General features: G+C 34.2%; 4 protein-coding genes across 11 annotated transcripts; 1 reads left to right on the forward strand and 3 right to left on the reverse strand.

The window, feature by feature from the left end:
* The first annotated feature begins 10,581 nt into the window (after positions 1-10,581).
* On the forward strand, positions 10,582-21,418 carry LOC129323201 (uncharacterized). 3 transcript variants are annotated; one of them, XM_054969803.1, is made up of 8 exons: positions 10,582-10,829; positions 12,203-12,607; positions 13,420-13,500; positions 13,612-14,006; positions 16,740-18,240; positions 18,789-18,883; positions 19,846-19,987; positions 20,383-21,418. In XM_054969803.1, exons 1-8 carry the CDS (start codon positions 10,670-10,672, stop codon positions 21,054-21,056), a joined length of 3,453 nt encoding a protein of 1,150 aa, XP_054825778.1. In that variant the 5' UTR covers positions 10,582-10,669; the 3' UTR covers positions 21,057-21,418. The 3 variants fall into 3 exon arrangements, with proteins under 3 accessions (XP_054825778.1, XP_054825779.1, XP_054825780.1); XM_054969804.1 differs by having other exon boundaries at positions 10,687-10,912; XM_054969805.1 differs by lacking the exon at positions 10,582-10,829 and having other exon boundaries at positions 12,547-12,607; positions 13,420-13,493.
* Positions 21,419-21,980: 562 nt separating this feature from the next.
* LOC129323202 (anamorsin homolog) lies at positions 21,981-26,288 on the reverse strand. Its single transcript, XM_054969806.1, has 8 exons — positions 26,127-26,288; positions 25,480-25,627; positions 24,567-24,733; positions 23,761-23,862; positions 23,358-23,517; positions 23,146-23,279; positions 22,628-22,702; positions 21,981-22,400 (listed from the first exon to the last, which is right to left on the reverse strand). Exons 1-8 carry the CDS (start codon positions 26,127-26,129, stop codon positions 22,362-22,364), a joined length of 828 nt encoding a protein of 275 aa, XP_054825781.1. The 5' UTR covers positions 26,130-26,288; the 3' UTR covers positions 21,981-22,361.
* Positions 26,289-27,915: 1,627 nt separating this feature from the next.
* On the reverse strand, positions 27,916-33,614 carry LOC129321928 (uncharacterized). Its single transcript, XM_054967915.1, has 3 exons — positions 31,953-33,614; positions 29,851-30,290; positions 27,916-29,686 (listed from the first exon to the last, which is right to left on the reverse strand). Exons 1-3 carry the CDS (start codon positions 33,396-33,398, stop codon positions 28,222-28,224), a joined length of 3,351 nt encoding a protein of 1,116 aa, XP_054823890.1. The 5' UTR covers positions 33,399-33,614; the 3' UTR covers positions 27,916-28,221.
* Positions 33,615-34,943: 1,329 nt separating this feature from the next.
* On the reverse strand, positions 34,944-54,074 carry LOC129321929 (pre-mRNA-processing protein 40C). 6 transcript variants are annotated; one of them, XM_054967919.1, is made up of 17 exons: positions 53,915-54,074; positions 52,253-52,389; positions 52,089-52,147; positions 51,787-51,924; positions 50,649-51,279; positions 50,379-50,542; positions 49,950-49,987; positions 47,560-47,638; positions 45,939-46,409; positions 45,399-45,482; positions 44,138-44,278; positions 43,919-44,025; positions 40,215-40,338; positions 39,226-39,369; positions 38,130-38,276; positions 37,609-37,731; positions 34,944-35,571 (listed from the first exon to the last, which is right to left on the reverse strand). In XM_054967919.1, the coding sequence occupies exons 2-17, from the start codon at positions 52,380-52,382 to the stop codon at positions 35,257-35,259; spliced, it is 2,895 nt and encodes a 964-aa protein (XP_054823894.1). In that variant the 5' UTR covers positions 52,383-52,389; positions 53,915-54,074; the 3' UTR covers positions 34,944-35,256. The 6 variants fall into 6 exon arrangements, with proteins under 6 accessions (XP_054823894.1, XP_054823893.1, XP_054823891.1 ...); XM_054967918.1 differs by having other exon boundaries at positions 34,944-35,559; positions 52,089-52,165; XM_054967916.1 differs by having other exon boundaries at positions 52,089-52,165.
* Positions 54,075-72,089: the final 18,015 nt, after the last annotated feature.

A 72,089-nucleotide genomic window follows, 5' to 3' on the forward strand; every position in this document is an offset into this window, starting at 1 on the left:
ATAATATAAAACTCATGCATTACATAATAAAATTTAGATGTTAGATATTAGCATTAGTATCCATTTAGATAGTTTTAGTGGCGTAAATTGCATTTTCTCATTTGCATTTTAGTGTAAAAATCTAGCATTTAGTTTTATATTTTTTTTATTAGTGATTAAATACCCAGAATCAGCTTAAGATAACTCCTAAATTGATCCTTGAAAAGAATGACCTAAGGTTGGCCTATATTATATTACATTAAGTTACTCTTAACTTAATTAAGTGCCGACATGTCTAAAGTAATCATCAATAAGGTTTTAAGCAATAATATTTGTTTTGCTTCTACTTACTATAGTAAACACTTTTCTATTATAGAAATGGCTAAATAAGTTGTTTATTGTATTGAAATGTAATTAAATGAAGTAAATTCAATGTGTAACAGTGTAAGTGAAGAATGTTTCAAAAATTGCAACTTCAAATCAAGAGCAAGGGAGGAAGACTTGACACAATCATAAGAGACAGAGAACACTTGACTCATAGCCTGCAACAGTTAGAGGAAAATGAACCTAGATTTGGTGAACTCGAGTGAGCCCATCAATGGTAACTCAAACTCAAACTATAAGAGGAAGATAGAGGGAGAAGGGAGGCAACTCAAACTAAGCTCAAACTAATAGGATGAAGACAAAGAGGGAGGGGAAGAATGTTGCTGTGGGGATGAGAGAAAGGATGGATGGGAAGGGCAATTTTGTCAAAAAAATAATCAATTTTAAGATTTATTTTCCATTACTAAGGGATGATAGTATTGAATAATTTCATGTAGATGGGATTGGGATTAAATTCCCTATTACCTCATATTAAACATGAAAAGGTGGTACTATTCAATCTCTATCTTAATCCCTCTTTACCAATCCCACATACCAAATAGAGCCTTAAATGTTATCATATATTGATGAGTGCTTCAAAATAAATTCTGAAGGTGATCATATTTTGTTAATTTAATTGAATAATTTATTGATTACAATATCCACAAGCCCACCATATGTCATATGATATACTAATTTTAATAACTCCAAATGTATTCCAATTATGCTGTGCTTGGCAGGAAAGAAAAGTAAGGGGGAGAGAAAATTGTCAGAGAAAAGGAGGGGAAGACAACCATCTCTTTTACTTGGCTATGGAAAAAAAATTGAAAGGGAGAGAAAAGTTGAAGGAAAATAATATTTAAGGGCTTACATGTTTTTATCTCTAACTTTTCTCTCCAATTATAGGGAATGAAAATGGAAGGAAGGAGAGGCAGCAATGAAAAAAAAATTTCGTGGGTAAATTTAGAAATGAGATTTTTCTCTCCAATTTTTGGAGAGAAAAATCTCATTTCTAAATTTACCCACTAATTTTTTTTTTCATTGCTGCCTCTCCTTCCTTCCATTTTCATTAACACTTTCTCTCCTATAAAAGCTGCACAATTGGGTCGTTGCAAGACCAAATTGATCTACCTTTCATTGAAATTCATCGAACTAATAATCCACCTCTCGTTACCCTAATTGGGATTTGTCTCGCTCTAAAAATCATGTTTTTTTCATTTCTCTTCCTCTCTCAACTATTAGGTTTAGATTCTGAAACTAATTTTGTTAAAAAAATATTACAGGTATAATTTAAAAAACCATGCCTCTTTGAAATTTTGATTCATTCTATAGCTTTTCCTTGAGCATAAATGCATTCTGAAACCCATACCACTTGCACTATGGACATCTAAATTGGTAATACAGTGGGAGGGATATGGGTTACTTGGATTCTGGCATGAGATGAATTGAAATCATCCTTTTCTTATCTTTATATTTATCCTTGTCAATAACTATGGTTTGCGCAGCAAAAAGACCCTTCCTACTTAAGCATTTGTTTATAGGAATATTCTAGTAGGGATGCACTATGTAAATAGCTTCAATGCTCTCTCATGAGGGATTCAACACAAGACAACAAAGGATAAATATTCTAGTAGAAATTATAGGAATATGCTAGTGGTTCTTTTTACAGTTTTGATATTTAATAGATCATTTTTACCATTAAAAATTTGATAATTTTATTATATAGATAGAATTGAAAAGATAAGATAATTTTACATTATATAGTAGGGTCTTAAAAAATATTAGATAGTGTAGCAGCATTGACAAGAGGCTTTGACACCATTCAACTATGTAGTACAAAATTTATTGCTTTCTGGTTCTGAATCCAGTTGCATTTGAAATTTAGAGTCTAAAAGGAGGAGTATACAATTTGCCACAATTTTTCAAAATTTCCTTGACATAGCATCTAGAGATCCATATGAGTTCATGAAACTCTTATTGAATGTCCTTATCATTCATCCTCGCTTTAGTTTGACTCAAGCCCTTAAGAAGTAAATGGTAGCCTGAAATCTGGAAATGATAGTTTTACAATTTGTTTAAGACTTGAATCTATTAAATTATTGAAGTATTTTATCTCATGGGGAATGGAATTGCAAAACAAGATTCAAGCTTGACCTTATATTTCAATTCTGCTTGGCAAAATCTTTTCTTTTGAGGGGGTCAGAACTCATATATAAGGCCTATTATGAGAGGCAAAAAAGAAATTGTTCTAGTTGAAGTTTGTTTACCATTGAAAACTTAGTTTTAAATGTGGGCAAATTGCTAAATATTGTTGACTTTGGAATAAGAAAGCTCTTTCTTATACAAAGCACTAATCATAATTTTACAAGTAATGGTCATTATAATTTATAGAAATATTTGTAGGAACTCTTCTTAACAAGCTATACTCAATATTAATGTATATCATCATCCCATTCTAAATTAGCATGATACTAAAAATTGACCAATGCAGCTACTTAAAAAAAAAAAAAGACCAACACAGCTTAAAAAGAGAAAAAGGGAAGAAAGAAATAAAGATAACCCCATGGTTATCATACTTTTTGTAAATCTCTTTATATTAGATAAAACCAGGTACTAAAGTGAAAAATAATCTTGAAGATTTAATAGTTTTACATTTGATTACAGGAATATTCTAGTGAAGATACATTGTGCAAATAGCTTCAATGCTCTCATGAGGAATTCAACATAGGATAAATATTCTAGTGAAAATTATAGGAATATTTTAGTGGTTCTTCTTTCTACAGTTTTTCTTTTTGAAGTTCAAGATTGAAAACTAATCAAATTCTTATCTTTTCCTTTACTTCATGAGATGTGCAAGATATTAGTTTGTCTAAAATTTGCAATTTTACTACTAACTAATGATTTGCAATTAATATTATTTATACCTAGCTTGAAAATTAATATTGGATATGTAGATTTGGTATTCATTTATCTTTATCAATTTATGGAGTTAAACTAAATTTTGTGAATCACCATTGTGAGTCTGAAGGGTGAACAATCATAGTGATGGAGAGTTCACCAAAGATGTTGAGGGAGACATTTTTGACTTTGAGTCCAAAGTTAAAGAGTTGATAACTTTTGGAGCAGCAAGTGAAGGACATAAGTTGAGCCATATTGTATAAGGTTGGGAAAGGCATAAGCATATGTGTGTTGTACAATTTATTTGTTTTATTGTGCATTTATTTTTTGGTTGGAAGAGATGTCAATATTACTTAAAAATATTACTAAAAAATCTTGTAAGTGATATAAATATTGAGAGAGAGAGCATGCGAAAACAATTGATGAAACATTTCCAAGAGAGTGATAGATGTCATGATGTTCTTCATATGGGTCCACAAGCTTTTCAACAATTATTGAAAAACTTTAGAACACTGGCAGGGTTAAAGATAATTGCTATGCTACGATTAAGGAGTAGGTGGCAAAATTCTTCCATATATTAGCTCATAATACAAGACATAGAACCATTGCCTTTTTCTTCCATTAATCAAAGGAGACTACTAGCCATCATTTTTATGGTGTTTTATGAGCCATTATTTCACTTGAAGCTGAGTTTTTTATGCAACCTTTTAGATTAGAAGTTCCTCCATAAATCCCCCATGAGAATAAATTCTACCCATATTTTAAGGTATGTTTTGATATTTATGCCTATATATCTTTTTATGAGTAAAGCAAATGAGCTAGAATTTTTGAAGATATATCTTATTATACCACTAACCAACTTTAATTAATAGGATTGTGTTGGAGCCATAGATAGAACCTATGTTCTCGCAAATGTGCCTACATCAAAAGCTGCTCAATTTCAAGGATGAAAGGATTACCCTACACAAAACGTTTTTGCTGCATGTTCTTTTGACATGAAGTTCACTTATGTATTGGTTGGCTGGGAAGGAACAGCATCAGATTCAAGAATTTTAAAACATGCATTATCAAGAGAGGATAATCTTAAAATTCTATGAGGTAAACATGAGAATTTAAATTCATAATATATGGTACTATATATATTGACAATTCACTGATAAAAAATTCATAATATATAAATGATTTCTTTTTGTTTAGGAAAATTTTATCTTGGAGGTCGGGCTTCCCAATCAAGCATTGTATTCTAACACCATATAGAGGAGTTCGTTATCACTTAAAAGAATACTCAACAAGATCACTAGAAAATGAAAGAGAACTTTTCAACCTTCGATATGCCTCACTGCAGAATGTTATTAAAAGAACATTTGATATTCTTAAAAAGAGATTTCTACTCATAACTAGTAGGTTGAATCACATTATTCAATCCTAACTATGAGAGGCATTGTGATTGCATGCTGTATATTACATAATTTTTTAATGGTTGTAGATCCTGATGAGGAACTAATTGCTTAAGTAGATTGTGAACTATCACTTGATGGAAGTGATAACACATATGATCATTTTGCACACAATCAAGAGGAAGATTATAGACAAGGATCAATACTACGAGATAATAGCAAGCCATATGTGGCTTGACTACTAACGTTGACTTTGATTTGATATATATCTTTAGGTTTTATAGGTAGTTGAGATTCTATTGCAATTCATAGCAAAATTTTGGCTTGCATTATTTTGACATAGAATGATGATTATTGTCACTAGTTGAACCACTATATTGCATTATATTATGATAGCAATTAATCTTTGCAATGTTATTAGATGAAATTTTATTACTATAGCATGCATACTTTCTTTTTATGTCATCGTCTTCTTTCATGTAGGCTGAATCATGGCGCCAAACAAAAAATATTCTATAAAGGATAACTTGCGATGGACACCTGAAATGGACGAAGCTTTCATTGATGCTTTATTGGAAGAGATGATGAAAGAAAACTGCCTAGATGGCATATTTACTATATTTGCATATGAAAACATGCTGCAAGCTTTTAAGAAATCATTTGGAGCTTACATTATAAAGAAACATTTGAAGAATAGAAAAAAAACACTATCACAGTAATTTGCATAACTTTATGACTTATTTGATAGATTGATAGATTGAGAATATTTTCATGAAGTCTTGTAACAAATATGTTTGAAGCTAAAAGTCAGGTTTGGGATGACTTGATTGAGGTAAGTAACTTGTTCACGTTTTATTATCATCAAGGGACATTTTATAAATTGTGATGTGAAATTTAGTGGTCAAATTTCTTTTTTCCCCCTTTCCAGAAAAGACCAAGTGCAAAAAAGTGGAAGAATGCACATGTATTACATTATGACAAGTTATACAATCTATTTGCTACTAACAGAGCATCAAAAAAATATACTAAAACTAGTAAGGAAAGGAATAAACAATGGGATAATGAGTGCATTGACTTGAATGATTCTTATGAAGATACAATAATACATGAAGCCAACATTAATTTCCAGTATGAGACTACAAACTCACCACCTAATACAGAGTGTAGTCTAATAAATAGAACATCAAACTAATCCATAGGTGCTACATTTGGCAAGGGACAAAAGCGTAAGGTAGTAATGATAGATATCTTTGAACAAATGTGTGAAAAGATAACAACATGAATGAAGGAACTAGCTGATGTCATACGAGATGGTAATGCTTTTTATGATAAATCTATTGTTGTTATTGAGAAACAAATTGAAATTGCTGAAAAAGGTTTTGGAATACTTGAAAAGAGTCGACTTTAACATTATAGTAAAGAGGAAGTATGGGCGGCACTTGAGGAAATAAACATTGCTGAAGACTAGAAGTTATCATGTTACTTCTTCTTGTGCAATAAAGAAAAAAGCAAGCGAACCTTTTTTGGAGTTCCATATTATCTACAACTGTAGACATTGTCCAAAATGATGATTGAAGCTATAATGTTTTTAAACAAGTACTGATATGATTACTAGATTTATGGTTTAAGAATGATAGACTTTTTTTATCATGATGTTTGTAGTATAACTATATTTTGATCATGAATCTTTGTTAAAGAAGTAGTATATTTTATTTTTAGATTAATAAGTCGAATGCTAATTCTAAATTTTCTAGTTAATTTTTAGTTAAGTACTTTATATTTGGTTGTAGTTTCAAATTTTAATATTATTTTATATTTAATAATTCAATAAATAAAATTTTAAATTGGAAAAATAATTTTTTTCTAGTATTGGATAAAATAAAATAATTTATAATTATGTTTTCATTCAATCAATAATATATGATAGAAATTATATATATATATAATATGTTAAAATATTAAATTTTATTATATATAAATATCTTTATAAATAATAAGGTTATTACTGTCTATATGAAATTAACAAATTGTCTCTCCTCTCTATTTTCTCTTGCCCAGCCAAGCACAATGACAAAAAATTGTATCCCCTAACTTTTCTCTCCTCCTCATTTTCTCTCGTCCTTTTCTTTCCTCTTTCTTTTCCCGTGCAAGCCAAACACAAAATTAGAGTTGGAAATAAGAATTAGGCTTTGCCTATCACCCATTTAAACCCATTTTTATAAGGGTTAGACATTGAAAAATGGTATATTTTTTTTAAAAAAATTGAGTTTTAAAACCAGATCCTAGAAAAAGGGTCTGAATGGCCCTTTTAGGCTTTTTTTGTCTTATCTATAAAAAAATAAAATGTTTTTAATTTTAAAATTGAATTCAAACTTTAAAATATATGTTTATACTCTAAAATTAAAATTTCTGTAATTTATTTTTAATTTTTGAATATTGTAATTTATATTTTAAAAAAATTAAAAATTTTATAATTAAAAAATTAAAAATAATAAAAAGGGCTTATGGGCTCCGCCCTAAGCCCTTTGAATAAGTTTTAAGTTTCATAAGTTAGTCATTTTATTGAAAATTAAGCTTAAGGGCTTGAACTTATAAGGGCGAGGCCTGCTTTATTTCTCAACTTTAGTTCCAATTCATTACATTGGAATTAATATTTTTAATGGAATTACTATGTAATGGATTTTTTTCACTGCTAGAGACATGTAGTCAAAATAAAGAGTGTGTTTGGTTCAATTCCTATAGAAGTTGTGATGCAACGCAATGCAATTTGAGAAATAAGAAGAGTACAAACAAATGAAATAAAAAAATTACAACAAACACCCTATTTTAGGTGAAAAAGAGTACTAAAAGAAGAGTTTTGAATCACATGCTAGGAAGTAACAATTGGAGAATCCCATGAGTTATTCGGAAATATCTTTAATTAAGATTCCTCCATTGCCATTCGATCCTTTCAAAACCTGTTGTTGGAGCAATTTCTTTTAGTGACCAACAAGACCAATTGGATGGTTAGGGAAGCTCCAATTGTCTATAAAGTTTTTGATCTAGCTTATACTAGCTCTTATTACCAATAAGAGGCTGGTATTATTCTCCTAGCTATCATCAAAGTGCACCCTTTATATCATACCACTTATTTTTACCTTCAAATTTCCTCTTCTTGTACTAGATCAACCATCCTGTGTGAGGATGTTGTTTGAAGAGGTGAAATGAATAATGTGGTAAAATATTAAGTTTTATTAGATGTTCTCTAGGGGTACTGTAGTGAAATTAAAATGCTAAAAGAAATTACCCGGCTTTCCCTATTGCAAGATAATTATTTGTTCATTACTTTAAGTTGTTTGTTTTCTTACATACTGTAATTCATTACCCTCCATTAAGTTATTTATTGCCTTACTGTCTAAAAATATCATTAATAAATAAACCACTTAATTATTCACTTTTAAGTGAGCCACTACTTTTTTTTTTAAATTTAAAGTGAGACACCTTATTAAGTATAGATATGAAAAGATGATAATAGTTTAAAGATGATTAATTAATTTATTGGAAATGCAATTTGATTAAAAATATGGTTAATATGCAATTTGAATCCTAAACTATAGGTCCAAGGACAATTTGAACCTTGAACTCATATTTGGTTCATTTTGAACATTGAAAAATTAAATATAGGATAATTTGGTCCTACCGTTATTTTAAAAGGTGGGGCCCACATATGCACTGACATGGTATAGAAGACTTGAGACCTCCCTCCTCTTCCTCTCTCTCCCTCTCCTTCTCTCTCTCTCAACGTAATCAATGAACAAATAGTTATCCTCAAGTCTAACATCTCTAGATTCTTTAGCTTGCAAACAGAATTTAGGTTAAATTTGAAATCATAAATCAAGTATGCCCTTAGGTACCTTAGATGAATCAATTTTTCTATCTTATTAAGTGTACCAAATTGGTACACCACCCTAAAATCCAGTACTCTTAGCATCTTAAAGCTCTTATGAAGACACTTCTTGCCATAGCAACCACATTTATCTTTTGGCCAAAAAATAACAATGACTAGGTAGAAAAAGAATCCAAATAAGCTATAGAAAGAAAAAAATGGGTACGCTACAGTAGATTGATAATTTTCTAAGCTTGCATGGCTCTCTTAGGTTGCTATCGATGTGAATTTTAAAGAACTTGTCCTCCTTGCTCTCATCAAAGCTGTTAGAGATGATCATGGTTGGTGATGAGGTTAGGGAGGCTGAAGAGGACATATGTGCGAGTCATGTGTCTAATGTGAAGGCCCTAGTATAAGAAGAGAAGGATTCATGATAGAGTAGCATCAATGTTGGTGGAGGTGATGTGTCTGACATAAGGTTCTTGGTGTGAGCCATGCATCTTATATGAGGATTCATGCATAGATGGGAGAGCCGGGGGGAGATATATATGGGTTTAAGCTAGAGCCCGGAATAAGGGTCTGGTTTGGAGATCTTGTTTAAATAAGAGTTTAGGCTTTAGAAATTAAATATTTTTAAAGCAACCATGCTTGAGGGCCCTGGCCTTAATAAGCCTTTTGAAAAAAGGCTAAAGCTCGAGCATCCTTTCAAGCCTTTATAAGCCGGAGTATCTTATGTATCTACACATACATATATATATTTGACTAATAATGACAAAATTTGGTTAATATTTATTATAGGTGATGAAGAAGAACTTACAGAGATAATTAACATTAAATTTCCACCTCTATCTTCAACAAGTAGACCTACATCTGAGGGATCTAATATTTTATTTTTAGATGATGATGAATTGACATTGATGAAGATTTTAATCTTCATCTTAAATTTTAAATCTTTGTCAAATTTTATATTGAATTTTATGTGAGACTTTAATTTATTTTATGTTGAATTTTAGAATATTCTGTTTAAATTAAAATGTTAGATTTTTTTAGAAAAGAGGGCTTAAGGGCCTAGCCCTGAGCCCTATAAATAAGGGCCAAGCCTTAGAATTAAGTTAAATTTTGGGTAATCGAGCTTTAGACCTTGAGCCCTTAGGGGTGGGGCTCGCCCTGATTCACACCTTTAGTTTGAGCTATATGCATCAAGTATTGAGATTGGTTGATAACACTCACTAGTAACATCGTTGTAATACCCTTCAATGCTCTGGCGAGCACGATGTACTTCATGGCTTCACCCAGTCCGTCCCTACTACATTGAAGGTGATGAAGAATGGCACATTGATGGTGTTGGTAGTTATTTGGGTTATCTTCGATGCGACTGGTGATGATGATGAAGGCAATGACAGTAATGTGGATGATAAAGGCTTTGGTGTTGATGAGGAAGAGTGAGAGGGGAGAGAGAGAGAGAGAGACAAAGAGTGAGGGAGGAGAGAGGCAAAGAGGTAAAGAGAGAAAATTTTGGGTCCCATATGCTTAAAGTAACAGCCATTATTTTTAAATTAATGATGAGGGTGAAATTATTTTAAATTTAATTGTTCATAATTTAAAATATATTAAATACAAGTTTAGGGTTCAAATCATTCTCAGATTTATAATTCAAAGTTTAAATTACATATTAATCCTTAAAAATATCTTTTCAAGGATAGTGGTGTAGAACATATCTCTTTCGGTCCTTTTTATAAGACACTTTTAAATGTTTTATGCATTTTAAGAAAAATTAATTTTTTTTTGATATCATAAAAAAATGAAATGTACTTTTATTCTTACCCTTAACTTTAAATAATAACACAACTATATTAAATATTTTTATGCTAATAAAAAAAGATAAGATTGGAAAAGTGATTTAATTATTTTTAAAAGATGTTTTATAAATAAGAGTAAAAGATTACAAAAAATTACTAATTACCTTGTTAGTTTCGGGCAAATTACACCTTAACGCACTTTTTTTGACCGACGTGTCCTTGTTTTTTTTTTTTTCCTGCTTTAGTCGCTTTCAACAATGGAGTCATTGAACTTGCTTCCCTCGGCTAGTCCAAAAAACGGAAGCGCGAGGCGACCTGCTATGGAGAAGTGGCAGCGCCCCTAAACCACGCAGAGCCCAGAGACCGCGATGAAGCATCTATTCGTACTCTTTGCTTCCATACTCTTATCATTCTTATCCACTCACTGCGCATCCACCGCTTCGGCCGAATGGCAGATCCTTACGAAGCAAAATTTCTCTTCTCAGATCCGACTTCATCCCCATATCCTTCTTCTCATCACTCTTCCCTGTAATCCCTATATTTCTCTTATTTTATTTGTTCCTGTTGATGCATTTGGTCGGTTCATATTTTCATGGAGATGTCGGGGCAAGGTGATAGCGGATTCTTAGTTAATACATTAGTTAGAAGTAAATTATATGTAGTTGATTTTCGGTCACGTTTGGATTCTCGTTACTGTTTGTCACTCTTTTGGTTGTTTCGAGTGTGGCCAGCTATAAGTGGCTCAAAGCTTGATGCCTTAATATGGATCTTTGCATGGTGCTTTAGTTTAATAGTGGCTTATGGAAAATGAGTCATTTTTTTAATTAGACATGCCAGTATTTCTACCGTTCTCAACTTCTGGGCCTACTTGAAACAATGCTTCAGAACTTATTTCGTAAGCCATGGAGAATGGATAACTTCGTAGACGGTAGCAAGGAGAATGGATAACTTCCTATATGGAATTCGTTAGTTGAAAGTGTAAATTCTTGCTGTCGATATGATTTAACTTGGGTAACTGGAAAATCACATCATGTGCAATATATCATCTTCTTAGCCATTCAATGCTTTAATACAAGTTTTCGTCCCTGTAGACCAAGCTCAACCTCGTTTGAGTATGACAAACTTTTCCTTTGATAACCTTTCATAAATAAGCCTTAAATGTCTGATTTATCTGATACGCATATATGTATCTTCCTTCGGCGATATTGAATGTTGCCCTGTTACTGAACTTATTCACATCGCAAAGACACAGTGAGCTAAAATTTGCATTTTACGCTTAAAAGAGTTATTGTAATTTCATTTGGTTACACATTATACTACCATGGACCTTAAGAATTGAGATGTCTAGAAACTGGTTTTTTTATACTAAATTTTTGGTGCTATGCAGTTCAGTTACAAAATTGATCTGCACCTGCAACTTTTTAACCATATGATATTAAATCACCAATTTAGCATGTGGAAGAATCACATTAAGGCCTTGCATCTTAAGTTGCGCAACTTTCTACATATCTTTGCTCTTTAATCTAGGCTCTTAAATATGACGATTCCTTTATCTTATAGCATCATGCATCAACGGTTACAACTGACCCTAGATAAATTAGACTGTATTTTGAAATTTATTTGTCCTTGAAGTTTCTGTTTTCAAGATTGTCTTGCATCCTATGTCAATAGGAATCTAGTCTGCGTGCATGAACTACAGGCATCGTCTAACTCTGAAGCATATTTGATTTCATTTTTAGTATTCCTTTACAGTTGGATATATTAGTAATGATAAGGAAGATGTTTTTTTTTTTTTTGGGCGGGGGGTGTTGGTTATCATGTCTGCTTACAAATTTCATATTAACATGTTTTGCATTTAGTAGAGTAATCCTAACGTATTTGATTTTCATTTTGAATTGCAGGGTCTGGTGAGTCTCGCACCCTTATGAAGGATATGGCACTTGTAATTGCTGGTAAAAGAGAAGACTTTGGTCCTCTAAAACTGAGATATATGCATAGAAATACAGAGAAGATGCTAGCAGATTCTATAGGTGCTCATACTGAAGAAATAACATTAGTTTACTTCCATTACTCTATGTCTTACAAGTATCGAGGAAGACTTAGAGCAAAAAATATATTGTCTTCACTGCATCCTTATATCACGAGTGCACCCGAGGAGGTTCCCCTAAAGGCTCTCAAGAATCCAAAAGAATTAAGAATGTTCCTTGATTCAACTGATAAGGCTCTAGTGCTCGTAGATTTTTGTGGATGGACTACAAAGTTGCTTGCAAAACGGAATGGAACAGAAAATAGTTATAGCTTGCATGGTAAGTCTAAATCATGGTGGCATGCATGACTCCAATAAAATTCAGTTTCATTAAGATGATTTAATCTTTTGATTGCTGCAGCTCTCATTTGATTAAAGTTTGAACGTGCTAATTTTTTGACTTGTATCTTTCAATTTGGCTATGATTGGTTTTTCTTTTTTTTTTTTTAAACTTTTATATGTATTGTGAATTGTTTGAAGAAGGGTCTGAGTCATGAATCTCTGTTCCTCTGCTGTAGTTTATTTTTCAACCAAAAAAAAAAGAGGCATACAAGCAAAGGTAATTAACCTAATCTGATTGGCTTAAGATTCCACATTTTTAGGCTATCAAACTAAAACAAGTTTAATGGAAAATACAATCTGATTTGACGGGCTGAAATGAAAGAAACAGGACCAGAAAGCAAGTTAAAAAAGAAAGAAAAGCCCAAAGGCAGAAATCCAGGATGATTCCAATGAAGAGCCCAAAATATATGATCACTAAAGGAGAACACATGATCTCCGACATATATGTCCGTTTGAGTTTCTTAATGGGTACTGGACTTGGATTTATTGCTTGGAATGTCCCATCTTTATGTGGTTCTTCTTTGTTTTCCTTTTTCCCTTCCACATGCTTGTTATTCGATGGTTATTTATTCTCTGTGACTCTGTTTTTATACTTCATTTCTATCTATTCATTAAATCTATTTTTATAAATTTTTTTTCTGCTTTTGCTATAGGGAGTTTCTGTTATATTTTCAAAGTGGTTTTATTGAATGGTTATGTTGCACAATGATTGATAATTTGATACAGTATAACTGAACAATTTTCTTGCAGGGGATAAATTTGGAGTGGGCTTTAGTGGAAAACATGATAGAACACCAGCATCGAGGGGGAAGAATCACCTGAAGGTGGCTGGTATTACCTGAATGCATGATGACATGAAACTTTTAAGCTAAAATTACTTATCCATTATGATACATTAATTATTAATTTGCCCTGTTTTTGTTTATTCTGCCAATTTACCAGGAGAGGATATGTGCAAAGCTGAACTCGGCATTAGTAATGGGTTTAATGGAGTTCCTTGGCTCGGGACATTCACCTCAATGAATGATAGTGTGTTGGAGGAGGCCAAGGAGATTAATTCTCATGTTCTACCTTCATGCACCCTACAAGAATTTGAACATTTTCACTCTTTCTTCTCAAAATTCATGATCTATGCGAGAGAATTCTTTCTGTCTCCAGAACGGCATAGGTTTGGTCTGGTCTCAGAAAGATCTATACTTTCATCCTTAGGTGTTGGAGATTCTGGTTCATGGTTTGCAGTTCACTACGTTGACGGATGTCCAAGCTGTTTGAAAGTTCTTAAAGAGGAGGATGACTTGAAGCATGCCTTACATTTGGATAATTATTTTGTCAAAGAGGTGAATGTTATATAACCTTACTAACTTTTATTTTGTTTCTACTTCCAGTTCCTGTGCTTCCCATTTTTTTTTTAAATTTTTGTACCACATTTAGTTTCAATTGCATCTCTGATTGTGTTTAGGGACTGTTTCACTTTTTATAATTGCACCACAATAGTATGCTTAAAATATAGATCCCAAGATCGGCAATTATGAAGTTATTCCTGTGCACTGCATCTCCAACATCTCAGGTAGATTTAATTCTATATCAGGATATTTGTGGTTACCAAATGTGAAATACACATGATAGAGTGAAACTAACTCTTAAAATAAGATAACTACCTATTATTATAAGTAAGTTAAAACAATTAAATAAATAAGATGGGAACTAAATAAAACTTCTTTACTCAATGATATCCCTCTCTATCACCAATAATCGACTGACAGTTCTTACTTTTGATGGTTTCCAACCTGGAGATTTGAACAAGGAAATTAATTTTCCTCTAATGAATAGGTGAAATCTATATGCTGTATTTTATCATGGTGTAGTGCCAATAATCTAACTTAGTACCTTCATGAATTTTTATATTGGATCATTTTTTTTCTTGTGCTCCTATACTAATCCTTCAAGAAGAAATTCCCTTTTTACATGATATTATGATCTAGAAACTTTGTTTTTATTTAACTTGATGAATTTGTAGATGGTTCTGTCATTGGAACAGAAGTCATATTCATTTTCCAGAACTGAACGGATACTTGACAACTCTATGCTGCTTGCTGTCATCGCCTTCTAGAAATTGAAGAAATGTTCTCTAATACCTTAAACATCATGGTTTAGTCGTGATTATCATTCATCTCAGCTTTCATAAGCTTAGCAAACCCTTGTTCACACACTACTTGGTGCTTTTGTTGCTGTATTGTTTCTTTGGTCATCAAAGTTAGTAAATCTTATATGGTGTCAATGGCTTCTCTTAGATTTATTGTGGGATAGGTTGGTTCCTTGCATTGGTTTTTTGAGACTTTCATTGACAAATATGCCGAGTGATTGGGGGGCTCTTTTTTAATGTTCTTTTTTGTTAACAAAAAATTTCCGTTACACTTAATAGGTCTTTCTTCTCTTGATTTTTCATATCTAAATATTTAACATATGCTTTATGAATTGAGTCCCTGAATAAAATTAAACCAGAGTCAAGACTCATTTACTTCAAGATTCAGTTATAGATGGTACCCAATACTCTTTCTGGTCTTTATTGTAGGACACTTTCAACTGTTTCACGCATCTTAAGAAAAGTTAATTTTTTTCTTCGTATCATAAAAAAGTGAGATGTACTTTCATTTTTATCCTTGGCTTTGAATAATAATACAATTACATTAAATACCTTTATGCTAATTAAGAAGGAGTAAAATTTGAAAGAGTGGTTTAATTATTACAAGGTGTTCTATATTTTGGACTAAAAATTATTTCTAGAAAGTGTCTTATAAATATTATCAAAGGGAGTATCTTTTAACTCCAGTGGTATGTAATTTTTTGTCAAAGGTGGCTCCAATGCATATTGTATTTTGCCCTGTTCAGTTTTCTTTTTCTAAGAAGTTAAAATAAAAAATTACTTATATGAATATAATGGTAACTAGTTGTATAATCATTATGTGGTTTTTGATGGAAGAGAAAAATTTAGTGAAGTGAAAGCAATCCAAAGATGAGGACAAGTCCTCACAACAACAAAAACAAGTCTTATCCCACTAGGTGGGGTTGGCTACATGAATTATATGATGTTATTGTGCTCTATCATTATTAAGCTTTTAAAAATGTTGTTAATTAAAATGTCTCGCTCAACCACCTCTAAAAGTGTTCTCTTCGGTCTTCTTCTACCCTTTTTGATAGGGCTTAAAGTCATCTGTTCCAGTCTCCTCATAGGTGCCTCCCATGGTCTTTTTTGTATATGTCTGAATCGTCCTAAACGATTTTCTATCATTTTTTTTCGTAAGGTGCTACGCTCACTTTTTCTCATATTCACTCATTTCGAATTTTGTCTTTATGTGTATATCCACATATTCATCTTAACATTCTCATTTCTGCTATTCCAACTTTATGCTCTTGTTGTCCCGTCAAAGCCCAACATTCACTACCATATAAAATTGCTCGTCTTATAGCAGTTCGATAAAACTTTCCTTTAAGTTTATCAGGTACTTTATGATCGCAATAATTCCTTTAACTTTTTTCCAATTAAACCACCCCGCGTATATCATATGTGTAATATCGTTTTCAATTTCCCCATTTTGTTGAATAATCACTCCCATATATCTAAACTTTTTCACTTGAGGTATGGTCTGATCACTTAATTTCACTTTCAAGTTACTGCTCACTGATCCCTTATCAAAATTACAATGTAAATATTCTGTTTTACTCCTACTCTAGCCGAAACCTTTTGACTCCTATGTCTTCCTCAATAACTCAAGTTTACAATTTATTTCTTCTCTTGTCTCTGCAATAAGAACTATATCATTTGCAAAAAGCATGCATTTAGGACAAGTCCTCACTAAACAATGAAAAAATTTACAGACCCAATAGCTTAGAATAACTTTCCAATCCTTTTGTAAATCCTTTAGCTTGAGGCCATTTTAATAAATTTTAGCATCTTAAAAAATTGAAGTATTGGATACATAGCCCTAGGTATGCCACCATAACACAAACATGCATGCTTCTTACACTTAACTATTCCATTGACTTGCAATTTCTTGTTTGTGATCATGTAGCTGGAAGGTAAAGGTCAAGATCAAGAGATTATTTTGCCCGCAAATAAGCCATCAGTACTTTTGTTTGTTGATAGATCATCTGATACATCTGAAACTAGAGGAAAAAGCAAAGAAGCCCTCAATGCTTTTAGAGAACTAGCACAACATTATCATGTTTTGAACCAAATAGGCAAGAAGGATGATGATAGTCCTGGAAAATTTTCAGTTCAAGATTATCAAAGCTTGAGTGCATCTGAACATCCTAGATTAAAGCTTTCTAAGACAGCTCAGAAGATTAAACTAAAGGAGAAGATGTCTACCATCATGGTTATAAATGAAGGCAAGCACGTTAGTTTGGACAAAGTATCTGCTGATCTTCAAGTGACTTCTTTGAATGAGATCCTCAGCTATCTTTTGCAGAAAAACAAGGATGGAAGATTAAGCTCCCTGGCAAAGGATTTAGGTTTCCAACTTTTATCTGATGATATTGACATCAAATCAATTCATGTACAACAATCCCATTCAGAAGTTCTGTCTAATCCAATGTCAGCAGAAACCTCTCATGCTGGCCATCAAGATGGTTCAAACCTGGATAATGACCCAAATTTGTTGAGTAGATCTACCGGAGACCCTGAAGAAAATTCCAAATTGACAGGGCTTTCTTCTCAAAATGATGAAGCGATAGCATTTCATATTGATTCAAGTAAAGAGATAAAATCTGCCAAGCCTGAAGGATCCTTAGTGAACCAAGAACTTCTAGTTATAAAAAATATGAAAGCAGAACAAGAGAGTTCATCGGATGGAGACAAGTCTAGGAAAGAACCCATTGCAGATCATGATGTTTCTGTTGTCAAAAATATGAAAATGGAAATAGAGGGTTTTTCAGATGGAGGCCAGTCTGGGAAAGAATCCAATGTGGATCATGAACTTTCTGGTGCTAAAATTTTGAAAGCAGAAACAGACTCTTATTCAGATGGGGACAAGTTTGGGGAAGAACTCGAACAATTTCTTGGTTTCAATGGTTTTTTTTTCTACTCTGAAGGTAATTATCAGTTACTTAAAGCTTTGACTGGGAATTCTAGAATTCCAACTTTGGTTATAGTTGATCCTGTACGGCAGCAACATTATATTTTCCCTGAAGATCAAAATTTCAACTTTCGTTCGCTAAGTGGATTTCTTTCTGGGTTTGTTAATGATACACTGCTTCCTTATCAGCAGTCTGAATGTGTTCTTCAAGGCCCAAGGGAAGCCACCCGTCCACCATTTGTTAATTTGGATTTTCATGAGGTGGATTCTTTGCCTAGGATTACAGCTCATACTTTCTCTGAACATGTCATTGGTTTCAACCACTCTGATAAAGATAATGCTTGGAATAAGGATGTCTTAGTCTTGTTTAGCTATAGTTGGTGTGGATATTGCCAGAGAATGGCAACAGTTGTTCGTGAAGTACATCGAGCCTTCAAGGGCTATATGGATATATTGAAAAGTGGATCTAGGAATACGAAATCTACTTCTGATCATGGTAAGGTTGTTGGCATGTGTATGCATACAGCTTCATTTGTTCCTAATAAAATTCTTTTTCAGGTGTTAGTTTTTAGAACTTTTTTTTAAAAGAACTAAAATAAAGGCCACTTTTGGCTGTATGAACTTATCTGTAGCTTCTGTTTCATCAATTTATATTACCACAGGATTAGGATGTTCAGTTTCTTTTTGAATTCTTTTCCCCCACAAACGATGGGGTTTTACTAGATCGGTTGCTAACTTGATCATGGAAAAGCAATGTGACTTTTAAATGATTTGTGTCTGAATCATTTACCTTTTCAAGAAACTCAATGATAGAGAATTTGAGGATTCAGTACTTCTCTTCCATTTGCTTAATTCTGATAATTTTGAAGATATACCTTTTTAATTCCTCAAAATTTCGCAGAGAGCGAAGCTTGAGAATTTTAAGAAGTGTAGGTTGAATACAATTTACAATGAAACATAATTGTTCAGCTGATTTAACTTCAATTCTTGATTAAATGGTTGATGCATTCTACAAAAGTTTGACATTGGATTATTTCATGGCAGAAAACTTGGATTATGATACGATAAAGCTTCCAGTGATCTACTTATTGGACTGTACATTGAATGACTGTGATTTGATATTAAAGTCTGTAACTCAGGTAGATGTGGGATGCCTTCCTTCGGATGTTTTTTGTTTTCCTAATCATGCTACTATCCCGGTCTTCCAGATTTCCTAATAATTCATGTATTTGGTTAGACATAGCAACACTGCATTGTTAACATGTGTAATTATGGGCGAGTTTCAAATGATGGATTTTTTCTGGGTATTTCCATTTAGTTAAAAGAGGGAAAATTGTACTTTTGGTCCTTATAGTTTTACTCAATTTTAATTTAGGAGAAAAAAGAACCGCTGTTAAGAAAAGCTAGTGATAGCAAGTTAGTCGTGAGAAGTTGCTATATGTTCAGCTTTTCCCAACCCTTCTAGTACTCCTCATGCATTTCAAACTCTATTGGCTATCTTAACTGAGAAATAATAAGAGGATGACAATGTAGCAACTTAAACGGTTATCCTAAAAGACTAGCGATTAATTTACTTAACCAGTTCTAATGATAAAAATCCAAGCATGTGCCAATGGAGGCAAGTCAATTAAATCCTAAACACACGTTGCTTCAAGCAGTCATGTGCTAACCAACAAATTTTAACGAGTAGTTATTGCTTATTTACATCAGTTTACTTTTATTACTAGGAGAAATCTGGTTATCATCTAGAATTTGACAGGGGATTACTTCAATTGCATTGCAAAAACAGTGATTACATTGATGTTGTTTAAAATTTCAAGCTCTAGTCTTATGGTTAGAGATGACAACAACAAGAAGTCTTATCCCACCAGGCGGGGTTGGTTATATATATTGTATGACGTCATTATGCTTTAAAATGTCAGAGAAACATGGAGAAAAAAAATGTAAATATTGTCTGTGTTATCTGGCAAATGGAATATATTGTATTGAAATACTCAATTGCATTGATTGCTAATTTGTATTAATTTGGTCTTTTGAAAACAAAAAGCCTTTCTTCTTTTTTCCTCTGGTTAATTTGACTTGGTGTGTTTCGAATATGCAGAGAGAAGTTTATCCTACTCTGGTTTTATTTCCAGCAGAAAAGAAGAAACCTCTACTCTATGAAGGAGCTATTGCAGTAATTGACGTAATGAAGTTTGTGGCTGAGCATGCAAGTTATTTTAACCATGCTATGAGTGATAAAGGTAATTTGATGTAGAACATTTTATTGCCGCGTGTTGTTTACCATAAATGAGCTTAACATATCAAATAATGCTTCTAACTCAATTACTCTTCTCATCCCTCACCGGAAGTCACTCCTCTTACTAGCTTGATACATTTTTTTTAATATTTATTCAATCAAATAGAAATACTGTACAAGCAGACAAAAGTCTCAAAGGAAGAACAAGAGAAACAAGCAGCAGCGAAGGAGACTCCGTTACATTAGGCCCACTAGCTTGATACATTCACTGTACATAAATGCTATAGTTGATATGCTAAGTTTATGCTCCTCTACTCCTCTCTTTTGACCATCACAGCAGAAAGTCCGAGATGGAATTTAAATGTTTCTAACTTGTCCACTTCACGTTTCCGGTGGCAGTTTTGTGGCTTCCTCCGAGGGGAGATAGGAATCAGAATCTGTATAGTACTGTGCCAACTGATGTTCACAAGGAATCACTATTTGCGAACGTCAAATATCATGGAGCCCAAGGTTGGGACAGGAACTTGGACGATGTGGTCAAACTCAACCTGTTGAAACCACCGGTGTCAGATGGACTGAATGACGGGTTGCCTCAAGTAATGATTGGTTCAGTGCTAATTGCTACAGAAAAGCTTTTGGGAAGTCAGCCATTTGATGGATCAAAGATTCTCATCGTGGCAGCTGATGAAATAAATGGTTTTCAAGGTCTTGTCATAAACAAGCATATAAAATGGAGCGCTCTACCTGAGCTAGGAGAAGGCTTTGAAATGCTGAAAGAGGCCCCACTGTCCTTTGGGGGTCCTGTTGTGAAAAGTGGAATGCCTTTTTTATCTTTGACCCGAAATGCTTTTGTAAATTCTTTACCAGAAATCCTCCCAGGAGTTTACTTCCTTGACCACCTTGCCACAATAAGTAAAATAGAAGAGATGAAATCGGTGGCCAATCAATCAATGATGGATCACTGGTTTTTCTTGGGGTACTCAAGTTGGAATTGGAATCAGTTGTTCAATGAGATGGCCCAAGGGGCATGGAACTTGAGTAAGGACGGAATGAAGCATTTGGTTTGGCCCTGAGGACCATTTCTTTACCGTATGTACTGCACTTTGTAGATTTCCTACAGCTGTAGAAATATTCCACAAATGCATGTACATCAGAAAATAGCATCCTAAATATGATTCATGAAGGCTTGAAGTGGCAATACTGGGAAGACATGTATTTGGTGTCTGATTCTTTAACAATGTAGGGGCAAGATGAGCAAAAAGTGTAGTTGCAAGATCATTTGAAATCTAGCTCAAACTTCAGTGATGAAAATGATAAATTAGCTGAGAAATTATTTAACATAATTGGAAATATAATTAATGGAAATTTCATTACAAGTTTTGGCAAAGCCTGCCATGTCTGTTGTTTTAAATTCTAGAGATGATTTTATACGTCTTATTGCATGCCTTGATTTATTTGAATGATGTGATTATGTAAGGTTTCTAACCGAAGTTCTTGTCAGTTACTTATGCTACTATAATTATGAGGGTTTTTATTTTGATTTCTTATGGAAACAAAACATTGATCACATTATTTAGGTCTTCACTGCAACAAAATAACTGTTTATGATACGTGTAACAAAACGACCTAGCTATTATAACTAATGTTTTCAAGAGTAAATTTTAGCACCATACAGAGAAAAACTACCACATAATTTTTGTGGTGATTCGCGCGTCATCTCATCACAGTTGCGGCCAAAAAATTATCGTATTGGAAATCGAGAGGCAACATTTTAATTTAACCATTTTCTTTATTAAAACATATCCCATCTAAAAGTAAAGAGCTCTTCCCGCTCTCACTTTTCTCAACCTAATATCCTAACGAATACATTTTGATTTCTTCAATATACCAAATAATTCCTCAAACTCTTACTAACATTAATTATTATAATGTAAATCCTCAAATCTTACTAACATTAATTATTATAATGAAAAAGTTGTAAAGTCTGGACCTCGCCATGCCAAAAATAATTATCTAGAACATCATTAATCGTCAGCTGATTATTATTTAGACCAATCAACCAGTCTGACTCGGTACAATGAAAAGGATAATACAAGATCAGGAAGAGAGCCCGCATTATTACAGACTCCTCGTACATGAAATTCCATAGAATTTAAAGCTACACAATCCACGCAAAGTGGCCTGGAAAATATATCTTTATAAGAGGCAAGGATGGCATTAAAGCTCTACAATGCTGAGGAAACAACTAGGGTCTCTCAATGTTCAAAATGTAAACTGATAAAACTATGTCGTCTAAACAAAGCGCTTAAGCCTTCCCCTCAATCACAAGTGGCAGTCATTATATATGCCCACCGTAACAAAAATTATCACAATACCAATTATATGTCAGCCGCAAGGAAGTTACCGGTCAATGTGACCTGCATAAAATTAATTAATGATGCAAAATCTGGAACAATATAGAACGGATCTTCTGAAGTTAGGATCCACGTGCGTGCGTGTATTGGATTTTATTATTTTTATTTTTTTTAGGGAAAGCCTTCTTCCTGATTAAGATAAATTGACCAAAATTCACAGGAGAGGATCTGTTCTTAACTCAAAAAATGACATAAGAAACTCAAAGAAGGCTAGAGAGTTGCAAGAGTACCTTTTCACCCAATTTGAATGGCGGAAGACCCTTGTAAGGGCAGGTGCTGCACCTGAAAGCATCCCCTAAACCACACTGCAGGTTAAAGACAATTGTAAGAGCAATGCCGACCATGGAAAACAACATGCGATGATTATTGATTCGAGTGTGACACATTAAGGATGAATTATTCCCAGAATTCGGATCATAAAGTTTGTCCATTAAGTGCAAGTCCGAATTGGATATTCCTCCATAATAAACAAACCAGAAACAGAATCATATATATATAAAACAAAACAAGAATTACTTCATTTTAACCCTCCTAAGCTTCTGTAGATCATCTGCACTAAACAAGCTATGTGACCAAAGAATTGACAAAATACCAAATCACCGGTCAGACTCAACTGAATTTATTCATCTCATACTCCAAAGACACAAATAAAATTAGCATTTTTTTAGCAGCACAGAAAATAAGACACCCCAAATTCCAATTTAAGGTGACATACACTGAAACAGAATTCTTTCCAAAAAAGACATACATTGCCACAAGCTGATTGAGGATTACTGATCTGTTCTGCAGTCAATCCTAACTTCAATACTTTCTCTTCTTCTTCAGCCCTCCCACAAGTGCAGTTTCTGCACGCTTTTCTCGTACTTCCAACTTCACAATCACCTGTTGCACGAGCTGTTACTAAATACAAGGGAATAAAACCAATAAATCAGCAACTGAAACTAGAGAAGTACTATTTACCAGTTGACAGTTGCGGTTTCTTTAAATCCTCTTCAGTCAAAAGACTATCTTCATCTATAAGGTCTGAATCATCATCAGTTTGCACTTTAGGTGGAGTCTTGACCGCCCTTTTTATGGCAAAAGAAGATCCAATTTTCCATGATGGCTTTTTTGCTTTAATCTATGTGCAATGCAATTATGCAAAACACGTTTACTGTTAGAATAGTAAGTTTCACAATGCATAAATTGTATTTTAGATATTTTTAAACCATAATACGTATCATTACAATCTGTGATTCAACTTATCCACAATAAGTTTCTATTCTGTCCTATTCTTGCATTAGAAACACACAAGTGAAAAATAACAATGAACATTGAATAAATTGAAGAAAAAGAAAACTAGAATGGCTAAAAATAAACTAACCCCAGAAGGCTTGATTTGTGATGAGATAGTTGAATTTAATTGAAAAATTTGTGTTTCTGAAAACCCTGCCAACAATAACTTGTGCTCAAGATCAGACATCATCTGCAAGATGAGATAAAATTGAAATCACTTACAACCAAAAGCAGAAATTATAAACCATAGCCATTTTACTTACCCGCCTAACCATACCCAACAACTTAAACGCATGGATTTTAATGGATCAACCCATGATTCACTATCAACCCAAGCCTCATCACTTCATTATTTAACCCACTCTCTTCCTCTCTCTTTTTAAGGCAAACTCTATGACCACAAGATATATCGTTTTAATATAAAACATTTAAAATCAATACCAATATAAAGTATAAAATCCACAACAAGAGGCACCGTTCACAAATTATGAACAATATGGCTTATTCCTCATACTCTGCAATATACAAGGAAACACGGATAGTGTATTAATATAAATATACCACACAAAAATATAAATAAAAATAAGAGGCAACATAAAATCTAGAACCATTTTAGAAAAACAAGGTTACAGTTTTTCTCCCAAAATTGATTCAATAAGTCACTCAATGAAAAATTAGAATACTGATTTTTATTAAGAAAATGAGATGGCAATAAATGATTGAAAGTGGAAAAAATGTATACAAATAAATGGATTAATGGGAGGTCTGGGTGCCTAGGCCTAGCCCTAATGAGTCATTAGTCATTAGTCAAATCGATCAAACCCAATAATTTTGCCAACAATAATCAACAAACAAAACATGATTCTTCCTAGGCACAATGAACCTGATTATTACCTTATCGACTGGACCCAAAGCAGGCTGAGAAGGCTTGCGAATAAGAGTTGACCCTCCTACTTTTAACACTCTCAGGATTTCTTGAACCAATTGATCAGAAGGACAATCAAGAGATTGCCAGATTAAAATTACAATGTCCATAGAGGAAGATTCTACTGGCAACTTGCCTGTTTTTGCCAAGAAAATTAGACAGAAAATTGGTTCCCCAGGCTACAAATAAAATATTATATAAGCACCAAAAAGCACTTTGAACAAGCCAAATTAGATGCAGGGAAAAGTGCAATTTCACCCTGAAAAGTTTGATTCCCTTGTCGGAAGCCTAGCTATGAATATTGTAATATACTTATTCCATCAAAGGGTACACATAAATTCTCACAATTGGCATAGGGAAACACCAGACCAAAAGAAAAAGAGAAGAAAAATAAATTATGCATACATGAAAGCACCAGTGGCCTCATTTAGCCAATTCGAAAGTCCATCGTGGACTCAGAACTCTTGTCATTCAAAAGTGCATGTTGTAGCGAGTGCTGGACTTGCAATCAATAATTATCATTTGATCGAATATCCTAATTCAATATATGAAAGCAGTTTAACTACAAAGCCTATGATTCTAACACTTGATTCTCTTGATGAGAGAACATTATCAAACTTTGGAAAGTGTTTTTTAAACGTTTTTTAAAGTCTATGCACCAACTTATAACTAGTCCAGGGGTAAGATTTAGTTTCTTACAAATAAAATTATAACCCGGGAAAATAAGAAAGTTAGTCATGGTGATATTTTTTCTTGGCCTGATAGTCATAATTATGAATCTCTCCTCCAAGGTCGTTGCATATCTGTTAGAAGACTAAGTTGTACTTGTAAAGCAAAGTAACTGTAAGCCTAACAAATACGTCATCAAAGAGAGAAAATTACTTAGAGACGATGCACGTGTGAGAACTAGAGGATCATAGTGTTCAACCCCTCCATTTCCAATTTCTCCAATCGAGTCAAACACAGCACTGACAGGAAGGACAACATCATCGGTACATGCCAGGACAGCAGCATTCGACTTTGTAGCATCCTACAAAATTCAAGACGCATAGTATGTCTAGCATCTTAAAATTTCAATGGAAAATTTATAGCAGGTGATGGAGTACGGAACTACTAAAAGAAATAAGACAAGAAAACATGTAGATTACAGAAGCTGAATCCATGTAAAAAGTAAATAGTTTCAAATGAGGCGTCATATCCCGACTGAATAAGTATAACAACATTAACTTGATGAAATCATAATCCAGACAAATAAATTTCAGAACTCAGATTTCCTTTGACAAAAAACCCAACTCGACACATGCAAACAAACGAAAAATATTTTAAAAGAAATAGTTACAAAGAAAAGACCAAACAAAACAAAGAAATGTAAGGAACATAGCATAGAAATGAAGAATTCATGCGTCGCCGAAAAACACACACCACGAATCACCTGTGACTGTGAATGAGTATGAGTTACAACAAAAAGTGAAATACAAGAATCAGCAAAGATATAAAGAGATAACAGGGGAGGAAGAACGAGAATGAACCATTGGAATCCAAAGTCGGAGCAGAGAGGAAGGGAGAGAGGTAGAGAGACCTAGAAGCTTCGGGTGGGAGTTGAGACTTGAGAGTACCGCTCAATATCATGAAAAAGGAGAAGGATCGCAATGGAATGAGAACGGGGCGGCATATTTTTCCCCTTGGCAATGGATCCGAATCTGGGTCCGGTCGGGGGAAGGATCCACTGCCCGTCTACCTAAGTCTCGGCCGTCAGATTAATCAGATGGCTTTATAATGTTAAATAAACTAATGAAATGAGAACAACTAATGGCCGCTAACTGTTTTCAATCCCGACCGTTTACAAGACACGTGTTCTCAGCATTACTTTGGACTCAGACCAACCAAACGGAGTAAAATTTGGAGGGCATACAAGATGCGCGTTCTCTGTGTTACTCTTCACTCACCTGGAAAGAAGAGATTGGATGGAAGTGTCCGGGACGGCAACTTTCTTGTTCCAGGTATAACTTCAAGATGAATAAAACAAGAGCCAAAACCTCCAAGGATATCTATGACTATAACAATACTCTATTTCAACAATACTCTATTTCGACAATTATCTATCACATAAAAAATTTTAAAATAAAATAAATTGTTTATATTGTTGATATGAACGTGGCTAATAAATCTCAAATTAGAATACTTTGTTGTTTAAATTTTAATTTATGTGATAACACTCAAATTAAATTTTAATCTGTAAAATATTATTTTATTATAAAATAAGAAAATTTTATTTAAATTTTGATTTTTATGGTGATAATATATCCTAAAATAATAAATTTTTCTTCATATTTTTAATATGTAAGGGATTATAAATTCTAAGGTAATTTATATGAAAATAAAATAAGTTGTTCATATTCTTAATATCCATAAAATAATGAATTTTTAAATAAAGTAAGTTGTTTTTACCAAATAGAAAAGAAACAAATTTTAAAACAGAACATGTATTTTAAAATTTTAATTTCCCTGGGTATAACAGTGTATGGAATAAATATTTTTTAAACAGATGGAATAAATATTTGTTTAATAAATTAATTGTTTCTTATACTTGAGTGTAATTCACACTATAAAATTTTCAAATAAAATATGTTGTTATATTTTTATATAAACAAAAAAATTTTTAATTTTATCTTCTAAAAATTACAAATTTAGAATAAAGAAAAAATAATTATGCATATTTTCTTTATTATATAATTATTTATTTATAATTGTCTACACAATTTTATTTTTCATTTTCTAAATACATACTCCCTCCGTTCAAAAATGTAAGACATTTTTTGAGAAATTAGATGTTAAAAAATATAAAATATTTTTAGTTTTTTGAGGTGTAATCATTACCTTTTTTTTAAAGTGCCCCTATTGATAATGACTTTATATTTATTATAGGATGTTTAATAAAGGTAAATTTAAAAAGATAGAATTAATTTAAAAGTAAATAATAATTTTATTGTGAATAAAATTTAATTAAAAATACCTTACATTTTTTAACGGAGTGAATATATTTTTTATGCAATTAAAAATTTAATTATTTAATATTTAACTCGTATTAATTTTCAATGTCTTCGTGTATTATAAGGAAGGAGTGTACAATTTTCAACCCTACTTGTTTAATTTTTTTAAGAAAATAAATTTATTAAGTCTCACCTCATCTCTCCTTCCCTGGATTTCATTCCAATGTCCTGTACATGGCATATGGTGTAAAATTTAATTTTTATTTTATTGTTAATAACTTGAAAATATTGAGCTCATGCATGCGATCTGTGTAATTCGGAAAGGATAGTCAGCAAGACCCAAAAAACAATAGCACAAATCACCAAAATACACTATACATATTTTTAAGCTTCTCAAACGCTCAGCCCCAGCCACATTGGAAAATAATTATTGACTGAGGATACATCACTACATGATGGGGGGAATCTCGTCAAAATGTATTTACACTCTGTATATTTATTCGGGTGCAAAAATGAACAACCCTCTCATATTTGTTTGAAACAATTTGGTGAAAACTATTTTCAGCATCTGAGAGGGGGCAAGAAAAATCTAGACTCCAGTGCAGGAAATGCATGTAGGTTTGTAGGACAACTCTTATGACAGATACAAAGCTTCCAAATAATCATCAATGTAGGCTAAGCTGGGCCAGTGATCTGTACGAATTCGAACCAAAGTTGAAACATCACAGACTTCCATTTGGAAAAGCAAATGAAACCTCGGAGGAAGAACTATTAAGACAAGAATAGAGCCCAAGTTTCGTTTTCTACCATTGCTAGCGCCACCCTTGGCATCCTCGTCGTTGTAAGTCAGGAAAAGTGGACCCATATCAGAATTAGCGACTGAAGTAGCCTCGTGGGATGCATCTGAAGTATCATCCCAGATGATGTTTTGGATGATACCGCCGCCCCTAACAATATCAATAAGAGGCTCCCCGGTCACACCCACAACAAAGCATGTCAGGTGGCGCTCAGTTGCCTGAACTAAAGAGGCTGCAGAGATATCAAGAAGCTTGACAGATCGAGTTCCACTGATGGCTGCAACTCCTTTGCTTCCTTTCAATGGAAAGGTCTCCCGCCCAGTGTTGGAGGACGTCCCACATGCCTCCCACAAAGCAGTGAACAAGTCTAATTTGTAGCGAGGTATTGCATCTTGTGCTACGTCTGGTGGAACAATGGCCTTTAAAAACATGTCCTCTATGCCTACAGTAATTCCTTGAAGCTGACCTTGAATGATCTGGCCGTTTTCTGCGTTAGTTTCAATGTGAACATCAACCACACCAGGTATTGGTTCCCTTGGCTCCAATTCGATCACCACTGAAGCTCTAAATTTATCCGCTTCTCTCGCACCATTTTCTACAGGAACAATGCTTAATGAGAGATTCTGAGATGCATCATTACCATAACGTTCACCAAGAAGAAAAGGTATGTGATAAGATGGAATGGACCCATATGGTGCCGAAGATGAGAATTTTAACACAGTAGCATAAATAGCAGGAAGGGCATCTATCTCTTCCACGGGTGAGGTAGTGGTATCAATTCCTAACATGCGGATGAAATTACTAGACTCAAGTCTCAAACTGCACTGTATTCTAACTCTGAGTCCTGGCATATATCTGAAGTCAGGAATGCAGGAAAAGTACTTCCTCAATGTGTTCAAAATCTCTGCAATTCTAGAATCCATCACGCGCAGTGGCTCTCGTGGTTGGCTAATTCTTCCCACTTCAGGAATAATCTCTGCACTAGAACTTTTGGCAGATTCATTTTCCTCAGCAGGGGCCTCACTGTCCTTGACACCCTCCAGGTAAGAAGGTTTGCTGTTGCTAACACCAAAACTTGACAATGACCAAAATTGTTTAACAAGCAAAGGGGTCACACGTTCAAGGTGAATGCAGGATGATAAGTTCCCAAATGTCTTGAATTTTTTAGAAAGTCGAGGTGACGGGACACTGTAAAAAGAAGTTGACTGTGAAGATGGTGAGATGCCAAGAATCAAGTCCCCAAGTTTCAAGATGTTTCTAAGCTTCTTCCCTGGAATGCAGATCAGCATACGCAAGTAGATTCTGAAAAAACAAGCAACAGAAAACATTAGAATAGGTGAGTGGCCATTTTGCAGGCCTTTGAATTTTTTTCAAGCTATTTTAAACTTCAAGAATGAAAGACGCCGAAAGGATATCGCACAACCACTACAACGACAAAGGGGGAAAACAATTATAAACAAAAATACCTCGCATTATCACGAACCTCCAAATCAGGATAATAGAGACAAGTAAAAGCAAGCATACGAGATAATCTAAGGAACAATCTGGAACTATGTTGGTGAATCAGCATGGTCCGACAAATCCCCAGAACCCTACTTCCATGGGACCAAGATTTCATTCCTGTATTTGGGCCATGTTTCTCCACAAGGAAAAACATGAAATTTGAGAGCAGCTCCAACAATCTGAGTGGAGGTATTGTTTCGTTTTCAGCAATTCTATCAAATAATGGGAAGTAAGAAACCAACTTATAATCCATTATCATTTTTGGAAGCAAATGCTCATCAAATTTCTGAAGTAAACGCTCTCCCAACCAAGAATGCTTTTTACAGGAGAGAAAACGATCAACAAAGGCAACAACAACAGGAACCAATCTCCAACTAACCAACATCATGTTCACAAGCATCCCCTGAAAAATGAAACTTCAATTTAATATTTCTAATTCAAAATTCACATACGAGAATGCAAATCCAAAGAGAATAAAAATGTTACTGTCATTCAAAAGAAACAAAAGAGCAATGACAATAACAATAGCATCCATTCCAATCATGTAGTATAAGCCGCAACATTTATTTTATAGAAGGAAAGATATGAACAAATCTTTGGGTATCTATTTTTAGACTGAGCCTCAGCCTGGTTCTTCTACCCATACTCCGTAAACTAACAGAAAGAGAATTGGAATTGATAAATTATGGTTGCTATCATTACCCAAAAGGGTGGAGGAAAGATTTGGAAACCACATTTCTCTTTAAATCACCAAAGGCATTAGGTAGAAAGTGAGGCGTGGGAGCTCAAAGGACACAGCCAAAATTTTGTGAAAAAAACCAACCTCGCTTATGATTATGTGGCCAAAAAGAAACATGGTAAAGCACTAATGGATATAGTGATTGAGTGTAATCTCTATGATTTTTAACTACCCTACCAGCATGGCTCATCAATAGGACTGGAGAAATACAATCAACCTGACCTAAACCAGCGAGGCTTTTTTTTCTTGTTAGGAAGAAAAATATTGACGGGAGGATGTACAAAAACGGAGGACACAAGATCCTTCCCAAACAAAAGAAAACAACACAGGCTCCAAGTCAAAAGTCAAAAGATGACAATCTATTTGAAGGTCCACCAGGGACATTGACCCAAAAGAAACCATTTGTAGAAACCCACCAGGAGTACATAAAAAGAATCCTCTCCCAAAGAAGACTTGATGGAAGGAATTGCTAATTAAACACCGTAGCATTTTGTCCTAACCAAAGACATCATAAACCAGCAAAAACTGCACGGTGACAGTAAACTTCATGCTTCTTTGACCTTCCAAAATTCACAAGCTTGATAGCTAGAAAAGCACTAAGATCAGCTGGACAAACCCATCTCTCATCAATAAATTCAGAAATACAATACACCCACTCCATATGAAATGTACTGAAACTGGTTAAATACCACAATACCATTTTTCCAGGATGCTGGAACTCAGTCATTTTACAACCTTATGTGTAATATTAACATATCTTCTTGGTAAAAAATAAAAATAAAACATATCTTCTATCATTGACATTACATGCAGAAAACAGACTCTAGTCTGGTTATATAATATAGTATCAAAATTAACAAAAACAAATTAAGCTACTGTTTCAAACACCCACCAGTTGCCTCTAAATTCACCACCAATTATTATTACTTCGAGAATCATAATATCTGATTTTTTAGGCGAAAAAGTACCGTTCAATATTTTCTGTCCTCCCTTCTGGCACATATGAATAACAAGTAGCAATAGCCCTGATATCCAACTAAATTGTACAAATAACCTGAAATTAAAGTATCCCAAACTTCAGCCAAAACTAATCAGCCCCAATGCTATCAAATCTCAAATGTCCGGTCATCATCTCACAGTATTCCATTTTCTTCTTATTTCAAAACAGCATCAAAATCTTGCAGAAAATTATCTCTAGCAATAAAATTCTACTTTAAAAGGGCATTATAATCACAGGGGAGAAAATTGGAAATTTTGGAGAACAGAATAGGGTAGAAAAATCAATACGAGGGGCAGTAGGCAAAACAAGGATAGAAATAGAATTACCTCCAAGGTACAAAATATTATGGAGTCTAACAGATATGTCGTTGTAGAAGGATCATAATCAGAATGAGATGACGCGCTTATCACAAATTTCTGCAAGGTACGGAACATGACAGCAGTCTCTGTACTCCCCGGAGGTAACCATTTGAAAGATGATACACATACAAGACCGTCTTGAAAGAGCTGTACTGGATTAACTGAGTCTACTTCCTCAGGTGAACTACCTTCTGATCTCAAGATATCAACGCATATTGAGCAAAATGCAAGAAGGTCAAGTTTCAACGTTTTCAAAGCAAGCGGATCAAATAAATTCGGATAAAAGGTCGAGCACATTTTGGTGACAGACCTAATTTTTCCAATTTGTTTACCGAAAATCAATTTACTGAAACCCAACAACCACTGAACAGCTAGCAATCGAAAGACCAAATAATGCTGTGCTTCTCTTGAAACTAACAAAAGCCTTCGGGAAATCTCTCCCTCTTGCCCATCAAAAGCATCTAAGAAATGCAAATACATCATCAAAACAACATGACATAGCATAGGGTCATACGAATAAATCATTCCAAAAAACTGCACCTTCAACATTGACGGCTGCAATTCCAAGGCCACTGCTACTGGCAATATCATTGCCATGAACTCCATCATCCCACAAGGGGTCATAACCTGCGGCCACTCTAGCAAGAAGGCCATCGCCCTCCTTAACTCCTTATAATTCAAACCTGAAATTTCCCTGTTCGGAGCCAGTAACCACTGGGGCACATTGAAAGGAACCATTGGTGTCGACGTATTCAAGATAGACAGATTTAATTTCTCAGCCACAATGTTATGTATGACGGATGTGAACAACAAAATGTAGCTCTGCGAAGCGTGGGTGCGCTCGTTTTGGCACAAGCCCCATAAATGTCCAACAATCTCCGAAAGAAGACAAGGATTTGCCCTCTCCAACTCCCTTAGACACTCGCAGGCAATGGCACGGGTATGCCGGTCCAACCCATGATTCGGGCGATTAATCACTGTCAACAACAATTCAACCAATCTCACTGTATATCTCGCTTCAAAGTTGCCAAATACATCTAGACAAATCAGGATCGATGTCGTGGAAACCATCAATTGTTCTCTAAAAGTGAAAGTGATGTGAACCCCATCCACGGGAGCTTGAATTACGATTCGAAGAGTATCGACGAGGCGATCGAGGAAGTGGGACTGGTGTTCATGGTCGAAGAAATAATCCGAAAATTCTTCAAGGAAAAGGAGGAGTTGAATCTTGAGAGGAAGAGGGACGTCCTTTCGGAGAAGGGCAGTGAGCAGGTGGTCAAGGAGAGAAGGTAATGGGTAAAGCGAGGTCCATTTGCGGCAACGAGGACCACCGCACTGGAAGTCGTCGATGAGGGTTTCCCAGTCGAGAGGGGAGAGAGGCTTCAACGGTGGCGGAGTTGGCTTCTCTGTCATGATTCATTCATTCGAGACGGACATCAATCAATACTTGACATTCGAAATCCAACAGAAATGCTCTCCACAGCAACTTTTGTTTTGGTTTTTGGAATCCGATATTCATTAACACAGTAACACACCATCGAGGTCGAGAAGACAGAATCATCATTGAAACGCAGTATATTGCCGAGTATAGAAAAACATGAACCGTCCGATCCGAAATAATCTTAGCCGTCCACTCAAATTATGGGTTTGGGATTTTTTTTTTTTTTGGCTTCATTTTCTATTTTTCTTCCATGCTGCCTCCGGCTGGAGAAATAGGATGGCAAGGGACGCGAGATGGACAGTCCATGAAAGTTCCTGAAATGTTGATTATGCATGGCAGTGGAGGATAGTAGATGGATTACAGCTCGTGTGGGCACTTGGCAACGAGCATACAATGATCTTAGTCGTACAAAATTCATCACTTTAACAAGGAGTTGGCAGCAATCTAATTGGGAGGGATCTATTCTCATAAAAAAGCTCTTTAAATTTTTATCCACAATAACAGAACGGATTTCTGTTAACAGAATAGGGAACTCCATTGCAATAGTCTGATTTCTATTAATAGTTTGATCCTCTTCAGGAAATTGATCATCTGGGTCAATTGATTTTATGTTTCTCATTTACATTTATGATATGTTAGTATATATTGGTTTGTAAGGTAGAAGATTGCGATCCAGGGAGATAAATGCCAGAAGCCTATGCTGTACGTTGCTGAGCTATGCAAGATCATCAAGAAGAGCCTGCTCTATGCATTTCTCTCTCAAGCAAGACATCGTCTAAAATGTGAAATTGTCTAGTCTCAAAAGGAGGCATTGTACACTGCAATGCGTGTAATGTAAAGAGTCTTCTATAGTTTGTAATGGAATGTCTTGTGTGCGAAATATTCCATGTTGCACATTTCAATATCAGTACTCATTCATCTTTTCAGTTAAGTAGTTTCCATTCCAATTAGGGAATTAATGTTCTCGTAGGAGGTGTAAGATGCTCGTATTCCGGCAGAAGAGAGCATTTATGCTTGAACACCATTCTTTTTACCTCTTCTCTTATTCAACCCCAAATCCATGCATAAGCACAAATACAACGTCTTCTATTCATTTCTAATTCTCATGTACATTAGCTCTCAAAAACAGCAGCAGCAGCAGACTAAATGGAGTGTTTGTGCTCACAAAGCAAATACAAGGCAATAAATCACATCTCCTAAGTTTTCTTTTCTCTACAATCTTTAACACCAACCACAAATATATAAACCATTATTCAGCTTGTTTGTGCTCAGTTTTTGACATCTTCAATATTGTAACTTGCTTTTGTCCAAGTGTACAGCATTGTCCCGGTTTTAAAGGGCATTTATGATTTACTCGCGCGCATAATTTTTTGTCAACATGCTTTAATGTCTATTGTACGCCCATGGTTCTAGATGAGTCAACCGGAAGAAAAACTGAACCTGTAACCAACATTCATTGCATCATTTAGCCTTCAGTCACCTATGGCCTTTAAAGAAAAAGATCATGTGCAAGTCAATAATCAAATTCTATGGAAAATTAACTGACTGACTAATAATATATTCTGTGAATAGATACAACCAAATGATCAGATAGACCCCATCACACAGGCAGAGCTATATGAAGCAATATGTAAATCCCCTCATTGATGGGACTCCAGCAATGACATGAAGTATAAGCCAATTAGGCCATAAAAAGCACTATTGGGAGCATCCATCTGAAAGGAATCAGATCAAGTACATCCGGCACTTTTAGAATGATACTTGCCTGCTCCAATATCAGCTTCCAGGGTAAAAGATGACTTCAACAGAAAAAGAAATTAAAACAAAAAATTATCTTCTCTCAACCGATCTCCTTGATTCCAGAGGAAGCTTTGCAGACTCTAGAGAGCTTCTACCTTTTGCATCATGCTTATCTTCCTTTGGATCATGAGCTGACTTTTTCCGCCGCAGCATATCCTCTGCATACCGGCGCCATAAAACTTCCCTTTCTTTTCTCGGAACCTTGTTATATCGTGGATCAGATTTTAGAAAATGTTTAGCAGTTGACCATGAATTATAAGCTGTTTTCCCATCGTTATTTTCTTGAGATGCTACTTCAGAATTCAGGACTTCAGTTAATAGAGCTCTGAACTCCTGCACGCAACGCTGGTCAAATCACAAGGATCATCTATATCAGAGTTTAGCACGCAAAAAAACTTCTTTTTTGAAGAACACCAAAAACGTTAAGACCACACATCTGCTAACTGACTAGATACATGCGTATACTGAATCTCGGAAATATGATGCAACGTGCTGTTGTTAAAACGACCTTCACATAGGCTAACAGTATGTGTAGGAGTCTCCCCTTAGACCAATAGTATGATTCATACATCATGAACGCAATTGTAAAATTAAATCACATGTCAAATGCAGCTCACATTTCAATCGACAACATTTAAAAAAATAGAAAATCCAGAACTAGTCATATTACATCTCAGTCTAGATTTCCAGGTGTAATTGTAACCCTCATTCATTCATTAATTTTGGAATTGTAAACCTTTATTAGCTTTCACCAACCGGGGAAAGGAAAGAGCAAGTAACTGATCACTTTCAATTTTACAAATAAAAAGGTATACATAAACACTCATCTATGGGATTAGAGATATGTCAATAGTATATCTTTACTAATATACAAAATCACCTTAATATGGATAAGTTCGATATATTTTATCATGACAGTAAGAGAATTCAAGAAGAAAGCAACAGTGACCAACATTTTGTAATTGACCGGAGTTAAACCACAACAATAAGTAGTCAACAGTCTTATCCCTTGGCATGTTCCTGTAAACCACGACCAATTTGGAGTTCATGATCTATTCCAATATGTATCCAAGTCTGTATCTTTAAATTAAGGAGGACGAGAAGACAAGGTTTTACAAATGTCAGATAAGGGTGTTACTAGGGGCTGAATCTCTCAAAAATCTCGACTTGGGTGCCAATAATTTCAGTGAGAGGGGAGGTAAAAATTTATCTGAAATGTTATATTGTGTGAGTTGAAGCCAATTATAAAATATTTTATATTGAAATTATTGATATAAAAATCAAGCCCACCAGAAATTTCCCTTTTCTTTTTTGGCTTCCAGCAGATTCTTTCCATTTCTCTTCTGCTTCTCAGCATATATTTTTCCTTTCCAAGTGTAATTTAATTAATTCTGTGCAACTATTTCCTATTTCATTTCTGCTGTTCTAGGGGAGTTGAGCCACACTCTTCTCTCCTCTCCCCTTCTCTCTCTAGAGAGAGAGAGAGTGATGCATGAATGCACGAGCGTGCCTTCAATCAGGAAGAGGTGCTTAGGAGAAAGCTACTTCCACAACTGAAATGACGTCTCAAACCAGCAAATCCTTGAGGCACTAGAATGTTGCAGATCACAGATATCCCAAAACAATTCCTCCTAGATTGGTATGGTTAATATGATTTTAGATCTTTTTTCATCATCAAAATTTTGTTCTTGACATCTCGGGGCATCTCTAGAGCTACCCAACTGAAGATCTCCAATTTCAAGTCTACATTTTACGGTGCGATAGTAACAAATCTCAAAGGAGTCAAGAAATACTTGCAGAAAGCAATGGATCTCAATCAGACAGCAGAGCAGGTTCACAATCCAGAACCATTATTCAGCCAATTATGCTATGCTTGGGTCTAACATGAGTCTGTTGTTCATAACTCTATTTTACTTGTATTTTGAGTTGGTTCTCCAAAATCTAGATTCCTTGTATGTATGGCTGAAATTTAGATAATGAAATTAACAACATTCATTATCTGGAAAAAGGTTCATAGCATGGATCAGCATAAGCTTCTGGGGAAAAATTAAATAGAGAAGAAATTGACATTTTGTTCACTAAATCTACAGAGGCTGTTGCTTTACATGCTCCAGCAACATGGGAAATCTGTAAGGAATAAAAGTGAAGATAGACATCACTTAACTAAGACGCTTCTAAAATTAGTATGCACGTTTAATCTCTAATTACAACATCCATCCACATATTCTCGTCTCAATATCAGAATTCTCCTCCTCACCAACGTAGACATTTTACTTGTCCAAGCTTCAACTTAAATGGAATTCATTAATCACAAAATAAAATAGAACACACAACATAGCCACAACACATTGCTATTCTGAGAAGCAACTACATTTGACTTACCTCCTGAAGCATCTTCACATGTTCCCGGAAGAGTTTCTCTGTGTCAGATGGATCTAGATCAGGATTAGTTGCACGGCCCTGAGGATCTTTTTCTAATTTAGGCTTTGATTCCGTCCATGATGCCTAAGAAATGATTATATTTTAATTAACGAGAAACTCAATATCTTCTTGACCACAGACCCAAAAAAGTTGAAGAAAATCGACATCTAACTTTGTAGGAACAAAAAAGTTTTATTCAGAACACCTTCCAAGTTGCTGAAGAGTCCAACTCAGTGCCCCATTTAATTTTTGTCTATCTTTTGTTTCAATTTTATTTTTTACATTGAGCCCTTGTTATCTCTTACTGGATGTAGAGAGTTGAAAATAAAAGAAAACAAGACAGCACAGCTGAAGCAATATTAATTTTGAGTAAAATTTAATCCTTGTAGGATTATGGAAAAAAGTTAAAAACACCCACAGTCCCATAAATATAGTTTTTATATACCTAAGATTGTCAGAACAGGAAGGAACAAAGTTTTTACCATGGGGTCTTTGATTGTCTCCACAAGTAAAGCCTGAAATGAAGTAACTGCCTCTTTTCTGCGAACTTTTAGTCGCACCCTCTCCATTTCTTGTTCTTGTCGTTCTTTTCTTTTGCGCAGCTCCCGCTCCCTCTCCTTCAGCTTATCCTGTAAATCAGTTTCTAGAGTTAAAAAACATTCTTTTTAATCAAAATGCAAGCACATAAGCATGAACTGCAATACATTCCTTTGTGAACTTAGAAGCCTGATTAATAAATAAGCCTCCTGAAGTAATTGAAACTGATATAAAGCCAGATAGATATCAAGGGGAGATCATTCTAAGAAACCTTAGCCACTGATGAGCTAAAATTTGCACAAAAAATACTTCAGAAAAATTGTTCAACACTATTTAGACACTTCAAACACAAAGAGAAGAAGCACGTATTGGGCCCCAGTGGAAAGCACAAGCAGATGGTAATCTGATGGAACCCTCTACTCTATTAAGCTTAAAAATAAGCAAAACCAGAAAATACACTGTAAATGTAACTAACAATTACTATTGCTGAACAATAGAGTGGGATTACAATCAAAATAAAGACTGAAGCTACACTGAGATGGCAATTACAGAGCATGAAACAACATAAACTATACCCTCTGAGCAGCAACACAAACACTGGTCCCTCACAAATACAAACTGAAGTAGAAAGATAAAATGATGAAGAAAAGATGATCTTCTCCACCCCTAATCAGGCATTCAAGAGGCCAGAACTCTCCTCACTTGACCACAATTCTCCAATAGTCCCTCCTCATCCCTCATCACGGAAATACATATTTAAAGAGTCAAAAAGTAGTCATTAACCCTACTGACACTACCCATAACCTAGGCTACACCTAACCTGACTTTTCTTTTATCATTTGAATCTTACAATTATAAACCTTCAAATAAACCTCTTGACCACTGGTCTTAGTCTTCTCTAAATCACCTCCCTGCCTAGATTGTCTACTGTAAGCCTTAGGAAATGACAGGAAAATCTTTTGGGAATCACCAGCTCTATCATAATTGCTACCGCATTTACTTGTTGATTTGTTTTCTCATAGATATAGCATGCTTACATACCTGCTCCTCCTTCTTGGCTTTGGTCTCTCTTTCTGCTGCTTGTTCTGCAGCTTTTAGTTCAGATATATACTCGTTGAATAAAACATCCCGATCCTCATGCCTCACAGATTTGTATCTTGGATCATTTCTTAAACTTTCTTTAACCTACAACCAAATGCCATAATATGTCTGTGAGAGAGAGAGAGAGATTGTGTACATATTACACTGAAAGGATTTAAACAATACAAAAGCGTTTAATGAGATGACGAGAGAATGAGAGCAGCCGGAGAGTAATGCCCATAGTTGAGATAGGATTGTATTGTTCTTATCATTTCTCTAAATTTTCTTCTTTTATAAAAAATATAACAGTAAAATGAAGGTAAAATGAACGTGACAGTGCAAACTGCAAAGCATTTAACTTGAATTTGACTCGGACAAGACCACTATGTCTTTGCAATAGATACAGATGAACAGATAAACACTCTTTCCTACCATCACATAGACAGAACATTTATTGCAGTTCTAGTTCTAGAAACTCCTGTCACTCATCAAGCAATACGTAGATTTAATACAACTGATATCTAACATACTAACTAATAGAAAATAACAGCCAAATCATCACGAGTAGACAAAATTACAACTGACAGCTCACTCTAATGTTTTTTTAATCATAAATGAATAATTCTATTCAGGATAACAATCTACAAAAACTAGCGGACAAAAATTAGCTGTAGGCATCACAAGCCAAAGATTCAATTTGCCCTATAACCATGCCAAAATGTTGCCTACTAAAGTGCATGACATTAGCTTTCAATTTCTGCAGTCTTCAGAACAAAATCCACCCAAGGAAAGTCATCTGAATGCTATTTGTAGATCATGAATACTAACAAATTGAATCTGATACAACATAGGCCGACAAATTTTATTTAAACATGAAAACAATGAATACAAGTGCTTTAGAAACCTGTCACAACACAAGGACATGTCGCAACTTATTCCAAGTTCCATACCCTTGACCAACGGGAATTAACAGTTATATCTCCTCGTTCCAGGAGCATCGACTTAAAACTGGCAGCAGCAGCTGCACGAATTGCTTGAGCCTTTTCTTCAGCTGCTTTCTTCAAGGGAAGTACTCTGAAACAAATATACCACGTCACCCAGTATGGCACTAATGCAACATTGACAAATATTAAACATTTACCAAGAAAATACAAAGAGTTTAAAAGAAAAGAGAACACTGGTGGCAAAATACCTACAAAACTTAAGCTTTATTGAACTGTCATAAGACCACCAATTTTATGGTAATGAAGGTTAAGTGTTGGAAGTGGACAAGGTTAAGTGTTGAAGGGACAAGAGCAAAAAATCAGAGTAGCAGGGATGAGGATGGTGAAATAGATATGTGGTCAGACAAACAGATAAGATTTATTATGACCTTATATGAGTATAAGTTGGCACAGGCGCAGCGCATCTATTGAAGAAAAAATAATAAAAAATATTTGATATCAAAAACCTTGGTGCTCTCAAATATTTTCTGGGTATAAAAGCAGCAAGATCTTCAAAAGCATTATGAAGAGAGTATAGGAAGAATGAGACAGAGAATGGGAGAAATGTAGTCAGTGAGTTCTGACTTACACATGCGGTTTGTTTATAGTGAGAGCCTAATACAATGTAATAACGGTTAATAACAAAAGAACAATCACAAAATAAAAAATACATAATCAACTCGCCTTAATTATATACAACAACAACAACAATAACAAGCCTTTATCCCACTAGGTGGGGTCGGCTACATGGATTACAAGATGCCATTGTGCTCTATCATTTACCAAACTTTTAAAAATATTATTAATTAAGAGATCGCGTTCAATAACTTCCAAGAGTATTCTCTTAGGCCTTCCTCTAACCCTTCTAACAGGACTCAAAGTTATATATTCCACTTTTCTCACTAGTGCCTCCCGTGGTTTTCTTTGTACATGCCCAAACCATCTCAAACGATTTTCTACCATTTTTTCCTCAATATGTACTACCCTTACTTTTTTGCATACGTGCTCATTTCAAATTTTATCTTTATGTGTATCTCCACACATCCATTGTAACATTCTCATCTCTGTTACTCCAACTTTATGTTCTTGCTATCCCATTAGAGCCCAGCATTCACTACTATATAACATAGCCGGTCTGATAGCAGTACAATAAAACTTTCCTTTAAGTTTATTAGGCGCCTTACAGTCACAAATACTCCTTTAGCTTTTCTCCAATTAAACCACCCAGTTTGAATCCTGTGTGTAATATCCCCACTAATTTCGCCATCATTTTGAATAATGGCTCCCTCTAAACTTTTCTACTCGAGGTATAATTTGATCTCCCAATTTCACTTCCAAATTGCTGTCGACTAATCTCTCACCAAAATTACAATATAAATATTCCGTTTTACTCCTATTCAGACGGAAACCTTTCAACTACAATGTCCTCTTCCATAACTCAAGTTTATAATTAATCTCTTCTCTTATCTATGCTACAAGAACTATATCACCTGCAAAGAACATACATTTGAGAATTTTCCCTTGAATATGTTCCGTCAAAACATTTAGGATCAAGTTAAACAAATAAGGACTCAAAGATGATCCCTAATATAGTCCAATCTTTATAAAAAAATCCTTCGTTTGACCACTAGACATTCTTATACTAGTTTTTACCCTCTCATACATATCTTGTATAACTTTAATATAAGCAATCCGTACTCCTTTCTTTTCCAAGGCTTTTCAAAACACTTCTCTTAGTGTACGGTCGTAAGTTTTTATTCAAATCAATAAAAACCATGTCTAAATCCTCATCTTGACAACAATACTTTTTCATTAATCTGCTTAGTAGATAAATCGCCTCTATAGTTGATCTACTTGGCATAAAACTAAACTGATTCTTAGAAATACTTGTCTCCAATCTCAACATATGCTCAATTACTTTCCTATGCCTTAATTATATACAATCAATCCAAATCCCATGGTAAATAGTCAATCAACCAAAATCCTCGTCTTAATCAACACTTCCCCTCAACCAGCATTTTATGGTCTTATGAGCCAAGAGGGTGCTCTTGATGCTTTAATGAGAACATTAATTAGTTGATTGTTGGAGTTGATGTGGCTAGCAGCAATGGTTCTAGATAAGATCTTTTTCAATGCGTCAAGGAAGCTTATCTACTTCAATCACATAAGACCTATCATTAGCTTTCCAGTGAGGGTTATTAGTCAACATGATTGATCCACTAAGGCCCACCTTGAAGTAGCCATGGAAATTGTGATGTGAAATTGACCTCTAGAAAAGGAAGTTGCATTCAACAAAGACATGCGAAGGAGTATTGAAACTTATTGTGATGCTAGTTGGGGAGTCTCTATAATTGAAAGAACAACCTAAAAGTAGTGAACACGTGTATAGGGAAATTAGGTTATGCAAAGAAGAAACAATCTATCATTGCAAGGAGTAGTATGATGGAGGCTTGGTAACATCAGATACAAGTTCCACCTTGAGTAGTATGGGATGCTCAATAGGGTATCTAAGTGAGTTGGTTCTCTCACCTGAACAGCTAACTTTTAGAGTAAGGTTTTTCATCTCCCTTAGGTATAGGGCTCTTGCACAAACAACTCATGAAGGTCTTTGGCTAAAAAGACTACACCAAGAGCTAAAAGTCAAGCCCTAGATGCCACGACAAGTCATTTGTGACAAAATGGCACACAACTCAATATAGCTAAGAACCCCATACAAAATGACTGTACAAAACATGTTGAGATTGATTGTCACTTCATCAAAGAAAAGATTCGCAATGGTCAAATTGACCTTCATCATATTGCCACAAAATTACAAGTGGTAAATGTGCTTACTAAGGCTTTAATTAGGGACCATTTTGAAGAACTTGAAATCAAATCGGGAACGATAAACATTTATTTCCTAGCTTAAGGGGTAGTGTTGGTCATAAGTGTGGCTAAGTTTTCCTTCCAATTCATAAATGGTACCCAAGAGTAGAGTGAATTGGAAGTTCACTAAATTTTCTTTTAAAACCTTTTCCCAATAAAATAGCAACATAGGTTTCTGCAAAACAAAGCACATACAAAGCACATAGAACAAAACCTTTTTTCGAGCTTTGTAATTATCAAAACAAAGTATATCCAACACTATCTAGGGCCAACGTTTGACCTAATCATGTCATTAATGACATAGTCATTGTCAATCAAATCATTAAGACATGATTAGCATCAAATCATGCCTTAATGACATAATATGATCCCTTTTAGGGCCCCAATGCTCTTTCTCTTAACACTGCTTTATGCTCATTTCCTCCTTTCCTTTTTTGTTATTTCCCTTTCATGTAGATTTCCCTTGCCTTCTTTTTCCCCCCCTTATTTCCAATGGCCAGCAAATCGTGTGGAGTTATGTGATGGCTTATGGGCTTAGGTTATGACCCAAAGTGTATTCAATCTTTGATCCAACAGCAAGAAAAATAAAATTGATACAGCCGCAATGCCTTTTTCTCTTCTTCCTCTTCCATCCAAAAACCATCACAAGAAACATCTTTGTTTCTTAAAGAGTTCTTTTTACTAAATGCTAAGAGATGAGTTGACTAAAAACAAACAAGGAGTCAATAACAACTCTGAAATAATACCAATAATAACATGTAACTAATACAAATAACTCAAATCAAAAGTGTAAGGATCAGTAACACCTTTCATTAAACAAGTGCTCTCGATCCTTGCGATCCAATGCCTCAAACCGTGGATCATTTCCCCATTTCTTTCGAAATGTTTGATAATCAGTGTTGTGATTGATATCCTGAAAATCAAATGTATTACCAGCATTCCAAAGTTCTAATTTCGAGGCAAATGTATTTCATAAAGAAGCCATATCAAGCATAAATGAGCTTAGATTGGATATGACATAAAACCTCAGAGGCTTCATCAAGTAACTGCTTAAATCCCTCTATTGCAGCCTTCTGAGCAGCACGTTTTTCCTTCCGTTCCTCCTCAGCACGGGTTTTAACATAATGCTCAAACAAGGACCTCCTCGCAGAATAACTTGGGATAGCCTGCAATGGCACAGTTTCTCTGCAATTAAAAACTCTGAAGATTGTCTCCCTAAAATAAATTTTTAAAACAAAACATAGAAAATGAAAACTGAAGGCAAATATAGAGTTAGGGTGAAAGAAATACTCTTCAGGAAAACATAAAAATATATCATCTAACTTTTGAATCCCACAGCAAGTCCATCAGAGGAATCTCACTAAAGATCAAGGAGCTCGAACCCATAGGAAGAACCCTATCCCCAAAATGGTGCAGGGAGAAACTGATGCAAGAGTCCAGCCCTAACAATAATAAAATACACCAAATTCTCCTAAAAATAACACGCTTAAGTTAAAAAACCCTGATTCTCTATTGTTCTCTCCTCTCCCTCCAACTCCTCAGAAGAAAATATATTGAATACAAAGTTAATAGCTTAACGCTCCAAAGTGCATGAAACAAATGTTTAAATCCTGATTAATTGGCAGAATATGGAATTGTAAACTCAACACATAACATTGAACACTCCGTACAAAAATAATAATTTAAGTTAATAAGACACCTAAAACATTCCAATCCCTAGAAAACCAATATCCAGTCTCGTCAAATCACAAGTACAAGGAATAAATAAAATCGATAACAATGCACCTTTTATTTCAGAAAATGTATGCAAAGCCTTATTTGAAACAATATATGCAACAGTCATGAAAATAAGCAAAAAGTAAAATCCTTAGTATATGAAATATTCCACATGGCACAAGACATGGAGAGTTTCACCTCAATCTAATAAATAGTTTCACCTCAATCTAATAAATGCAACCACTGGAGGAAAAACACCTTAATTTCATGAGACATCTTTCCCCATCTTTTTCGCTTTTGAACAAATCAATTAAGTAATAGAAGTAATGTCCACAGGAAATATTCCCACCACAAGGATATCAATCCAGAATCACATCAGATATAATGATACTGTGTGATATAATAATGATAACAGTTAAGAAAATTACAACAAAAACAATATATATATATATATATATATCTCTACCAGTCATTGTTAAGAACATGCACAAACAGCCTGGTTACAAGAGTTCCAGGTGAAGGAAGGGCCAATAATTCCCAAATGAATTAATCTGTAAAGACTCAACAAACCTTAAAACGTGGATCAAATACTATCTTTGGTAATTCTTTCTCCCACTTTGAGAACGGTGCCACTCCTCGCTCCTTAAGCATCTCCTATAAAATTAATAGGAAGAAATCAACAAACAACTTCACATGGTCACATTTTCAAAAGGCACATCCAAAAATGCATCCTGCTATAATTGTTCCACGCAGAATGTGTTGAAATAAACCTGAAGCATACACTTGAAAATGGAATTCAGTCCTAGTTAGCTATCTCTTAGATTTACAGATATACTGCGATGAAGATAGGAAGGTTCAAACCCAAGTTTTCATATTTTCAATAGAAGGCTAATGATCAATAACAAAGGATGAAAAAACAAAAGAAATAGATGGGACATATAGGAAGGACAGAGAACAGAGACGAGGCAAAAGAAAATCTCAAATCCATTTCGCAGCAGACAATATTATGTAGCTAAATGATGATCTATCATGAAATATTGCAATAGGATAAGATTGACCTGCCCAAAAACAGGAACAAATATTTTAACCCTAAAAGAACAACAAAGGTACCTTGAATTGAATGATACGCTCCTCCTTTGAAGGTCCCTTAACTTCGTCTTCTGAATCTGATGACGTGTCAGATATATTAGCATCACCATTAGGATCCTTTTGTTTATCTTTGTGGTTCTCACATTGTAGGCCCTTAGCAGTAGATTCAGGTGCTTTTGAACTATTGGATTCAGATAGCGTTGGTCCTAATGGTGTTGGAATAGCAGGGGGACTAACAGGAGTTCCTGATTCCTGTAATTTCTTCTTGATCAAATCCAATGCCGATGATGAACCCTGTGAACTAGAGGACTTCAAAGCTGCAGCATCACGACCACCAGTATTAATAGCAGGAGCATTCAAAGTAACCATTCCTGATCCTTTTTCAGACAATACATTAGTATTCGGAACTGACATTAAATTTTCTTTAGTAGCATCACCATTCTGCTTCTTTTTCAATTCAGTCACTTCACTTGGGATTTGCCAGCAACTTGTCTAAAAAAAGAAGCCATAGGATGGTATTAAGATCTACATATGAATTATTAACAGTTTCTATGTGCACGTATATATAAAATATACATATATATTCAACTTACGTTGCCACTATGGTCGAGTAACAAGCCAGAAAGTTCACTCATCAAATGAATATAGAGACAGGAAATTTAGTTCTAGAGATAGAAAACTGTGTTAAAAGAAAGGGAATGACAATTACAAGTAGATTTCAATGGTTGTGCAGCCCCCCCTCTCCCAAAAAAAAAATGTTGTAAGAGGGAGATTCCAATGTTGTTCACTTCCTGCTGAAAAAGTGGGGGTCTAATGAAAGAAATATAAAAATTCATGTGATTAAGAAAGAATCAAAAATAAAATATTTTTGTCCTTGCAGTGTGGCGTCTTATTGGCATACCACATCTGACACAGTCTCACTTGAAGAAACCAAAAGGAGAGCATCCTCCATGAACATACTGCAATAATTGAACCAGCTACTGTTGAACCTCACTTCAACCAATCCAAAGGCAATATTTACAGAGTATTACTTTATTTGACCATGTTCAATAAGTACCCATAGTATCATGGACATCAATACTTTCCTTGGTGCCAAAGATTGACAATTTTAGTTGGACACCTTACAGTCACCTTCAGAAGGCCCATCGGTTATTGACTCAGGCACATCTAATTATATTTATGGTAACAAGCATCACTATTCTGGTAATAATTTGGAATTGGGCTTTTATGCTTTGAGCGCCCATTATTCCTTTTTCTCCTAGGGTTTTTAGATATCATCATCATCATCATCATCTTAGTCAGCTTTATCTTTTAAGATTCAGATTAGTATCTTATCATTTATTTTATTTTATTGAGAGCGGATTTTATGCGATTGTATCAATCTCTCTCCCTCTATATGTATCAAACAGTTCTGTTGAATGAGAATAAGCGACTGCACTGTATTCTCTCAAATAATGCTATTGTTCACAAATTTGGGATGGCTTTCCACTACAGATATATTAGAGTTCTACTGACTTGCTTCTCATAGTTGCTGCATATAATTGGAGGTTTATGCAGTGTGAAATATAGAAATAACAGAGAAGGGGAAAGCATCAAGGCTTTACATCTAAAGATTGAGCTCAGTTTTCAACATGAATCACACCTTAGTTCGGTTGTTGTAGTAATATTTTTTCCCATCGCCCGTGGTAACCAGCACCCAATCAGTACCAGGCAAATTGACCCTGTTACCAGGAAACACAATAAAAACACAAGACAACGTTACAAATATTTGTTGCCTCATAATGAAAGCTTTAGGGACCCAAGAAAAAACGCAGGAAAATTGGAAAGCTTCCTCATTAAAACAAAAGCTAGATACTAGATAGATATGAGACAGACAGACAGACAAAAATTCATGTAAAGGTAAAAACAGAAAAATCACCTGAACATGAAAAAAAGATGATCTCATAAATGCCCTCTCTATAACAAGGCACGTTCCCAAAGATCAATTTATTCAAAGTGTATTTTATATGTCAGTCCAACATTAGTGATTATGAGCACACCCCTAATTTTTCACAAGCCATCAAGCCCTTCCATGCCTGTAAATCCAAATTCTGATGTTGTAAAAGATAAAACTATCTCAAGAAAAATTTAGCTACAGATCATTTCACGGTCCTCATGAGCTTCCTTGTATATCATAACATGTAGAACTTAGCGTCAATGTATTAATACCACTCAGCTGACAATAGAAGGAAAGTATATCCATTCTATGCATGTATGAAGAGTCACTTGCAAGTAAAAAACATCTTCAAATGCATTATAAGCATTTTAGATCTTAAAGATCACATGCCGGAAAAAATCACAACGCTCAAAGAATATACAAAAAGCTTCTATCTTCCAAGCTGGTACTGGATCTTGATGTGAACAAACAGCCAATGCTCACTATTAGGTTATGAAGCGTGGCATGATGAAAATAAGAGGACCATTATGAGAGAACAGTCACTCTCAAGTAAAAGGAAAACTGCTAAGAGAATTAACAGGTTTATCTTGGATAACATCTTAGAACAATATCTTCCTAAAATCATGAGTGACATGTAGACTTGGGGAAGCCACTAAACCAACTGATTGTTGTTAGCTTTCGAGTTCGTGAATGGTAACTGTTGGAACATTGATGAAATATAAGAATTAATATATCTTGAAGAAACCTCCTACAGGAAAAACCTAGGCTAGTAGCTTATTATCATTGTATTTTGCATGTAAGAAACCTATCTAGGAAAAAGTTACTTTTGTGTTATTTTAATACTTTTGTAAAAAGGGAAATCTGAACATTTACTTTATCTAGCAAAGTTATTAAGGTTTCCTTAATTAATAGGTAGGAAAGTTTAGTTTAAATAAATTAGGCTTTGCTCTTGTAATTTACAATGCGATGAATGTAATATTTGATTGAGATTTCTGATAGCTCTTGTCTCCCTCTGCATTTCTGCCTCTCCCTCTCGTGCTCCCCCAACTGTTCTGTTCTTCAATCTCATTTCTCCCTCTCTCGGTTTCTATTTCTCCCTACTCTCTCGCTCTGTCCAGCAGTGTGCAAGTGTATGTTACATATACATGATGTAATCTACATTCATTATTGTTGGAATGCTATACATGATGTAATCGTTGGCTTTTGAGCTCCATCCCACCCATGTCCTACTATCTATCCACACTCAAAAAAATAAAAAAACTAATTCTAACTTATATACTACTGTGATTCCCACATCACGACTATCAGTTCTTTTTCTCATCACACGACCACTCCATCATCCTCAGAGGGTCCTGCCAGACCCATGAAGTCTGGTCACCAAATGAACAAACAAACGCTGCCACACTTGGCAACTGCAGCCACACTCTGGCTCCAAGGGCTGGCAAGTGAGGGCACAAGACAAGACTTTCCAAAAAATCCATTTCCAGACTTGGTTGTCGTCTTCTCCTCTCTCCATGCCCATATCCTAAAATTTCAAAATTGTTCATACAGATATAGATCATATTGTATGGTGCTACTTAGGTTTTCTTCCTAAAAAAGGTCTTTGCTAATTGAGGTGCATTCTATGCTAAAGAGCTCTAAAGTCTAAAGTACGGTCATAAATGGATTGCTATTCAATGATTAAAAACATTTAGGCTTTACCAATACACAACTGCCTCATTTCTCAGTCAAGTTACCAGAGCTTTTACCTATAGTTAAAGAACAGTCAGCAATTGCAATACTAGAAGCAATATTTCTGTTGCCGTGGATTCTGCAACCATGTCAAGTCACAGTTGCAGTCCACATCTTCACAAAATCACCATCATTAAAATGCAACCATAACTCAAAATGTCCATAACTTACAATCAGCTTATCACACACCTCAAAACAGTTATATTACTTGGCGCTTTTTAAATGAAAGAATCAGAAGACACTTCCAAATGCCTCCAACAAGAACTAGGATCAGAAAAGTTAAATAAATAACCGCATATTGGAGACACAAAACAAAATTAAAAGAAACAGTACAGAAAAGCATTATACAAGAGCTATGAACTTACATTGAAGCTGGAGTTGGCTGCACAGAAACTCTATCGGGCTGCATAAGAAATTCAAAACATAAATAAATTAAAAATACATCGATCCAGCAAAGAAACAAGAATTATACAAGAAAAATTTACCTATAGTATATAAATATGTGAATATCAAAGAGTTGGATAATCATCTCTGTCAAATAAATATAGTAACAGACACAAGTCTCCAAATAATCCCTAAAGATTAGAGAGATCTGATCTAACTTATTTGAATCTAAGATTCTAAACAATAAAATAAAAAAAAACAAAAAGATATTATAACAAAATGAATGAATGAAAGAAAGAAAAACAACTATGAAATTAATAGACTATTTAAATGCCAGAAATTCCGGCAGAAACTGTGAATGCAAAAGAGATGACCTCAGGAAAATATCTACTAATGATATGTATCAGTACCTCCCCCTTAAAGCCAGCAGGTTTATCATAGGTAGATTCTCCTGTCAAGGAATTATAATAGTAAACAATGTCTCCTTCAGTTTTATGGGCAGTCCAGGCATCTAGTTGATCATTAACGGCATTGTTGCTGTGAGTACCAGTGGCATTCAATTTTTGCTTGTCATCTGTGCACAAAACAAAGAAGTACAAATGAAAAGGATATGATTGCAAAATAACATGAGCTAATACATCATGCATATCAGTGTAGTATTAATAATGCAGTGAGCATACCAGAATGTCCCACCACTGCTTCTGTCTGCAAATCAGCAGTTCCCCTTGGCTGATGTACTGAAGAAGATGAAGTGGCACCAGTAGCTCCCACAGGAGTAACACCAGGAGGTTGAGAATCAGGTACTGGAACAGCTGGGACAGTAACACCATGTGCTGGAAATGGAAAGGGAACAGGATAAGCGGCAGCATATGGAAGAAGTGGTGGCCTAGGTACACCACCCATCTGTGGGGCCTGTAACCAAAGCCCTTGAGAAGCAGCCATGGAAGGTATGGATGGATAGGTTGAGCCCATATGGGGGCCAACAGGATTTGAAGCAATGGCCACAGTTGGCATATTTTGTCTAGGTGCCGAGGATGAGCAAGAATCTGTGTTTGTTAGTGGAGCAGCTGGGTTGGAGGATGTTGACGAAGCTGAAGCCAATCCAGGAGGACCAGGAGTTCCTGGTGCTCCAGGCATTATGTGATGTACAGGAAAAGATGGAGTAGGTGGCATCCAAGAAGCAGCAGCACGGTAGTTAGAATCTGGCAATACAGACATTGCGGATATAGAAGTGTGAGCAGAAGCAGAATGTGGAATGCTAAAGGCCGATGATGCTTTGCCAACATCCTGTGCAACAGAATCTGACTTGTTCTGCAATAGACAGATGAAGCTATTGGTAGAGGTAACTATTTGATACCAAAGTTCATCAGCCAATGTTAGAATTTCAAAATAAGGTGGTTGATTGGCAACAAGAGGGGAAAAGACTAGGTGCTAATGGATTTTGTGTGCAATTGTACTATCCTTGTTTCTATAAGAACTTTCCACGTTTTATGCAGTTGCAAATGAACAATGTATGCTACTGAATTGTTAAGCCAATTCGCAGATTCCCTCTGACATTTCACTCTGACAGGTTAAGATTAATTTCTCCAAATGATTATCTGTCAAAGACACTACTTGATGGGGGCATTCTCAGGACCCAACAACCAACCAATAAAGTGGTAGCAAGTTGGTCAATTTCAATTTTGAAGCATCAATAATTTCAACTTGTATAGATAATTCTCAAAAGAGAGGAACAACCAGTCCAGGAACAAGCTTCGACTATTGAAGCTAGCTCATCACCAGACAGGATCTCATGTTAATAAAGTGTACAAGCCTTACTGTGCTAGATTGTAAATGCTGGTTGCTAGGAAATTGAACACTTTGGGAGATATTATATGAGAATGAAGGTGCAGCAAATGAAGGGAGGCCAGGAACTGGAGGTTGACCAACCATTGGAAGTGCAGCAGAATTCATCACCTTCATTGAAAGACAAATAACAAAACTAACTAAAACATTATAGTGTTCAGGCATTTCTGCAATTAGAGTCCAATAACAAATATCAAATACATAACAAAAACAACAACAACATGCTGCCAATATGGACAAACAAATATATCTGTACTAATAGAATGAATTAATACCAGCTGAGAATTCCCGGATGTGTTCAGGTTCTGATGCACACCATGAGGGACTGGTTGCACTGGAATAAACAACCCAGCTGCATTAATGAATTTTGAATAAGCAGGATTTTGCATTGATTCACGTGTGTCACAATTTAAACCCTTTAATATGCATGTATAAATACCTGCAACAGGAGGTGTAGAAGCAGAATTTGAAGTTGAAGCCATAGATATTTCTCCAGAAGTTTGGCCAGATACAGGAATTTGAGTAACTGGCGGACGTGCTTCCTGAGCAAACCAAGCTGGTGATGCCATTACTTATCTGCGCAATAAGAAATCCAAAACAAAATATGTATAAAAGATTCAGTTCATACAGTGTGCAAGATTCGGAAAAACACAACTCCCAGGTTTTGATCTGTAGAATGCTACAAAAAAATTGAATAAACAAGTAAATATAAAATAATATTGCATAATACAAGAGGAATTTTACTTTGGAAAAACAAAAGGCTAATATATCCATACCAACATGATCCCTCGCGCTAGGAAGCCAGCAAACTTTAGGAACTGTATCCCTTTACTTAATTAGAACATAAAACAGAAGTAGCTTACAACTAGCATTCAACATTAGGTGGCCCATTCAGTACACAAAATGGAATAAAAAATGACCTTATAGATGAAACATATCCCTCATGCCTCTAAAAATGACCTAATATGAGTATTTTAGCACTAGGATTTGAGATAGGAAGTAAACCCACCAGCAGCAATGTCAGTTTTTTTTGGTGATGAGGTTGGTCTAGATGAGGTTGGAAACCAGTTCATGATGAGGTAACATTATAAAATGCTAAACGAGATCAGATAAGAAATTGAAAGGAGATTTAAGCAGAAAATTGGTGGAAATTTTCAGTTCCTGGTTGCCTGAAATTTGTTATATGAAATTGCTTCTGAAATTTATATTTTGTGAACGAGATATGAATTTTGTCTCCTGAAATTTCTGAGTATGGATTTCTCATAAAGCAAACAAAAAGCCCCCTTGAGCCCTCAAGACATAGGAGAGCTGCTAGCTTTCGTAGTTTCATTTCAAGGCCACTGTGTTTACTCGAGCTTTGCGGCATAGATGCAACATGGTGGAGCCATCTTTTATGTGTAGCTTTGTTTTCAGATTAATGGTCTGATTTTTTTGAGAAAGAGAAAAGAATTACTCAGGGGAAAAAAAGAATGATCCCTGTAAATCACTAAGAGTAACGAAGAAAGAGACTGGGTGATGACATGGCGGTAGTAACTATGAGCTTCAATGATGGTTCATCGTCGCAGCCCCTTGGTCAATTGTGGTCCACCATCTCAGGTTCAGCAAGGGCGTGTCCTTGCTCAGGTGGACAGAAGCTAGAGTTAAATGGCAGAAAAAAATAAGAAATAGATGGAGAGCATACAGAGGGCACTTTTGAATGAACGAAGATGAGTTTATCTACTAAACGTTGAGTTTATTTCTTAGTTCTTACAGTCAGGGATTCGTAGATCGTAGTAGTCAGAGAACTATTACATTATCCAAACAAAAAATCAATCTTCATATTAGCGTTACATTTTCAGCTTAATTTATCAGTTAGATTGAAAACATAAACAAAGGGCAAAGTAGAATCCTAGGGCTACATTAATTCAAAACGGTGGAAAATTTCCGAGTGCGAAATAGTAGAAACGCAGAAAAGCTTAAATAAATAGGAAGCGCCCCAATAGGCAACCAAAAAATGAACTCAATTCCGAACCAAAGAACTGCATACCTTCGCATGTAGTATTCAGGGAAACTAATATCCATGGAAACGAGGAGAGAAGTTAAAAGAGAGTGAGAGAGGAACCTAATTAGACTGTGACGAAGCAAGCCGTCAGCGTCAGACTGAAAGTGAAGAGTATCAAAGCGCTTGCGTATGATATTTACTGAGTTCGAACCTCCGGCCTCCAAAGAAGCGAAGACAAAGCGAATGGGTTTGGCCGTTTAGGGCGGGTCGGAGAAACTACGGCTAACTAGATCATGGGATCATATTAGTCTTGGGCTCCTTCCATCCCGCGTCGGCCTGTCGAGGATTAGTTGTTTAATGTTTATTTTTATTTTTGGACAAGAGGATTAATTTTTTTATAATGCATATCATCATCAATCATATGAATAAAAAGAAAAAATATTACACTAATAGGATTAATTGGCCCACCAACCCAAAAAAATATTATGTCCAAAAAATAAGAATTAAATTTTTAAAAATTAAAAAGTGTGCCCGGTTCATATTGATATATAAGAATTTATCATTTAAGAGATTTATCATTAAAAATTTATAAAGAACTTAACATTGATATACAATAGTATATCATTAAAAAATATAATAAATTTGCTATAATGTAAAATATAATAAAAGTTAGTTTATTTGTTTAGTTTGATCTTATAACATAGGTTATGTCTACAAAAGCCACATACTAATGTTGGTTTAATACTAGGGGCTGAAGGGCCTTGCTAAAAAAAATATTTATAATTTTTAAGGAATTATATTTCATGTTATGTTTTTAACAAAACAAGAATTTAGACCTCATGCGTGTGATGTGCGAGTATGTTAAGCGTATATTTTATTTGAATGACTTCACTTTAAAATAAAATGAACAAGCGGCACTATAAGATTAGGAAAGTGACATTAAAGAATCAACACATTGAATGAAATTTAAATAGAGATTAAAAGATTTAAAAATCTAAAATAAAGATGTCTTTTAATAAAATGGTTTAAATGCTTACTATTTGACTAAGCAATGAGCAAAAGAGAGAGAGTGAGCAATTAAGGGAGAGTGAGCAATCAAGGGAAAGTGAGTACGAGTTCAAATAATGATACGCTAGCCTACACCCTCTTTAGGGAGGATGACTAAGTTAGCCATTCCTGCAAATGTATTAGCGAACCTTACTTTTACGTCTATGGAAGTTGATGGGAAAACTAATGAGGGTCAATTTGGAAAAAAGAGAGCAAAACATAGTTTGAACCTTATTAGGAAGAATGTTCAACAACTTGAAGGAAAGGGTTCTGAGAAAGCCATCAATATAGAAGTCAGTCAAAACAAACAAAACCTATAATATCATATAAGTCATCCTTAATAGTTAAGGGATGAGACGAGGATACCTTGAAATAGTCATTGGGAGGAAAGGATGAAAGAATGGCTAGAGAAAGAAAAATTTGTCATCCTTAAGTATATTGAAGTACAACGTAGCATCATTAACAAACTACCAGCAATTGATATTTCTGATAAAGCATGGATAAAGTTATGTCTCCCATGAAAAGATGCTTTAGTCATTGCATTGATGGCATAAAGGCTAGGCAAGAAGGCAATGAGAGATAACCTAATTTGTCTATAGGGAACTTCAGCCTTTGAGCTCATAGATATAGAAAATAATTATAATGTTGTCTGTTTTAATGATCTTACAAATGGGAGAAGAATATTATCTAGTTGCATTTTTATGATGTTAGCTTTTTCAAGGAGCTAGGTGATTGTATTGGTAAGACTCTGAAAGTAGACCTCAACACATTAAACTTAGAGAACAAAAACCAGTTAAGAGTGGAAAGAAGACTATTTTCTCGATAATGTCGAAGTATACCTGTGTAAAAGTTTGGATCCTAAAATTGTGGTGTGTGATCAAGTATTTGTAGTTGAGTTATAGGGATTAAATATTATTTTGCTTTAAATGTGGTAGATAAGGGCATAGACAAGAAGACTAGCCTCTGAATAAGCAATCATCAAAACAAGGACATATGCCTTTATCTTCGGCAAAGCATAAATTAGACCCGAAACCACAGTGACTGCTTCTACAATCCTATTAGAAGAGGAATATGGCTCTTAGATGCTCCCAAAGAACTGTACATGATAAGGGACCCTAAAGTTGCAAAAAGTTACAAGCTCAAAGAGATGTCAGGCAGGTAAAGAATACAGAAACAGAAGCTATAAGAGGCATGACATCGAGATATGCTGCTTTGGCCGAGATGGAGGAGCAGATTGATAAAGATGGCAATCACATCAATCAAGGAGAAGGTCAAACTTTGGCCAAAAGGGTGAAAGAAGATAGAAGGGTGTAGATAATGGGAAAGACAAGTTGGCAATTATAGGAAGCATAGCTAAAAGGCAAAATCCTCCTTTGTGTTTGAAAGTACAGTAAGAATTAGAAGCTTAAAAAAAGAAGGAGAAAACAGTAAACAAAAAAAAAAAGAAACATGGAAGTGGAAAAAGTAAAGCAAGCTCGACCCTCAAAAATAAAATAAGTATGGTCCAAATCCTAGCTAGAATATTAGAAGCTTTTAAATCTAATGATCATTATTTAGGCCAAAATGTTGAGAGAGGAAAGCTTGTGAAACAAAACCCAAGGAAAGAAAATGTCACTATTGGCAAAAAGGCCACAATTACAAGACCCACAATTTTATCACCCCTTCAAAAGTGCTTGCAAGCAATCAGAGCCTATAAAGTGGTTATGGGATGCATGTCAGATCAATCCCCAAAGAACACTATGATGCATACAACCCATGAATCTAAAGAGCTTAGTGATGAGGTCAATAGGTTAACTACCTTAAGTGATATAATGAAGTCTAACAAGGTGAAGAATATGAACAATTCTGTTGCTTTTCTCCCACCATATCAAGGTCGTTTGAACAAAGAAGTCAAGGCGTGAGGGATGCCAAAGCTTTAACTCAAAGGAATCTCAACATCGAGTTGTTAGCATTAGAAGAAGCTACAGATGAAGACTATTATGTCGAGTGTAAAAAGGAAGACTACATGTTAGGTGTGAACACCCTATTTTGTCCGGACCCCCACAAAAAATAAATAAATAAAATAAAAAATTGAAAAGCCTATTTTTAGTAAAATAATAAAAAAATTAAAATTAATAAATAAGAATTAATTGAAAATCTCCAAACAAGCCTTAATATGAGTCTTCAATTAGGGAAATGAGATGGAGATTCAATCCCTAAAATTGTGCCTTGATTTAAAATAGTGAAAATCAAATAAAATTAATAAAATTGTGATTTGATAAGATTCAATCATTAAAGATGGAAGCACTAATTCTCATCTATAAAAGGGTAGAGATCAAGGTGAAAAGAGAACAGAAAGAAAGAAGGAGGCAATAAAATAAGGAGCTTGGGAGATTTTACGAAAGAGGTAGAGAATGATCATTTGTTCTCTTATATCATCTCCACTCATCATAATATGGGGTTAAGAATGGCTAGAGATACCCTAAATAGGGTAATATCAATAGCTCATTATCCTATAATACCCTAAGAAAAGCCAACCCTCTTATTTGGGGATCACATGTGTGATCTTTAAAAATATTAAAGGCTGAAGGTACAGGATGAGTATTGATTTAGATGCTCTTTTTTATTTTCATTTTTTCCTTCAAAAATTTCTGTGTGCGTATGTGTTTATATGTATATATATATCCCTTGGGTGCTTTGGGTCAAATTTTTCCCTTCTTATTGAATCATTCATTTTTTTTTTCTTTTTCTTCTTTCCTTCCCCACCACATTTTGAATTTGATTTCTCAAAGCATGTTTTTTCCCCTTTCATTTTATGGTGCTAGATGTGCATATCTCCTTTCTATATGTATATATTTGTGTGTGCTTTTCATTCCTCTCTCCTTTTGATTTTAATTTATTATTTCCTTCTTAAACTTTATTTCCTTTACTTATTTATTTATTTTCCTCTCTTGTTTCCTTTTCTTTGTTTTCTTTCTTTCTCTAGCACGTTTGAATTTGATTTCCTAGGGTACATATTTTTTCCCTTTCATTTTGTAGTACTGGACATGCATGTCTCCCTTCTATATGTATATATTTGTGTATGCTTTCCATTCCTCTCTCCTTTTGATTTTGATTCAATATTGCCTTCTTAAATTTTATTTCCTTTATTTATTTATTTATTTTTCTCTCTTGTTTCCTTTTCTTTGTTTTCTTTTTTCTTTCGCCTCTTAATCATTTTAACCACCAATATCAGTTTTTTTTCCTTTTTTCTATCCCAAGTTTGGCTTTTCATTCATGTAGGTAAAAAAATAAAAAAAATACATGTGTGTGTGTGATTTTGTTCTAACAACCATACATACGCTTGAGCATATGTGTTGGTTGGTTATTACTTTTGTTATAAGATGGCAATGATTGGAATAATCATCTAAATTACAACAAGTGGTAAAGCCCCCTTAGGTTTGATCTCTTAGTTTTTTTTACAAGCTATTTATATTATTATACCCCTTCTCTAGCACACACTGCACCGTATGATTTAAAACTTTTGTGTGAATTGCTTTTAGTTATACTGTGTGAGATTTGTAAAGTCTCCGTAGGTAATTAGCCAATTGGTGTGTCGTGTGTGGCAATTGGCCATCACAGGCACGCTAGTCATGATGCTTAATTGATTTGTTTTAACCTTTTTTTTAAAGGAGCCCTTTTTAATATAAATATAAATAGGTCAAAAAATAATTTCTATGCCATGTGAGATTTTAGAATCTCCACAAGCATGAAATAAATTAATTTTCGTGTGGATTTTGTGACTCTCCGCAAGAATTTGAATTTATTTTATTTAAAAAAATCCTTTCTCAAATAAAGAAATAAGATTTTTTTTCTAATTAAAAGATACCAACCCAATTTAAAAACCCTTTTTGAAAAAAATGAAAAATTCCTTTTCTAAAAAATACTAACAAACCGATACGCATTTTTACCCTCAAACTACGTGGGCTTTGATCTCTCTAAAGGGTACATAGGCCCTAGGATTTTATCCTAGGTTAAGTCCAAACTTGTAAATAACTACTTTTTATTTATTTGTTCTTCTCTTTTTTTATTAAGGGTAATTAAATTTCATTTAAGGCTATATTAATTTTGTTTAGTCAATTTTGGATAATCGTTCTTATAGACAGGTGATGTGGGATGCCTAACACCTTTCCCACATACAATTAACTCCCGAACTCTATTCTGGTTATTATGGACCATTTTATTTTTAAGAAATTTTCAAAATTATCCTTTTAAAATTTTGGTGGTGACTCTCATATTTATTGATTTCCTTCTCTTAGGAGATCACGATCTGGGCACGACATTAGGTTGGCATAAACATGTTCAATTTTTACTCTTAAGAGTGTTTCTTTTATGGATTTTATTTCTTAGAATTGCATAGAGGCTACAACTAGAACATTCCCAAATAGAATTAAAGACTTGTTGAAATTGCATGTAGTGAGATTACTCCTATTATTTGAAACTAGAGTTAGTAGGGTTAAAGCTGATAAAATTATGAAAAAGCTAAGGTTTTCAAGTTGGATTAGAGTAGAAGTTATGGGATATGCCAGAGGTATATGGATTCTTTAGGATGCTAGTTTTATAAGAGTCAACTATATTAGGTCATCAAAATAGCACATTCATTATTGAGTAGAAGAGTTAAATGATGGCTTAAATTTCTTGCTTATGGCAGTCTATAAGGAACCAAATGAAAGATGAAAAGCTGAACTTTGGTATGACCTTATTTCTCTTAGTCAAAATATTAGGGAGAAATGGGTTGTGCCAGAGACTTTAATGCTTTTTTAAAGGCTATTGATAAGATTAGGGGAGCCGTGCCTAATACTAGTACAATAAGAAACTCTAGATGCTATGTGGAAACCTCTCATCTTTATTTTAAAGGGGACCGATATTGCAACACCCTCCATTTTAAACTTTGAGTTTTTAGTGTTTAAAAATGGGTAAATTAGTAAAACAAAGTGATTAATGATGTTTTCATACCTATAACATCCTCAATTTTAAATTGGATTAATTAAACTGGATTAGATTAATTAAGTGTATTAGCGAGGTGTGTGGCCAGAGAGGCCTAAAAGGTGTGTTTGATTGTAATTTCCAGCCCTAAATGCAGGTCTAAAGAAGAATCGGGTCACTTGGGAATGAGAAGAGGAAGAAATATAAAGGCCAAGGTTTTATGCCACGCACCGCGGCTTGTGGATCAAGCCGTCGCGGTGCATGAATGCTGATATGCCTATGAAAACCCTCTCTATGCCATGCGCTATTCACTTTTCTACTGAAATACAGTGGTGAAATGAAGTAGAAGAAGAGAGAAAAATAAAGAAATGCTCTATTAGGGCTTAAGGAATCTAAGTATTGGGAGTGTTTTAGAACTCATCAACACTAAAAGTAAGCTTCAGACACCTAAATCCTCCTCCCTTCTTCCATTTTCTTAGTATTGGAAGTTAGGGTTTGGTTGATAATGATAATTTTCAATCCATATAAGCTATGGGTCCAAACTCATTGACTTAGATAGAGTTAATAGGAGTAGAATGAGCTAATGAAACTTGGTATTTATGGAGTTATGATGATTGGCAGTTGGGAAGTAATAAATATCCAAAAATTCCCATAAATATGTTAGTTGGACAACATGGTACCATTAATGAACATTAAAGAGCTCAATGATGTTAATGAAGGTTAAAGGAAGCTAAGAAACCTTTTAGGTGTTTTTATTTGAGTAGAAAATGAATCTTGAGTATGAAGAAGTGTTGAGTTCCTAGTAAAAATTAGTCTGAAGATGAATATTAATGAATTTCATTATGATTGATTGTAGAGTGACTATCTTTGGCACCATTCAAGCTTCTCGAAAGCTTTGGGAGTGAGTAATTAAGGGGTAAAACCTTTGACCTCTTAAAAGTTTGAGGTAATTGAGAAAATTCTATCTTATACTTTTGTGTGTTAATTAGTTTGTTAATTAATTACTGATCATTGAAATGTGTAAAATGAAATGCAAGTGTGGCATGGATTGTGTGAGAATCCCCTAGGTTGATTTTTGTGAGGTCGATAACTTGTTATATGAAATTCTTTGAAGCATAATTAGTGAATTTTCATATTGTGATTGATATGGGAGATCAGTGATTAATTGATATGGGAGTTTAATGATTGATTTATATAGGAGTTTAATGATTATGAATGTGCGATGTACGATAATTATGAAAACATGAAGTTCAATGATTTGTTTTATTTAGAGTCCAATGATGTGAATTGTGATGAGATACAACAATTGTGAATTAGAGAAGTTCAATGATTTGTTTTATTTAGAGTCCAATGATGTGAATTATGATGGGGTACAACAATTGTGAATTAGAGGAGTTCAATGATTTATGTATTGTGGAGTTTGATGGTATATGTTAAATATGAGTACAATAAATGTTTGAGTAATGAATATTTGCATCAGATAAGCTATTGCATATCTATGCATTGCATGATCACGAGAGGTGAGAGTTCACCTAAAAAGAGGAGTAGAGAATTAAACCATGTGGCAAGGCAGCCATTCGAGTTGATGGCTTGCCTAAATTATTTATGTACATAACGTCCCATTAGTTTAATGAGGAACTCAAACCTAGCTAACTATTCACTGGTTCAACAAGGAAGCTAGTTTAGGAAGTATGACACCTCATAGTGTGAGAAAATAAGGAAAACCTTATTTCACAAGTGAGTTGGGAAAACATTGGTTGGGTAACCCCTCACAAGTGTTTAGGCTAGGAAAGTCTCAGATTATAGACTATCCTAGCATGCTATATGCCGTGGTTTCATGTCAAAGAAATAAGAAGAATATAAGGGAGGTCTAATCATACATATAGTGAAAAAGGGATCATAGTTATATGTGTTGTGACCCTAATGTTGATAAATGTGAGTATAACTTGGTTCTATAAGAAGTTATGTTAACAGACTATGTGATTAATTATTCTCTTATATGAAATGGTGCTTACTAATCATGATCCTTTGAGCATGTGTATTTATGCTTGAAAATGTAGATTTTATGTTCTAAAGAATGATTTGTGATTTCAAATCTTATTATAATTAGCCACTTGTATTTAAATTAATTGACATGCATTAGTATAAGTTAGTTGGACCTTAGTTACTGAGTAGTTGTATTCATCCCATTATCTTCAATATTATAGAAAATAGCTCAAGAGGATCAGACAGAGAGAAATAGCTAAAGGCATAGGACTGTGATCCTATTAGTAGGCCCTTTTATTTTGAGTTTTATGTGTATATGATGATTGAAATTGCCATTAAGAATTTTTCATTTTTACATCTTATTTGCATTAGGTGTTTTATGAGCTATGAGTATATTTTGGGCTTTAAGGAGTGTATTTGTGTTACGTGATATCTGTAACAGGGCTAAAATACTAATACAAGTAAGAATTGGGCATATTATGTTATGCTTATGAAATAGTTGATGAAATAGATGATTGAACTCCCCCTTCTATGTTTTTGAATTAAAGGGGTTGAGTATTAAAATTGTGTTGAACATAGACCGTGGTGCATGCCTTGAATTTTTCAAAAATACTTTGTTTTCTAACTCTTTAGCAAATGTACTAATTTTTGAAATGATCCCATGCTTCCATATAGTTGTAAGCTCTAATTTGTCTATTTCAAAGTTTTTGAAATGGTTTCAGTTTTGAAAACTTGGGATCCCAATTTTTTCACTTATTAGCAAACTTGGTATTATATCATTTGCCTTAAACTAATCTCTTTAACTATGGAGATTTAGAGTTAATCATAGATTAGAGAAGGAGGATATTACAGGACTACTAATGAGATTATTAGATTCTTGAACACGCTTAGGATCGGGCATAAAGTAAGGCTTAAATTTTAGTTTGAGCTCACTGTGCCATTCACGTGGCGAATGTGAAAAAATTTGCTTATTCAATTTCTCGTACGTGTCAAAAACATAAGGAGGGGAAAAGAGAAACATGAAGGGCGACAGAGGAGGTTTTCTCTGCTAAGGCTTCACTTTTAGAGTAATTTGGAGGCAATATACCTTAGTTTGACATTTGAGTAAGCTTTCTATCTACTTTTCTTCCCCTCTATGCAACTTTTTTTTTGAGTTTAGGTATTATTGGGGGTTGATTTTGGTTTCTCTTATGTTATAGCCAAATCTAGTGGCTTAGTTAGAATCTTGAGGAGTTAAATCAAGTTTTTAAACCTATGTTTAAATATTTTATAGTAATTTGAGGTTTTTGATTAGGGTTTGGATGAGCATTAAGTGAAAATTGGAAGATTGGGAGTAATATGGGTGAAGAACTAATGTTATCTAAGTGTTTAAGTATTAAATGAAATTAATAGAAGTTCATTTAAAGAAGTTCATCACATGAAGATTTAAGAACATAATTAACCAAAGCCCAATTTAAATGAAAATTCAACCTGGCTTTGATACTACTGTTAGACAGGGAGGCACAGTGGAAGATGAAAATTTTAAAGTCCCTATTCTGATATGGATCAAATGAACTCATTTAAGTCAAAGTAAATAGAAGAATTACCTTTTAATTCATTGAACTTGGCATGTGTTCTTTTTAAGAGTTTGGATCTCAGGAGCTGACAACATAAATCTGCTTCCTCTACTGGTATCCACATGAACAGCTCTTTAACTCGATGCTAGCGTTCCTAAGATCCATTCTTTTTTGAACGTTAGTTTTTCTTTCTATAAGGTATTTTATGGCTCTCAAAGTATTTTTGCCGTTAAAACTTTTCTAACTATCTTTTTATAAAGAATGTCCTATTTGTATATAGTATATGGATTAGGGTTTTCATCTTCCACTTAAAAAGCCCACAAAAATTTAATTAAATTTATCTTATAAATTTAATCCATAATATCATATCTAATTCAAATTTATTTTATAAATTCAAATTATAAAATTGATATGATATTCTCTCATATCATGTTAGTTATTAAATTTAATATATCATATAAAATTAAATTTAAAACTAACATAATATAATATAATATAATATAACATATATCACACATATATATTATATATATGAATATAGATACATATAATATATATATATATAATTATATTTTGAATTTTATATTTCATATAAATATAAATATAAATATTTATCAAATAAATATTTAAATATAATTATATATATATATATATATAAAAAATTCATTTACCCTATATTACATTCATTGGATCTAGACATATTTTAAATTTAATGAATTTGGACATTATAGTTTGAATTGAACTATTCTTGTGTGCGACCTTGTAAGCCTATATAAAATTAACAATAGGCTAATTACGTTATTAACCTACAAGTCACAAGTGACTTCTAGCAAGACATTGCAACTACCCAATTCACATAGGGATTAATGATTCGATGTAACTATCATGCAATCGTATCACATCCTTTTTGTTACGTGATATTTCAATCAAGTATGAGACATGAAATTGTCATTTTTCTTTACCTGACTGTTACTTTCTCATTTTTTGAGTGGATTGACTATAGCAGTAAAAAAACCCTCTCTATAGTAGTATAGCCATATAATTTTTAGTCTCAAGTGGCCTCTAGCAAGACATTGCAACTACCCAATTCACATAGGGATTAATAATTCAATGTAACTATCATGCAATCATATCACATCCTTTTTGTCACATGATATTTCGATCAAGTGTCAGACATGAAATTGTCATTTTCCTTTACCTGACCGTTATTTTCTCATTTTCTGAGTGGATTGACTATAGCAATAAAAAAAACCCTCTCTATAGTAGTATAGCTATATATTTTTCAGTCTCATTCATCGAGGGGCCCAGTAATATCTCTCACTTAATGTGAGGAATAAAAAAAAAGCATGGGATGGTGGATAAGGCATTAATTAAATATAGTAGTTTTCAATCAGGATAGTCTCTAGCTTGACAAGGAGAAATTGTGAAAAAGCTCCATCTTGATCACTCATATTCCTTTGCATGAATATTATTAAACTCAATCATAGCTTTTATGATCACCCAGTGAAAGGTGACTTTTAACTAGGTCAAAATTTAATGGTCATCATGTAGGAATCCATGATGACTTCAGATCAAAGGGTATAGTGATATAATTACATATGAGATAAGCTTATGACTTATATTATGCAACTTTCTCACAGCAGGTCGGTCCAGCACCTTGTACTCTTTCAAGCCTATGACTTTAATTTATATCTCTTAATTAATCAAAATCATACTAGTCTTGTTTCATATATGATCCCTCATAGATGAACGACTAGGGACATTTAGGACAATCACTATAGTTTGTCCAAAGATACAATTATCATAGTGAACATGCAATTGATATAATAACAAAAGAGAAATTCATTAAATAACAATGTACATGGTACAATGATGGCCTTAGGGCACAATTTCCAACATCAATAATGTCAAAGTGGACATTACATATATACTTGGGATAAAAAAATTATTAAGGAACATATTGACTAGGTAGTCTGTAATAATCTTGGAATGTCTCCTTTCCAAAAGCAAAAGTTGTTCACTTAAGTAAGGTTGGATTGAATCATAGGCCTCTATTAGTGAAACTGAAAAGATGTCTTGAGTGTAGGCAGAAGAGATTTCTTTTTAAATGCCAAGCGGCCTAGGCATTGAAAGAGGGTTTCATTGAGCTTATTTGGGATATATGGAATGGTGATAGCTGGGTAGATTATGTGAAACATTTTCAAACCATGGCTATTAACTAGAACAGAAATAGAGTTAGGAACATAATCCAAAAAATGAAGAAATTGCTTGGAAGACTTAAGAGGCTAGATAAAGTAAAAATCGTCAACTAATCATTTAACATCCCAAAAACACAAATCGTCAACTAATCATCAAATTTTCTAATCCTTTATTAGTGACCACTTTACCCTTAATTAACAACTAATCGTATGATTAACAAATCAAGATGTTACACCCTAGACCTCCAAAATGTGATTTTAGATTTTTAGGAGTTATGTTAGTGATTATTTAAGTTAATGGAATCTAAATAAAGTTCATGGGAGTTAATAAACCTAATGGTTATGCTTAAGTGCAAGATATTAAAACTTTGGGTAATTAAAGTGTTGATTTATGGAAGTTGAAAGAGTATTTATGATGATATTAATGATGATTGGTATGATTAATTGTAAATTAATTACTTGTGTGTAATGTTCTCCTTGACATTATTAGGACAACACCCTAACACGCTGTTATGATAACCTAAATTTATTAAAATTTTCAGTAAAAGTTATCACAAGCTAAGAGTTTAAAAGTAAATAGTTTAAAATATTGTGATCCTAAGAAAACCCTTTTCAAAAAATTGTTTGAGCCCAAACTATAGTTAAAATGAGTTAAACAAAGTAACGGAAGTATGGAAACCAATCAGCATTTAAAAACAATCTAAAATAGTCTGGAATTTTTCAAAAGTTGGCCTATTCGCCACACTCACCTCAACGGATAGCATAGAGGGACTCGTCCCTTAAAGAGCATTACATGACAGCACTCTAAACTTTTGAAGCGCGTCGTTTGGCCATCTGACGTCTGACTTAAGCGATTCAAGTGTGCACACGAAGCTCTTCAAGTCTTCTAACTAATGGCACCAATCTTATATCCAAATAATTATCCATTAAGCAGATGGACACCCAAACCCAGAATGGTCTGTTTTTAAACCATAACACTCAATGGTGTCCTAAACAAATAACCTAGTACCATTAACTTTGAAACCACTTTGACTAACTTAAATGAACTGTACACAACATATTAGGTAAATTATACCACAATAATAACTATCCATTCAAGAAATGGCCACTAAACTTTCAATTCATAACAACTAAAAAAAGGTGGATAAAATTCAACATAAACATCATTTTAGTCATTTCAACACATAATTAACATAAATATATCATTTTCACTAGTATCGTGGCCGTACACCATCATTTAACCACAAGTGTCACAATTTTAGGCTGAGATATGCACACATCTCATAGCTTTTCATACAAATGATAGCAAAATAATAAAATGCTCCTAAGTTGGCATAATATCATGAGATATTCATTACAATACCATAATATGAAAGGGAAGAGCTATACAAATAAAGCTTTTCACTCTTCAGTCATTTCTTCCCTTCCCTTATCCCTACTGGTACCCTCATTTGTAAAATATAGCTACAGGATGAGATAAACATTTCAGTAACAGAATAATTCACTATTATCAATTAACATACACAACTATAAGGGAGAAAGTTAATATACACAAAAACATACATTTAGCATAATCCACATAATCTTTTCAATCATCATCATTCAATTTTCACTCTAGCATGATCATTTTATTATTCAAACCTCTATATCATCCCGACTGAAACCATAAGCTCTTGGATCGAGTGCATATTCACAATAGTACGAGCTCACTTTCAGTAGTAGGATCGCCTAGCCAAAGTTGTCTTATCTTATTTCCAAATTATGGTTTCCCCTTATCACATTTGAATTAGGGTGTCGTTACTCCAACATCGTATCACTGATGCTAAGGAGTGTCAATTTCCAATGCTGTATCCCACTTGGATACTAAGGAGATAATCTTCAACACCTTACCTTACTAGAAACTAAGGAGATACATGTCATATAGACTTTCACTACTCTTTCTTATGGGTGAACTCCTACTCCCTATCATGATCACACTTACACATCTCATACATAACGCATATTTATAGCCAATTCTCATTAAATTCATATAAGACTTTCACAATCTTCATCATTTTAAAATCATTTCATATGCACAAAAATCTTATTTTCACAATATGCAATACTTTCAAATCACATGTAAAAAAATTATGTATCTACTCACAGACAATTAAGAACTTTAATTAAATAGTGTAAATTATTTTGTTACCTCAAGCCTTTTGTTATAAAAGGGTTATTGTGGCCTAACATTTACTTTACATATTTCTACTCACATGATGATACCTTAGCAACACTTAATCTAGACAATTAAGTAATAATTATTAATTATTATTCCAATTATACCCTTAAATCACTAGATTTCTGGTACCCATTACACTCAAAATCCTTATTTAACAACATCAACCCTTCCAATACATTCCATTAAAATTATTTAGCCTCTAAACATATTAAAATCACTAACCATCTATCCACATTATCCTAAAACCTCAAATTCTCATATAGGGTTTGTTTAAACAACAACAACAACAACAACAAGCCTTTATCCCACTAGGTGGGGTCGGCTACATGGATTGCAAAACGCCATTGTGCTCTATCATTTATCAAGTTTTTAGAAATATTATTAATTAAGAGATCACGTTCAACAACTTTCAAGAGTGTTCTCTTAGGCCTTCCTCTACCTCTCTACAACAACAAGCCTTTAAACCCTAGCTAAAAATTTCAAATCACCATAAAACTCATAAATCTAAGGTTAGAGGCTTGATTTAAATTTTTAAGATCTTAACTAAGTCAATGAATTTGGTTTAAACCCAAAGAAATCAAAATTAAAGCCTCCATTGCCCTAAAAGTAAAAAATTTCACGTAAAATAGAGAGGGAGATGTGAGGGAAGCTTACCCAATGTATAACAAGCTTGTAATGGCTCTAAGATGCCCTCAAGATCGTGCCTTAATAGCCTCAAAGTCTCCTATGTCACTCTTCTGTTGTTCCCTCTCTTTCTTTTTACTTAAATCAAACACATTTTGCATCTGATAAATGCCCAAAATTAGCAATGCGTCATGGCACGTTGAGCATGCGCCACAGCACATGGCACAAAATTGACTATATGCCTTTTGGCCATTCATGAGCTCAGTTGATTCGTGTACCATTTTAGCTCATTCCAAAGGCCGTTCAAAGGTTAAATGACTTTATTAGCATCCCAAAAATACCATCAATTATAAATCACTTATTTTGACTAATTTGCCCTTCTTAAATACTTAAAATCCCAAGTTAAAAATTCAAAATGTTACATTGTACACCATTCAAGCTTTAGTATAGCTTGTGAAGAACTTTTATTAAGGGGTAAACCTTTGACCTATTAAAAGTTTGAGGTAATTGGGAAAAATTTAATTTGTATAGTTGGATGTTAATTACTTATTGATTGAAATTGTTATTTTAAAAACATGATTGATAATTGAATTTTTTGATGCAAATTTGGCATGCTTGAAAATTGTGTTGAATGGTTGTAAACAATATGCATATTTTGCATGTGTGAATGATGATAATGGTTGAGAGCATGACTATGTGTTTAATGGTATGTGGAGAATAGTAGAAGAAGAGAATCTTATACATATGATATAATTGAAATAATATGTATTAAATGCATACAACTTGTTATATGTTCATATCACGATCATTGGTGAGAGTTCGCTAGGGAGAAGAGTAGATTGATAAACCCACATGGTACTGGTGGCTTATTATTAGAATTGAAAGCTTACATTGGTATCGACCGTTGGAATTGAGAGGTAACTTTTATCCCATAATTGATTCGGGATTGTCCCACTTGTTCTATGAGGGACTAAAACCTAACTAGTCTTTATCGATTCATGAGGAGGCTAGATTAGAGGTACGACACACCATGATTGTTAGTATTAGAGAAAATTATAGTATACAAGTAAGTAAGTTAACCTTAGCTTAGTAGCTCCTCATAAGTAGAAGGCTGGGTTAGTTTGTGATGAACGTAGCCATTTAATAGTTGTTGATTTAATGTCGGAGGTAACAAGAGGGTATAAAGCTAGTATTTGATCATGGATTTTAATTTGGCCACAAGGTTTGTTATTATTATAGTTTGGTATGTTTAGGGGCGCATGGTTATTAGTTTTGTGAACCCATATTGTGCATAATTGATATAAATATGATGACATGTGTTTTATACCTGGTCATATAGTTGTTATTGTTATGACTGTGACTATATTCATTGTATGTGCAAGTATATGTGTTTATTTCCAATTACATATATTTTTAATTAATGTACAACATATAGATTAGGTGGACTTTAATTACTGAATGGTTGTACTCATTTCTCAATCTTTAATATTTTCAAGGCTTAGCTTATCGAATCCAAATTGGAGAAAGTGTATTGAGGCTTAGGATTTCAATGTAAATCCTATTTCTATGCCTCTTTGCTTTGTTGATGTGTATTTATGTTGTTGAATTGCCAACTAGGACTTATTCATCAATTTTTGTGGTACTTGCTTTACCATGGTGTAAATCTTGTGTATTTTGTGCCCTGAGATTAGTGAGTTGTGGTTGTAAATCTTTAGGATCAAAATACTTATACAAATAGTGTAAAGTGTATTTTGAGGTATTTTGGGATGATATTAATGATTTGAGTTAATTTTCCTCCCCTTTATGTTTTTGTAAAAATTTAGAATTGAGTGGTAAAATCACATTATATGTATATTTGGTTGAGTGTGAAGTGTTACATAATTTCTATATGATTTATTAAGTATGGTCTAAGGGTAGTTGTGAGCTTATGGCACTTGATTATGATTTTGGATACCCTAGTTATGTTTTGAAAGCATAAATGGGTAAGTTTACATTTTGACATCCAACTTTTAATTCAAAAATGATTTGAATGTGAAACTACTGTCATAAGCTAAACTTACAGAAAGCTTTTTGTAGATACCTAGATTACCTCAATTGGACATTAGACGAAGATTTAGGATGCATTGGAAGTTCAGTCAGAAAATTTGCTATGACAGCTTTCTATGTTGTTATAGGTTTCTACATTTTATGTTGCAGCATAAAAGTAACGTATTATGCTAAAATCACTACTTTTGCTCTTTTAACCCCAATTTGATGTTATTTTACCTTATATGATGTCTATGCTTTCGTATATATGTTTTCCTCTGATTTTTATTTATTAAATGATTTTTTTAGCATGTTAAAATTTACAAACTTAAGATTCCATTTATATAAATTTTATAAACTTGATAATTCAATCGGATTAATCTCATGATTACATTGATTTTGAAGTTGATTTTGTAGTTAATAGTGGATTAGTAAGGGTGACCTTACAGATACAAAATAAAGCTGTTGTCTTTAAGCTATACTAGAAGCTTTTTGTTAATGATAAATCCTTATGGGTGCAAGTGTTGAAGTCCAATTATAAGTGTAGGAATACAGTTATGCCTAAGGTTGATAAGAAAACAAGTGCCTCATTAACTTGGAGAAGCATTGTTAATTGCTGGGAGCAATTTTTGAAGGGATTAGGAAAATGGATTGGAAATGGTCTAACCACTAACTTCTAGATAAATAGGTGGCTTTTTTATGATGTACCTCTGGCTCATATTGCTTTATCAAATGACTATGATGCTAATAGCAAAGTGCCTAACTTTGTTAATAGTAAGGGAGTGTGGGATATTATCAAAATGAGAGCATGGTTGCTTAGCCATATCATTATACATTTAACTTACACTTTTGTTCCAAGATATGAGAGAGGAGAGGATTCTTTAATTTGGAAACCATTAGTCGATGGAAACTTTATTGTTTCTTCTGCTTATAAATTTCTTAGCGTAGGTAAACCATCCATGATGAGAGAGCTTTGGACTATAATTTAGAGATGGCTAGGCCTGAAGAAGATCAAAATACACCTATGGCTGATTGCAAAAGGAAAACTACATACAACAGTAACGAGAGTTAGCTGGCCTTTTCAAGAGTTAGATGCTTGCTTGCTAGGTTGTAATGACAAGGAGGATAGCATGCACCTCTTGCATGATTTCCCTTATGCAGAGGCTAAGTGGAAAATGATAATTAATTTGAAGCTTTAGGATATGTTCAAAAGCCTTACAAGTGAGAATTGGATCTTACGCAATATGAAAAACAATGTTGGTGATTCTCTTGTTAAGCTATTCCATGGGATGTGTTGTTTGGATACATGTACTTGGAGATCTGGTGCTATCGTTGCTCTATAGTTTTCTTTGAATTTAAATAAGAGAAGTGTTCTGCATAACAAGCACCTTATTTCACTTTTTTTATTTCTTCAATGACCTAATCAAGACATAATCACCTCAAATCAAAATCTATTAATTTTTATTTGACTTTCCGCTTAATTAAATCAAAATTTTCATTAATTAAATGAAATTTTCAAATTTGCATTTATGGCATCTAATTTGATGGGAATATGATTGAGGGGATTTGGGGACAATTAAAAAAAGAAGATTATATTTTTCAAATCACTTTATTTGATGGTAACATGATTTGGGGGATTTGGGATTAATAAAAAAAAGAAAATATTCTTCTTTTAAAATTATTATATTTTTCAAATA

This window comes from Prosopis cineraria, unplaced genomic scaffold (genome assembly GCF_029017545.1).
Source record: "Prosopis cineraria cultivar Desert tree isolate PC_DT_omini unplaced genomic scaffold, ASM2901754v1 PC10, whole genome shotgun sequence".
Lineage (NCBI taxonomy): Eukaryota > Viridiplantae > Streptophyta > Magnoliopsida > Fabales > Fabaceae > Prosopis > Prosopis cineraria.

What these genes read in the sequence shown, in the direction of transcription:
- LOC129323202 (XM_054969806.1), bottom strand. An exon ending in CTTTGGGTCCAGTCGATAAG is followed by an intron (nt 23,863 to 24,566) that starts GTAATAATCAGG and finishes CTCATCTTGCAG; the next exon opens with ATGATGTCTGATCTTGAGCA. An exon ending in CATTCAAATTGGGTGAAAAG is followed by an intron (nt 22,401 to 22,627) that starts GTACTCTTGCAA and finishes AATTTTATGCAG; the next exon opens with GTCACATTGACCGGTAACTT.
- LOC129321928 (XM_054967915.1), bottom strand. Translation starts at nt 33,398, where the DNA reads ATGACAGAGAAGCCAACTCCGCCACCGTTGAAGCCTCTCTCCCCTCTC. An exon ending in TAATATTTTGTACCTTGGAG is followed by an intron (nt 30,291 to 31,952) that starts GTAATTCTATTT and finishes TTCATTTTTCAG; the next exon opens with GGGATGCTTGTGAACATGAT. An exon ending in GAGGTTCGTGATAATGCGAG is followed by an intron (nt 29,687 to 29,850) that starts GTATTTTTGTTT and finishes TTGTTTTTTCAG; the next exon opens with AATCTACTTGCGTATGCTGA.
- LOC129321929 (XM_054967916.1), bottom strand. Translation starts at nt 52,382, where the DNA reads ATGGCATCACCAGCTTGGTTTGCTCAGGAAGCACGTCCGCCAGTTACT. An exon ending in TTCTACACCTCCTGTTGCAG is followed by an intron (nt 52,166 to 52,252) that starts GTATTTATACAT and finishes TCATTAATGCAG; the next exon opens with CTGGGTTGTTTATTCCAGTG. An exon ending in AGCAGTGGTGGGACATTCTG is followed by an intron (nt 50,543 to 50,648) that starts GTATGCTCACTG and finishes TTTTGTGCACAG; the next exon opens with ATGACAAGCAAAAATTGAAT.
- LOC129323201 (XM_054969803.1), top strand. Translation starts at nt 10,670, where the DNA reads ATGAAGCATCTATTCGTACTCTTTGCTTCCATACTCTTATCATTCTTA. An exon ending in GAATCACCTGAAGGTGGCTG is followed by an intron (nt 13,501 to 13,611) that starts GTATTACCTGAA and finishes CCAATTTACCAG; the next exon opens with GAGAGGATATGTGCAAAGCT. An exon ending in CCATGCTATGAGTGATAAAG is followed by an intron (nt 19,988 to 20,382) that starts GTAATTTGATGT and finishes TTCCGGTGGCAG; the next exon opens with TTTTGTGGCTTCCTCCGAGG.